The 72089-nt window shown below is 42.8% G+C and overlaps 1 long non-coding RNA gene across 3 annotated transcripts; it reads right to left on the minus strand.

Annotated features, from left to right (window-relative positions):
• Window positions 1–47508: 47508 nt before the first annotated feature.
• LOC308658612 lies at window positions 47509–54660 on the minus strand. Of its 3 annotated transcripts, none has more exons than XR_014024211.1 (3): window positions 54268–54660; window positions 52582–52710; window positions 47509–49534 (listed from the first exon to the last, which is right to left on the minus strand). It is a non-coding gene; the product is annotated as an uncharacterized lncRNA (long non-coding RNA). The 3 variants fall into 3 exon arrangements; XR_014024212.1 differs by having other exon boundaries at window positions 47831–49109; XR_014024213.1 differs by lacking the exon at window positions 47509–49534 and adding an exon at window positions 51959–52388.
• Window positions 54661–72089: the final 17429 nt, after the last annotated feature.

The raw sequence follows: 72089 nt of genomic DNA on the forward strand, positions 1-72089 counted from the left end.
ACAAAATTAATTTATTTCCAAAATGTCAGGGCCTGTCAATTGATGGAACAGGATGGGATTGCAGAGAGATGGACTAACTTTTACTATCTTGATTTCCTAGTTTGGGAGGTTGGGTGACTTGATTCATTATGGAAACTCAAAAGGACCTGGGCAAAGAGTACCCTCTGTTGTAGTCAGCTTTTTTGCTGCTATGAATAATGGACCTAGCCAGCACAATTATAAAGGAGGAAGAGTTTGAGGGCTCACAGTTTCAGAGGTGTTAGTCTATAGAAGGCTGGATCCATTCCTCAGGGCTCCAGGTGAGGCTGAGCATCATGGCAGGAGAGGGTGGCAGAGAGAAGCAGCTCACATCATTGTGATCAGAAAGCAGAGAGAGAGAATCCACTCACCAGATACAAACACATACTCAAAGCCATGCCCCAATTCCCACCTCCTCCAGCCACACCCCAGCACTTCAGTTACCACTCAATTACTCCCTAACAGGGTTTTAATTCACTGACTTGGTTAAGACTCTTACAAACCAATCATTTCTCCTCTGAATCTTCTTGCACTGTCTCACATGGGAGCTTTTGGGGGATACCTCTCACCCAAAACATACACCCTCAAACTTTGCTGTGGGCACACCATCCAGGGAAAACCACCCAGGATCTGTTTTTTATTATTGTTTTCAAGGAAATAAACAATCATCCCTAGTTTACTGTAGTCCTTCAGCAAGAAAAAAATTCTAATTTTTAAACCTAAAATAAAGTTTTGATAAAACTCCCTTTTGGAATACATCCTCAATTTGACAGTTCTGTGTAGATATATAAACCCTTCTACGAGTAATTCAATGCAGGTAGGAAATTTATTTCACAAAACTTAACAGTGCTCCATTGTAATGCCAGGTTAAAGTGAAGGTCTCTGTGGATCCAGCTAGTAGTAGCAAAATCAAGAGGAGCAATCACACTCAGTATGAAAGAAAAAGCCAAAATCAAAAGAGTTTCTACTCTCCTGAGGAGACGTTTTAGAAATTCAGGGCCATGCTTTTCAATAATGTGGTTGTTGGTAGATAAATTTTCTTTCCATTAATATTAACTCAATTAGTTGTTGACTTGCTTTTTGTGTATTGATTTTTCTCAAAATAATAGGTTAGGCCACTGAAGACAGTGATTTAAAGACACATTTTAAAATAATATTACCATCTCTGAAATCAGAATATATTCAAATGGAGCCTTTTACACGGGAGCAATAAGGGTGCTCTCCTGACCTTACCAATCTTACCTTTCTTCCAGGTGCAGGATCCATTATTGCCCCAAACTGGATATATGTATCCTTTTGCAGGCTTCTCTCTGATGGCAGCATGAATTCACGGCTTGAGTCCCTAGAGAATATCAGCTGCCCCTGGGTTCTCTGCTCTTGCTTTTTGTTTCTGTCCCAAGTGCCATTGAGGAGCAGCCCTGGACTGCAAGACTCTCCAGGTCACAGCAGGCAGAGAGTGACTCTTTCAAGAAGTTCTCCTCAAGCCACACAGTTAACCTACTTTTTATATTTATAGAATGATTTTCTCATTTTTAGTTTAAAAGATTATAACTCTACTAATGTCCAGCATGTGGATAGAACAGGCTTGCCTGGGAAATCTCCCTCTGAAATAGGAAGTCCTTCCTCAGGATCTGTAGCCATCAACTCCTGCTCAGTCACAGTGGGATCATATCTCCTTTGGGGAAATCTTTTTACTTGATAGTTGGAAAATTATTCCCAAAAAAGTAAACATGATGTTCAAACTAAGAGAAGCCCAAGTGTTCCAAGCTTTCAGCCTCTCAGAGGCCATAATCAAATGTCAGAACCTAGGACTCCATGTGACCTGACTACAGAAGTCTAGTCCCTTACCAAGGAATCTACCACACGTGCCTGCTTATGATGTCTTCTACCATTTTCCATGTGCCATCTTGGTGATCCTTTCCACACAGGCAAACCCCTGAGGACACCTCATGTAGGAACTCTGACACAACTCTTCCTTTAATGCCCAAGGCATAAACTTATTAAGGTAGGGTTGCTCAAAACACCTTGCTTAAGATCTGAGAATAATATGAGGGAATCAGCATGAGGGGAAGGACACTCATTTCTCACAATCCATAGTGTCCCTAAGCTGTCTCCCTCCTTATCTCCTTAGCCTACGTATGCTGTGGTCTGCAGGGCCCAGATCTGTTGTCTAGAGTCCACTTTATCACCCAGAAACACCCCTCTCTGTGCTTCTCTAACATAACAATCACTTGAAGACCTGTTTTACCAGGATCAGACCATTTGTTTTATCTTCCTGGTGGATTCACCTATTTTGGGAGGTATGTTTCCATTGTCTTTTCTTCTCCTTTTCCAGACTCTTGATATGTCCCGTCTCTTGCTATGCTGCTACATTTTTATTGAATGTTGTGAATTCACATACATTTGTACCCATGGGAAGTTACAGAGGCTCTGGATCCAATTATCTCCCTCCCAAGAAGGTTCTCTTTAGCTCCTGATGTGGAGCTTGGTTAGGAGCAGACCAGTGCTACTCAGGTGGGGATTGGAATGAATATAGATTCTTCTCGACTCCTGATGGGTCTAGGTCCCAGTAAACCCATGGTAAGTGGGACTGCATTTAACACACCTCGCCTACCAAACATCATGTCCTAGGAACACACCGCAGAGCATCAGCTGTGGCCCCTCACCATCGTTTGCTGCCGCTGCCCAGAATCCCAAGAGTACCACGCCCTGTGAAAACATCAAAATTCAAAACAATGCAGTTTCTACTAGATGTATGGCACCTCTGCACTATTGTAAAGTGGGAAAAATTGTAAGTCAAACAATGTGAGTCAGGGACTGTTTGTACAGCCTCATTTCCACTCTCCATGAGGTCTGCTGTGCTTCAACTTACCCTTACCATCCTGCAGTAGCATCCTGCAGGGGTCCCAAGTGAAAACTAATATTTTCCTGGATCTTCCTCTTCATCCAGTCTCAATACTCATTTACTTAATACCGTAAAGATTCCAATAGCTCTGCTTTAGAATTTTAGCTTTTTCTTTTCTTTCTTTCCTGCTCTCCCTCCCTCCCTCCCTCTCCCTCCCTCTTCCTTCCTTCCTTCCTTCTTCTTTTTTTCTTCCTTTATTTCTTGATCCTAACTTCCCCTGTACATCTCATGTTGAGAGAGTACTTTGGGAGAAGAGTGATTAGACTGTTAACTTTACATCCTTCACTCATGAACTTTCCTTTACTCCACAGTCTTGGTATTTTGGGTCCTGCCTATGTTGGGAGGCCTGTATGTCTAACCTCTTTCTCATTCCTCATAGAAGCATATCAGTCACTGTATTTAGGGCCCACTCTAAACAGGAGAATCTCATGCTGAGAGTCAATTTAATTCCATCCACAAGGGTTCTGTTTCCAAATAATATCACATCTGTAGTTAAGGGGTGTTACAAGTTGGATCTGTGTCTTTTGAGGTGGACATTATGCAATCCACTAAACACATATAGAAGATTAGGAAATGAAAGAACAATTACATCAACAAATATTTCTATTTGGTGCTGAATTGGAGGAACCAGGTTTGTGCCTAAGAATCACATCCTTCTTGGACTGTCCACAGAAGCTTAAAGGTTTCTGTAGGAACTACATGGAGTGGTATTTTATTTCTGAGATTAGCTTAACTAAGAGAGCCTCGTCTCTGGTCAGCTGGAAGGGATCTCCAGAATAACTCCTGGACTGAGTGGCTCCTCACAGTTCAGGATGTGGCCCACAGCCACAACAGCTGCTTTCTCCAAGTAGTAAAGGCACTGGCAAGTCCCAGGTTATGTTTGGATGGCAAAACCCAACCTCCCACCCCAGATGACATGAATATGTACTTCTGTGGATTGAATTGTGTCCCCTCCCTCAAGTTCATATGTTGCAGTCCTAACTCTCAGTACGGAGATGTGACCTTATTTGGAGACATAGTCTTTACAGGGTAATCCAGTTAAAATGAGGTGTTCAGCATGGGCTCCATTCCAATGTCACTGGCTTCATTGTAGAAACAGGAAATTCGGAGACAGACATGCACAGAAGGCAGATGCCACATGAACATGAAGCACATTTCAGGAAGGTGCTTCTACAAGCCAAGTAACACCAAAGGTCACTAGCAATGCCCCAGAAGCAGGGGAGAGCCCTGGAACAGATTCTCCCCTGTGGCTTCAGCAGGAGACAAACCTGTTAGTGTTTCAGACTTCTGGTCTCTGGAGCTTTCAACCATAAATTTTTGTTTTTATGCCATGGAGTTTGTGTATCACAGGAAAGGGATACGTGTGCATTTCTCCTTTTCTAATTCAGAGACTTACCACTTTGATCTTGTTTGATTTTCAGAAATAGGACTATATAGGCTATTTTCCTCCTCTGTATGTCATCTAATCATTTGGGTTTATTTTTCTGATAGAGCAACATGTTATCATGCTATTGTTGACACTGTGCCAAGAGCTTGTCATGGCGTTTTTTGCCAGCTGTCACCTGAGCAGTGGGGTTCCACAGCAATGGAGGGAGTAGGAGAATATCTACGCAGGTAAATTTAGACTGCATTCATCATTCTGGAGGTTAAAAAATTGCACCAGATTTTAAATGAGGGAATTTTTTTGCATACAGCTTATGCCATAAATTAAATTTCTGAAAATTTGCCAGGCTACTTCTTATTGCCAATACCAGATTGGCAAGTAGAGAGGTCAGTAATTAAACTAATCAAAATCCTGCTATGTTAGTTATTTTTTGAAAGTCAGATGTAGGCAAGATTTGCAGTGGTTTGCAGTTGCTTATAGAATAAAGTGTAAAGCAAATGCACAGCCAGTTTTCCATGAAAACTACAATCACAAAGCAGCTGATGATGAGATCCATAAGAGGAAGAAGGCATGAAAGTAGCACCCTCCCTCTGACACATTAAAACATTAGTCCTAAAGTAGAGGAGTGCACATCTCTATCGTCTTTCATACATGGCAAAGGCAGTGAAGGCCACTTGAGGTGTCTGCTGTGGTTTGAATGCATCCCTGAGTTTCTTGTTGGGAAGCATAGTCCCCAAGTTTATATGTTAATGGCATTTGGAGGTGGGGTCTTTGAGCAGTGACTGGGTCAGAAGGGCATCCCTCCTGAATGGGTGGACTATTCACAGCTTAATGGGTCACTGAGTGACTCTGTTATAAAAGCAAGTTCTCTGCAGCATGCTTTCTTTTTGATTTGCCTTAGATGCCCTCTGCCACATCATGGTGCAGCAGGAGGCCCTCCAGAGCCTGAGCAGACTCTGGCACCCTTCTCTTGGACTTCCAAGCTGCTAGATCCATAAGCTAAACAAAACTCTATTTTTTATAAATTACCCAGCCTCAGATACTTTGCCATAGCAACAGAAATAGACCGAGAACAGCTCATCTATGTAAAGAACTGCATCATGTTAAGGTTTGTACATCTTTTTATGAATCTGTCTGGACCAGGGGTAGCAATGACCAGCAAAGTCTCCTGAAATTGAGAATCCAGAAGTCTGGGAAACAGGAACTATTTCTAGTGCTAGTACCACTCTTCTTTCTCACTTCTCATCTGCCCTTGTTTTGTCTCACTTCTTTATTTAGTGGAAGGAAACAATGAAATGGAGGAATAATAGTCTTCCTCCACTTTCACAACTTAATGCTTTATATATAAATAAGAAAATGAATGTAAGAAATAAAAACCTAATGATGAGAGACACAGGGGACACCTCTCTTGGGGATTTCTTAGTGCAAAGGTGCTGTGAAAACCACCCTGCAGCATGCTTGCTCTGTCTTGCCTTAGATGCCCTCTGCCACATCATGGTGCAGCAGCAGGCTGTATGGTGATGCCCTGTTCAAAGGGAAATTTCTTGCTAGCCAAGGACTTTTATTAGTTCATAATCTGGGGTTCAAACATCTGTTGCCTGGAGGTAGAAGATTATGGGCACAAGCTGATAAGTTCTAACTGGGCTGACTTTACCCTCAGCTTTGGTTTTGTTTATCTTGAAGACCTTTCTCACAATAAGTCCATCTGATGTTGAAACCTACATAATGCATGTGCCCAGTTAGCTAGTGCCCAGGTTCCCCCACCAGCAGCAGGCTGAAACTCCAAGCCCCAGATGTTTCTGTATTTTTGTGTCTGTTTGTCCTTTTCCTAATCCCTCATTGACCAGGTCATGTGGTCCTGAATAAAGTGTTGTGCAGCCCACGACCATAAATAAAGTAAAAATAACATATAATAGGTAAAATAAAATTACAAAATAACAATAAACTGGGCCTTTCCTCCCTAGTCCCTTGGGTTTGAAGGCAGACTTTCCACAGAGTTGTGACCCCTCCCCAAGCTTCTTCTCCCCACACTGATGATCCTCGAGAGAGACTGCTTCATGGGAGAACTGGCAATGAGTGCCAGCTGGACAGGCCTTCTTGTCCACTTCTGCTGCTCCCTGCAGCAAGCCTAGCAGCAGAGTCAGGGGGCAAGCACGGTGGGTGGCCAGCCTTTACTTCAGCAGGAACCTCCTCCATACACACCAGGACAAGAGCATGCCCAGCAAGGTCATCATTTTGACAGTGGAATAACTATATTTCATCCTCTGAGCAAAAATTAGATGTTTTAAGGCCCTAATTTCATTAACACAGAAATACATCATTGTACATGTTAAGAAAGGAGTTTGTTCAAGTCCCAACAACAACTAATAATCTGCTAATGTGCACATTTTCCCTGTGGTAATTGATCAAGTTTTGAATCAACAGTTGTTTCCTTTGCTTAGTATTTTTAAGGAAAGCTACACAATACCCACTTCCCTCAGGGTCACTCAGTCTTGGTAGAATTCTGATTCCAGGAGAGAATTCTGAAATAAAGTGGCTAGATATTGGATGGGGCTTATGGGGACTCCAGAGATCCTAGTTCCAAAAGCCTATGAGCAATCACCAAAAAAACCTATTAGATCTACTTGCCATACAAAGTGATGAGAATCAAGCCTGTTTAGCAGAGCTGAGGGCCTGGTGGTGTATACAGGGGTGCCTCCAGGTGACTGGGCTGTCCTCTATAGGACAGAATGGGGCAGGACACCTGCTTCTCTGTCACAGGCTCAACCACAGAGACAACTGCACAGCCTAGGGCTGTCCCTCTGTTCCTCTTTTCACCTCATCTAAGTAAAGATGGCTTATCTTCATCTGGCATAACTTGAGTCTTGTCATGTTCCCATAATGCCTGATTATGTGGGTCCTGGGGCTAACGGTTTGGTCAGTGCTGACACCCTAGCCAGGACAAGTGTGGACCCTCACCTCCCTTTAAGCTGACCTTTCCACCTCCTCAGTTTCCTCTGGTGCTCTTTGTAGCACATTTCACCCTGAACTCTCAGTACCTCAATAACACTAACATCGATTCTCAGGTCAAGTTGACGGGGAGAGCTCTGCCCTGTGGGCCGATCAGCAGTAGGCATCCCACATCTCTGTCACTTGCACAGCTGGACTCCCTGGCAGCTGCAGTGGGGAGGACCTGGCTGGGGGGCCTCCATGCAGCTTTTAAAGTTGTCCACCAGAAGCAAAATTTCTGCCTCTAGCATTGACCAGATTCTGAATTCTATTTGAATATCCAGAGAGTCACGAAGGTGTACTGCAGGTCCCCGTTCATGTTTTGTTCTGATTTACCTTAATCTTGTTTTGTAGATCAGTTGATCTGTTTTATATTTTTCCTGATAGTCCGAGCTGCCTTTTCATCTCTCCTTCCTCTGCCCAGGCTCTCCCCTCCCTCTCCAGACTATGCTCCATGCTTTATTGCTGCCAGTTCATGAAGGCTGTTCCCCTTTTGGAGAGTACATTGGTGAAACCATAAAGTGTGACCAAGCTCAACAGCGGAGTCCAGACAAGTGGTCTCACTTTAAACTTTTAATGGGGTGATTGCTACTCACAGTGTAAAGTGGAGACCCACATGGAGAGCTTGCTGAAACACGGGTTCTGACCCAGGATATTTGGGGTGGGGCTGCAAATTTCCTTTCTAAACATGTTCTCAGATGAGGTTGATGCTGCCCATCTGAGGACATTTTGAGAACCATGGACAGTGTGTGGGAAGCAGGTTGTTTCTGTTTTCCTAGACTTATTCTTATTTGGAAGCTGACATTTTCTGCAGCCTAACACAGTGGGGGTGACATGGTAGGGAAAGGAAATTAAATTATATTTTGGTGCGAAATGTGGGAAAAGAGCTATTTGTTGCTTGTTCTGGAAGGTGAAGGGTAAGCTTTTGTAGGCAATTCTAAGGGATGCCTGGGGTTGCTGGAAGCAGTTTTTCACCCATTCCTCCTGGGCTGCCAGCAACAGCTGCTGTTCTACCCCAGGGCTTCCTATGTAAATGGGAACATTTCCCTAGTGCAGATGGGAACACTTCACTCAGCCTGCACTTAAAGGTGCCTTCTGGGTCATATGAAGAGTTTTTTTTTTTTTTTTTTAGAATTTCCTTTTGAGTTTGATGGAAGGGTTTACTAGCAATGCCTTGTTCAAATCTAAAAGAAAACAAGGTAAGTGAACAAAATTTCATTTTTCACAATGCCTCCTGTGAGGCACCTCAACATCACCTTCTTCTTATTTCAGGTGGGCTAGGTAATGAGATGCATCTGGGAAGAACTGACGTGTAACCCACTGATGATGTCATGTGTGTAGCCCATCCTCACTCATTTCAGCTGTGCCCGCTGTTTGGGATGATTTGCTGTAACTCCTTTCCCTATCAGCCAACATTTAAAAATAACTGAGACTCTCTTCCTGTTGTTCCACATCGGATACTTCTTAACCCCATCTTATGATTACAAGGTGCAGAATTGTTCTATTCAAGAATTTTTTTTTTGAGAGTTAAAATAGGGTTGGGCTCAAAAATGTGCTCATTGTGGGCTGGGGATGTGGCGCAAGTGGTATCGCACTTGCCTGGCATGCGTGCATTCCGGGTTCGATCCTCAGCACCACATACAAACGAAGATGTTGTGTCCGTCGAAAACTAGAAAATAAATATTGAAAAATTCTCTCTCTCTCTCTCTCTCACTCTCTCTTTAAAAAAATGTGCTCATTGGTGGGCTTTTGGAGCTTTAGGAAAGTTGAAAGGAGGATTCGTGCTTAGCACTTCTAGAGCTTCCCCTGAAAGCTTTTCCTGAAATGCCCCAAGTTGACTGCTGCATCTGTAATTGAGAGTCCCAAGGTTAGGTGTGCCTCCAGGTGGAAAGTGTTCTCAATTGACTGCTATGTCGAGTTATTTAGGATTCTTATCTAAATTTTCAAAATCTCTTTTGAGTGTGAACAAATATTTTTGCTCTTTTGAATTCAAAAGTTGATGAAGTAACTATTATATTTTTTGAAACAACCTTAATTGGACAGCTTCTTTTTAATGATAACCATTCCAAAACATCTGAAAACACTTTCAAACCTATCTGAAAACACTTTCAAACCTTTCTCCAAACACTTATTTTTTTACACAACTGTAATCCATAACTATGGCCTATTGCTTTTTAATTTTTCCTTTTACTTTTTATTTAATGTTATTATACACTTTTGTCCATGTTTCAAGGTAGTCATCTTAAACACATTTTTAAGTTGGGGATAAATATTGCACAGTGGGCACAGTGTCCATTATTAGCCTGAACACCTGCTTTCCATCTTCCATCCTGGTTCATCTCATTTTTTCCCTACTGTTGATATTTCTTCACTGAACAATTTGATGCATACATTGCTTCCTCCTGTTGAAATATGCTCTTGGACTGTTTTCTCTGGGTGGATCTGAGAAGCCCTGGTATTATTGGTCCCTTTTCCATGTGCTATCATCACCCTTTACGAAGTGAAGAGCCAGATTAACATGACATTATGGTGGCAAGTTTTAGCATGTCACCTTTCTGCTGTGTGACATCTCTGTGATGGATAAGACCTTTATGTTCCACTTTTATCTCTATACCTCTTTTTCTTTATCCCAATGTGGAAAACCCTCTGTGTGAAAGACATCCTCATTTTGGTAGCTTGTTACTCTCTGATGACAGTGTTGAGTCCAGTGCATGAGTAGCCAGGAGGGGACTTCTGGGTGTGTAGTTGAGGATAAGAGCTCTCTTGGTGGGTAGCGGTGATGTTCTCAGGCTCCCTGTGGGACCAGAAAATCTCATTGCTCACTAGATGCCACCGGCAGTAAGTTTTCTCTTTGGGAAATGTGAGCACTGAATGCAACTCTAGGTTGGCACCAGATGACCCATGATGGCAATGACATCTGTTTATGAGTATGCAATCAGTATCAGGAGCCCACTCTGGTCCAAGACCAACACTGGGAGGTTGGCAATGCTTGCACAGGGGACGACTCTCTATTTGGAACATATTATCATTCTCATGACGTATTTCCCTTTGTGTCTTTTCTGTTTGTCCACATTTAGATTAATTCAACAGACATACATTGAGTCTCTGTTATGTATCAGGTACTGAAGAGATGATAAAAATAAAGGTGGTTAATGTTTGTGCTCTTTCTGAGAGCTTAAGGATACTGTCACATGCACACATCAATCTCCTGAATAAGACAGGGCTCTGTTCTCAGGTAAATTATGGTGATATTATAAAAATGCCTTGTTTAACTGAATCCAGGGGTTTGAACAAAACAAAACAGTGTTGGGAGGTAGAGGTGTTAAACTTCCAATGAGAGAAGGAGTTTAAATGAAGACGATTCTCCAAAATGGCAAAGTAGATGTCTCACATTAATGAAGGGATTCCAAATGAGTGGCCATGCATTTTTAGCAAATCATGAAAAAAATACTCTATTCAGAAAAATGAATATTTGAAATGATAGACAGCTTACCTTGCCTGTCTTTGTTGTCTCCTGATTTACTTCTTTATGGAGAGAAGAGTGGCAGTGAAAACACTCAGAAATGATGGGTGCTCAGGGTCAAATGGGTTTGCTTTGAGGCTGCCAGGAAAGCTTTTGTTTGGAGATGCTGCCATAGCCTGCAGCAGAGCAGATCTTTAATTTTAGCTCTGGAAATAGTATTCAGTTCAAGGTAAGTTAAAAAAGAAAAGCATCTGTCTCTTCTGAATACATGTTGTTTTTGACAAACTCTTCCTCTTGAGGGGCTAAGGATGCCTGGAGCTACATAAGGAGCTTTGATATTAACTCTTAAATTAAACCACTCAGGAAAAAATAACAAGAGCAGTATAGAAAGGACATTTGTTGAGTATGAGTTTTCTTATGATGATTATGGAGCCACATTTCAGTTTTCTCGTGTGCACAGTGTTCTGGTTTCAGGCTGCTGGACAGAAACTAGTGGAAGTGAATGTTTCATGGGGGACTTGGGAATTGCTTGGCAGTCTTGTAGTCTAAGAGAAATCTTCATTACAATAGATGCTTGCAATTTGCAGAAGATTCCTCAAATTCAGAGAGGGTTAGTCTGTTGAGTATAAAAAGGAGGAACAAAATCAATTTCTGTATGGAAGGGATAACTCTCATCACTATAATAGAAATGAAAATGCCATTTTCCACATTTAATATTGACCTATACCACCCAGTATACCAGAAAGGGAATTAATTGTTTTGTAGCCAATAATTAAGGCAATGGGCCATAAGATTTGGCTCTGCTAATTTGTCCCTCCTGTCACATTTGTGTGCAGTGATGGGTCAGACAGGGACAGTACCAGGTTGCTCACCAGCTGCATTTGTTTATGACAGTCACACAGGTGCAGGGGCACTCAGTGTCTCTGAAGGCTGTAGCTACTGCTTTCATAGAAGCAAACAGAATACAGGTGCTGACTTATGGGTTGGGGCTGGTCCTCTCTGGCCAGAGAAGTCTCAGGTGGCCTCTTGGTTCTCTCAATCCATTCATTACCATTCAAAATCATAACTTCTCTGGATGTCATTACATGAGCAATATTGGGAAACATCATGGTGGAGGACAGATACTTGGAGAAGATGCTAGCTAATCTGAGGCTTCAAGTTTAAGAAAGAGAATCCTATGATTCAGCATATGAAAAATAGAGGCAAGCAGTACTGTGACACCTCAGGGCAACAGCTGGCATTTGGTACAGTTGGGAAGAAGGGGAATGAGGGGGAGGGGAGGTTTGATGGGTGAAGGGTGCAGAGACATGTACAGACAGCTCTTGAGTTTCCCAATCCAAACTCTGAGCAGGGCCATTGAAGGATCCTAAGGAAAGTTGTTCCTTTGGGCTAGTTGCAGGGAGACTGGAGGATAGGAGAAGACAGCAGGTAAACTGAGTGGGCAGCTTGGACAGTTTGCAGGGATCCAGGGGTGTACTCATGACGCTCTCAGCAAAGGCAAAAACAACCATTAGATAAAACTATCCTTTGCAAATTATAGTGATCTGCAAATACTGATTTTAAAATATACCTGAGCAGATTACCTACGCAAATTGAAGGTAAGATCTGTAACTATTTGCTAGGGCAATTGAAAAAAAAAGTAATCATTACATGAGAGTCTAGGTGAAATTTAAAGAATTTTTATGTATTTTTTCAATAGAGCTAGTAAGTACATGAATACTTGTTAATTATTCATGAGAGAAAACCCAATTAAAACCACTAGTCACCAAACAAAAAGCCTAAAATTTAAAGAACTGACAATACCAAATGTCAGTGAGGATACGAAGGGTTGGAACTCTCAGATCTTTCTTTGGGTGGATATACCAGTAACTCTTTTTGTAAACAGTTCAGTAGTCTCTTAAAAAGTTATGACGTGCCTTTAGTAAGGCCTTAAGCAACTTAGTGAGACACTGTCTCAAAATAAAAAAGGGCTGGGGATGAGGCTTTGTGGTTAAGCACCTCTGAGTTCAATCTCTGGTTAAAAAAGTTACATGTATATTATATGTATATTAAATGACCTGATGGTCTACTGCCATGTATTTACCCCAAAGAAAAATAAATATGTGCTCCTTCCACCACCATGAAAAACAAAACTAAAAACAAAATTCTAGTGTATAACATCCAAAAATGTGTATTCACAGGAGCTCCAAACTGGAATACACTCAAATGTTCATCAACAAGGTGTGATGGGTGAAAAATGGAGTCACATCTATACAATGAAACTGCACTCAACAATGAAGGAAGTACTAATACATGTATCAGCAGAGATGCTCTCACAACCACAGGCTGAATGAAAGGCACGAGGAACAAGAGCACATGCTGAGATTATTTCTATGAAATTCTAGAACATGCGAAACTAATCAGTAGTGTCAAAAGCACAACAGTGGTTGCCTGGGGTCATGCATTGGCAGAGATGGACAGCAAAGGGGAGCCCTTGGGTGGGAGAGAGTGTGTTTCAACTGGAGCAGGTACAAGGCCGTCCATTGGTTGAAGGTGCCGAATGTACAGGTAGACACGTTTTGGCATGTATAACTTATAACTCTGTAAAGTTAATCTTAAAATAAAAATTGTGGTGGCCATCTTTTTAGTAACTTCAAACATTTTCACTGATTAAGGATAATTTATTTCTTGAGTGTTTACTATGAGTTAGATGCCAGGTGTTTCCCATTTCACAATCTACCTAGAATTTTAGCCCTACTGACGTCCCCGTTTCATAGACGGAGAAACTGTGGCTTCCAGAGTAAAGCCATGGGAGGAACTGACTTGATATCACTGGAGCAGTGGTTGGAGACTGGATTGAAACACAGTCTTTTGGATTCCAGAGTCTTTGCTCTTGTCCACTCTATGAAGCAGTCTTGTTGGTCACAGAGGCTGCACTTCTGCTTCCTTAATAAAATAAAAGTCACCTACTTACCTTTGGTGTGAGGGCCTGGACCCTTATGCAGGGAGCTGGGGCAGTGGACAGTGTACTGGCACAACCCAGTCTTCTCATTGCTGGCCCCTCCTCTAACAGTGATACTGGAGTCAGGGGGTGGAACAGTGTGGACATGCAGCACTTGATGAATTACTCATTCCTCTTGCTGCCTGAGCCAGGTGCAGGAGTCGCAGATCACAGAGCCTGCAGGGCCCCAGGTGTGGAGGTTCAAGTGCTCTTGTGCACCTGAGTCATCTCCTTCTTCTTAGTGGCATCATTTTTCATCTGTGGTCAAAGCTGCCCTGGACCACCCCTCAAAGTGAAGCAGAATGGGCTGCTATCCCTGCAGAAACCCCTGTCTTGTCTTGTAGGCCTGGCTGACCCCACAGCCCACCCAGGAAGGGCATGAGAAGTATACAGTTCTCATCAGGGAAGAGATAGAGCTGCACTTGGGGAGATCTCTAGCCTTCACCTGTCCCGACTCTCATCTGATTCTATCTGTCCCCAAGACAGGTGGACAGAGAAGAGCAATGTTCTATATCTTAAAAACTGAGGTCTACCCACTTCTACCCATACCCCACGAGGAGTCAAGGGGCACTCTGAATTGAAATTAGGTTAGATGTAGAACCCCATTTATAGCTCTTGAACCCTGGAGCTTATGGGAGGTCATGCATTTGAATAGCTTAGTAGTCACGTTGCTGGATTTACAGCTTTAGTAGGCCATAGAGGGACCTTCTACAGTGGCTTCTGAAAGAGAAAATGGGGTAGGAGGGTGCTGGCCCCTTGGGTGGATTACAGCATGGACCCTAATGTAGCCATTTAATAGCCCTTAGCCCACAAGGGGATACAGAGGTCTAGGGCTGAAAAGAGAAGGTCGAAATTTCCTCAGCAAATCCAAACCTTGAGAGACGGAAAAGGAGGCCCAGTAACTTCTGGCTGCATAGGGATTGTGTATTTTCTCAAACCTATAAGCTCTTCTAGTGGCTAACTAAATGACACACATACTCAGCTCCCCCAAGAATGCAGATCCAAGAGCATTTGAGACAGTATTCAAATGTCTTGTGAACTCTTTTCTGTATCCAACCTAATTTCAGTTCTGAGCAAAAGGTCCCTCAGGTACCCTGAGACATAACTGGTTCTGCAGGAATGTTGACTGGCTCAAACCATCACTCAAGGAAGCACCAATGTTGGAAAATCCCCAACTATGAACCTCTGCACCCCATCTCCCAGCTTTCCAATTTGATTCACAAGCAGCAATGGAAGAAGGAGAATAAAGAACAATTAAGAGAAAGATGAGTACTTAAGTGGAGATTGGAAGGATGGAATGAAAGAGGAGAGAGATCTTTCCAGGACTGAGAGACACTAAAGTGTAGGGGGCTGCTGGCTCAAGACTGTGGTTGCCTGGCCTCTGAGAACATCATGCGTTTCCTTCATGGGTCCTCTTCCAGCTGCTTTCCCTTCAATTTCACATAGTCATCTTCCTCCCTCCCTCCCTTCTTTCCTTTCCTTCATTGCTCCTCCTCCCCTCTAGCCCTTTTCTGTAAAGTATGGGAAAAAGAGACAAGCAGAGTTCAGAGTCTATTTACCAGGCCACTTCAGGTATCTCACAGTTTCAGTATCAGCAATCCTGATCCATTTAGCTTTTCTCACCAGAAGCTCCTTTTTAATTAAGTTACAGTAGTCTCCTCTTTCACTGTTGATTTTCATTTTTTAAACTGTGCAAGCTCTTCGAGTAAGCAACCTCAGAACATCCTCTTCTTACATTTAAGGTGGCAGTAATTAAGTCAGATTTGCTGAGCCTGTGGGAATCCCACAACCAAAGTGATCTTAATGGTGGTTTAATGTCTGAACTCCTCTGTCTTATGTGTGAGGTCACGTGTGAACATCTAGAGTGTTCGGGTCCCTGGGTAAGGGTCACAAAATAACCAGGACACAGCGGATGCAGAGCAAAGGCAGCAGTTGCAACTTCATGCTGAGATTTATTTGCAAGTTCCTTTTATATTCTTCTTCTAACAAAGCAAGCAATTAACACTTTACCCACATTGCCCAAATACCATGCCTCAGCAGGTACACAGAGCTAAATTCAGATCATTCCTATTCATTTGATAAGTACCCTCCCAAAGTTCTTTGTAGACATTATCTAATCCTCTGAGGATGCATTTGTTTCTTTAGAATGTACTGTTCCCAGGACAAGTATGCAGGAAGCTTCTTCCTCTTGGCCAAACCATGCAGAACTTGTGACTTGCGATAAGGAGAAGAGAACTTTTTCTCCTCCTAACTGAGGTTTGCCTCAGCTGACCTAAATCACAACCACAGCTCTTGCAAAGTGTCAGGCCTGAGGGAGCTAAACTCTGCACACTCAAACTCCAACAGTCACTAAGTGGATAAAGGAAATGGCTTTGACATCCTGGTGCCTACTGAAGTTTACAGAATGGCTTAAGGGTGGGAGGTTTGTGCATTTTTCTTTACTAGTTGAGAAACTGTGTACCCTTGAACCCATGTCAGAGCCCACCATGCATCTGGGGGCTTTCATCCCTCCATATGTAAGGCACCTGGAGATATTTTATTCAATTCAGAGAAAGTAAAGATTTTATGGATGGCAAAGTTTTGTAAATCAGGAAGCAGTAAGCAAGTGGAAGTGCTCAGTGGTCTTTAATAGGAGAGGCATTTTATCTTTAAAGGAAAGCTTTGTTATCTTCCAAATAGAGACATACTGGTATTTTGGGTTCATTGTAGAAGACTAACACCCACTTCATAGAATAGAGACTATTTTTAATGGTGTTACCCCTAAATATAATTTCTCATAGATGGTCTGAGGGAAATGGAGAAAGAGCCCAAATAAATTGTCCAAAGCAGGGAATCATCATTGTCTCAGACTGTTGCCTGACTTAAAATTTCTCCTGACTTAGGAAGCCAAGAACTACCACCTGGACTTTCCCTAGGGAAACACTGAGTCTAGTCTCCAAATCCCACAGACTTCACTTTCCATTCAATAATAATAAAATTATTTGCCAGTTGGTTCCTTTGATCTGTCTGAGTCTTTTCCAACTACCAGATGATTTCTGAGCAGAGACCACCTCATTATTCTTGTAAAACCAGTCCATTATCCCAGTTACCTTCTCCCCTGATAATCACCCAGCACACTTTGATACCACCTCATTTATTGACCAGGCATGGTACCAGGATCTCAAGACTGCAAGATGCCCAGGATGACCTTAAGCTGCTGTTCTCTTTTAGGAAACTGCAAAGCAAACACAGGTATGACTGCCAGACAGAGAAATGAGGGCATAAGAGAGTCTTGCCATCGGGGCAGGGAGGGGGTCCACATGTAATCACAGATTCAGAGAACCCTGCCTGAGGGTGACAACATTTAGTCTAAGCCTGAGGGACGTGTAGGAGTTAAATGGTGGCAGTGTGTATTCGAGGTAAAGAGAGGACCCACTGTGAAGACTTTGTGGGTAACCAATTGTTTAGGATGGTTAGGTCAGATTTGCTGAGCCTGTAGGGATCCCACAACCAACGTGATCTTCATGGTGGTTTAATGTCTGAACTTAATGTCTTATGTGTGAGGTCACTAAATGGATAAAAGAATTGGCTTTGACATCCTAGTGCCTACTGAAGTTTGGAGAATGGCGAATGGCTTGTCCCTGGAGGGACAATTATAGGTAGACTGTTAGAGCTACCATTGGGGCAGTTACTGACTGTGAAGGTTATTGAAATTCAAACTATACCCCAACAGTTCTTAGAAGGGAATTGAAGATGTCTAGCAGCATAACTGGATGTATGTTGAAGAAGAATGAATCTCTCGTAGATGATAGAGTGGAGGAACTCATTCCATGAAAAGGGAAGCCATTGAGGTTGCTGCTGTGGTATTCCAGGTGAGAGGAAATAAGGGCTGGATGGATGCAGAGATGCGGGAAGAGGAGGAATGTGTAGAACAGAAATATCAGGACTGTCAGGTTGGGAACTGATACAGGCAGGGAAGGGAGAAGAAATAACTGAGAATTCCCAGACTGCTGCCTGGGTTGGGGGTATAGAAGAAGGGGCTTGCAGAAGGCTGGAGGGAAGTGGACCCAGCCTGCACATGCTGGGGTGTGGGGTGAAGCTGACAGAGCAGTCTGTCATTCAGTTCTCGACCTTGAGACATGAACTAGTGGGTACCTAGTCAACTGCTCTTTCTCAACATCTTTAAATCATGGGTCAACTAAAAATATCATCATTTATTTCTCTAGCTAATCTTTCTTGAATTTTACCACATGAAGCACATTTTAAACTTTCTTAGCTCTTGAATTTAAGGTCCATTAAATTCCTGTCTGCACATTCTTATTTTCACAGAAATAGAAAGACAATTACACTTTTTGAACTGTACTACCAACAAAGAAAAAACTAAGGCGAAAATTCATACTACTATTTAACAAATAGTGTATAGCATCTTTAAAAGCTGTTCCCCTGCAGTGCACAAAAGCATGAGCAGGTGCATTTCACACAGAGAAGGCACGGAGGATCCCAGGGAAAGTGGTTTATTTGAGGCAGTAATACTTCTTTGAGCTTCTGGAACCACTGACTCAGAACCACCAGCTTCATTCTAATTTATAACATGTTCTTCATGTCTGGCTGCTTGGTTAGCCCAAGGACTCCTACCTGGGAGAGACATCTGTCTCCTGGAGGAGTCCAATGAGGAATTCAGAAGGGATGCTAGGACCTGAATTTTAAGCAAAACAGAACGGAATCCAAAACATTTGCTCCTCCTAACATGCAAAATACTAAGAAAAGGATTAAATTAATCTTCAACACTCAACTCTTAATTTTGTTATCTGTGATTTAACTTCAACACACCACCTCTTGGGGAATAGGAAAACTTTGAAATAAAAATATGTAAGTTAAACTTTATCAATTTAAAGTGCAAAGTAATGGATGCTTAAGGGAAGTAAGAAGGCCCTGAGGAAATCTAGAAATAGACTATAACTTAGTAGAGCTAGTTATTAAATATTTACTTTTCCACATTGGTTTAGAAAAAGACAAAATTCTTTGATGGCAAGATGGGTCTCACTCCCCACAAGAAACCCTTACTGAGTCCCCACATCCTGGCCCAAGGAGCTGGTTTCATGGCAAGGGTGGTAGGTGCAAAGGAGGCAGTGATGACTTTGGCTCTCTCTCCTCTCCACGCTGCCAAACAAGTGCTTTGGGCAGTAGCCATGGAAGCCCCTGTGCCCTGCCCCAGCCCCATCTGATCCAGGCACTGCTTTCTTCCTGTATATCCATATTCTCTACTCCCATTCACTAGCTCAAATTTTAACTACCCACATTTGCTTGGCAAAACAACAACTTATGGTAGACATTGTTAAAGTATTCTCCCCACTAAAAAGAAAAAAAAAGAAAGAAAATGTATTCTCTATTTAGAAGCATTTGGCCAAATATTAATCCAAATCCAGAGCCTGTGTGAAGCTCCTGAACCAAGTAGGTAAAGCAAACCTTACCTTTTTGTACAGACTTCTCAGATCTCGGTACTGCCACATGTTGTTTAGGACCTGAGATGCAGCCTTGACCACTTTTGGAGAGTGTCTGATAAAGGAAAGACAGGAAATGCAATCAGAGTGGTAGCTGGGCTTGCACTGACCCTGACATGTCAGGAAAGTTCAAAACGGACTTCCTCCCAGCTTTTCTGGCTCTTTTCTTCTCTGCCTGGGAAGTGCAAAGGATTTTTGTACCAGTCCCCATCTGTGCGCACATCCATGAGGATGACAGGTAGGAAGAATTTACAATTTGGCAAAGAGTTTTTAAAAATGCAAACACATGAACAGTGACATATAGTCAGAATTCAGACTTAGTGTTTGACTACAAAATGGAATAGAAAGTGATAGTTGTCTATATTCAGGCAAGGACCTCCATGGGCTTTAACTCCTGGGATCAGGAGAGAGAAGTTAAATCTAAAAGAACTTGGCTTCTACCTTTATGAGTGTTCAGCAAATGAAGAGCTCCAATCTTGGGTTTTCCCCTGTAAAAATCACAAGACTGCCAATTATTTCCAGAAGGAAAAATTTTCATCACTGAATGTATTATCACTTAATAGCTTCCGTTCAATGAAAGAAACTAATTTTCTCACATAAAACAAAGATTCCCAACCTACGTGGCAAAAGAATAGTGAGAGGCTTAGTCTGAAGGACCCCAAATATAAAGCCATTTTAAATCCTCAAGCGCTGGGAGTAAGCTTACTGAACACGTGCAAATCTCCCCTAGATCACAATCCAGTCATTTATCATTGCTGTACAAGTTTCTCAATGGGCTGCTAAAATCCCAAGCAATAGTGTAGAGAAGGTGTTATAAATAACACTTGCCCATTAATCCCCCCAAAGGTTTGTAACACACACTCTCTCTCCATCATCCTTCTCTCCCTCCCTCCCTTGCTTCTTTCATTCCTCCCCTGAACAATAGTAAGAACACTAAGTAGGATATATGTACTCTGAAAACATACTATTATAAAGTGTAAGTATAGAATTATTCTGCAAATATCTTATGCAATTGAAATTTTGTATCCATTGAAGATCAGCACCCCATTTTACCCTAACCACATTTTTTTGAAAACAACATGCTACTCTCTGTTTACATTTTTTTCGCCACTAGTGATTGAATCTACAGCACTTAACCACTAAGGCACATCCCCAGAGTTTTATTTATTTATTTATTTTAAATTTAGAGACAGGGTTTTATTCAGTTTATTTTGGCCTGGCTAATTTGATGAGGCTAGTTTTTAACTTGTGATCCTCCTACCTCAGCTTCTGAAACCACCAGTATTAAAGTATGTCCCACTGTGCCCAGCTTGCTTACTGGTTTTTCCTCAAGTTTTTTTTAATTATTATTTTAATAGAGTCATGGGGATTTTCTTGTGTTTTTTAGACTTTACCCTTTTTCTTGTGTTTCTTGTGTGTTTTAGACTTTACACATTTTTCAGGTGATGTGCAGGTAATTTCTCTCATTCCAACAGTTGAGTCTTTTTTCTGTACATGCTTTATTGTGCTGTGCAGAAGCTTTTGGCTTAATGAAATAATACTTGTCTGTTTACAGTTCTGTCTCCTGTCCTTTTACTGTCATAGCCAAAGTACCATTTTCTAAAGCAATGATGTTAAGTGTTTCTTCTGTGTTTTGTTTTTATTGCTCACAAACTTATGCTCTTCTTCCTGTTTTTTATTTTAGATTGAAAAATAGCAACTTCATCTGCTTGTGTGGTATACCATGATATTTTAATACATGTAACACTGTATAGTGATCAAATCAGAGAAAGATCATGTCTATCACCTTAGTAGGATGGGAAGAGATTGGTAAATGGGACCCAGTATTTTCTTTCTTCCCCATGCAAATATTGAGTGTCCTCAGCACCATCTGTTAAAGATACTATCCTTTATCCATTCTGTATTATTGGCCCCCTTCTCAAACATGAGTGTGAAGTGAGTGTCTGGGTTTATCCTTGTTCTCTTTTCTGTGCATTGGTTTATATGTTGCCTTCTATTTCAGTACAACAGTGTTTAGTTCTTATAGTGTGTAATATGTTTTATTCTGTCTTTTTTGCATTTGTTACAATTAGCTATATATAACAGTATAATGCATTGACACAGTATATATAAATGAATTATACATTCACATTTTTCTTGTTGTAGAATTTTGTTGATGGAGAATTGCATCAGACATGTAATTGTATAAGTGTGCAAGGTAATAATATCTGATCCATTCATAATCCTTCCAAATCTCATACCTCTTTCCCTCCCTTCACTTCCCTCTCTCTAATAAAAAGTACATTTTTTCTTCCCTAGTGCCCTCCATTATGAATTAGCATCTGCACGCCAGATAAAATATTCAGCCTTTGGAAGTTTGCTATTGGTTTATTTAACTTAGCATGGTATTCTCAAGTTCCATCCATTTGCCAGCAAGTGGCATAATTTAATTCTTTTTGGGGTTGAGTAATATTCCATACACACATACACACACACACACACACACACACACATTATATATATATATATATATATATATATATATATATATATATATATATATATATAATTTTATTTATCCATTCATCTGTTGAAGGGTACCTAGGTTGTTTCCATAGTTTAGCTATTGTGAATTGACCTACTCTACATTGATGTGGTCACCAGCAATGTATGAGTGTACCTTTTCTCCCCCATTCTCATGAAAAAAATTATTTCTTGTATTCTTGAGAATTGCCACTATGACTGCAGTGAAATGAAATATTGAAATAGCTTTGATTTTCATTTCTATAATTGCTAAAGATGATGGTCTATTGAATGTGTTTGTTGATCAATTATATTTCTTCTTCTGTGAAGTGCCTTTTCTGTTTCTTAGTCCATTTATTGATGGGTTATGTCTCTTTTTTGGGATTGTTTGTTGAGTTCTTTATATATCTTGGAGATTACTACTCTATTCGATGTGTGGTGGTAAAGATTTATTTTCGAATTCTGTAGGTTCTCTCTTCATGCTATAGATTGTTTTATTTGTGAAGAATAAGCTTCTTTCTTTGAATCCATCCCATTTATTAATTCCTATTTTTACTTTTTGTATTTTAGGAATCTTGTTCAAGATGTCAAGTCCTAAGCTAACATGATGAGGATGTGGACCTTCTTTTTTTTCTCTTAGTCACAGGGTTTCCATTCTCATGTCTAACTCTTTGATCTACTTTGAGTTGATTTTTGAGCACAGTGAGAGATAGAGGTTTAATTTAATCTTTCTACATATGGATTTCCAGTTTTCCCAGCACCAATTGTTGAAAAGGCTATCTTTTCTCCAATTTATGTTTTTGGCATCTTTTTCTAGTATGAGATTGGTCTACATGTCTCTTGGTACCTTGTTTAAATTTTTTTGACTATTTCTCTGTAGTATAGTTTAAGGACTAGTATTGTGAGGCCTACTGATTCACTCATTTTGTTGAGAATTGCTTTGGCTATTGTGGCTCTCCTAGTTTTTTCAAATTAAGTTAATGCTTGCTTTTTCTAGTTTTATGAAGAATGTCATTGGAAGTTTAAAAGGAATTGCACTGAATCTGTATAACTACTTTTTTGGTATGGCTGTTTTGACTATGATCGTTCTGCCTATCCAAGCGCCTGGAACATCTTTACATCTTCTAAGATCTTCAATCTGTATCTTTAGTGTTCTGTAGTTTTCATTGTAGAGGTATTTAAACTCTTTTTTAGATTGATTCCCAAGTATTTTGTTTTATTCTTTTTTTGAGGCCATTATTAATGGGGTGATTTTCCTAATTTTATTTTTACAGTGGATTCATTGTTAAAGTGTAGAAATGCACTTGGTTTATGGGTGTCTATTTTGCTGAATTTATTTATTAGTAAAGACATTTTTCAGGTTAATTTTTTTTTTGTTTTCTAAATATAGAAGCATGTCATTAGCAAATAGTGATAGTTTGAGTTCCTCTTTTCCTACTCATTTATCTTTAATTCTTTCTTATAATTGTTTTGGATAGAGTTTCAAGGATGTTGTTGAATAGAAGTGGCAAAAAAAGGGCATCTTTTTTTTTTAATTTTAGCGGGAATGCTTTAAATTTTTCTCCCTTAAGAACAATGTTTCTGAGGAGCCGCTGTGGGAGGGCCAGGCACAGCGGCCAGCCACTCCCGCCTCCTACCGGTGCTTTGAGGTGGGGGGGAGCCAGAGGATGGAAACACCCCTCTAAGGCGATGAGGCCCTGAGCCTGGGCGGTAGCACCAGTGGCAATGGCAGCAACTTAGCGTCCCAGGGCTGCTTGTTCCCTGGGGCACCCCAGAAGGACATGCTGACACTGAGCCTGAGCAAGCAGGTGTTGCCGCTCCAGATAGTGGCTGCGCCACCTCAGCCTCCCTGGGCTGGATGGGCACCGCCAGGGCAGTGGCCCCCGGCCTCTGCCCTCCTCACCAGACCTGGAGCTACTCAAGCTCACCTCTCCTGAGCTCGGGCGCCCCATAATCCAGTCCAAAGGGCTAGTCACCACCACAGGACAAGCACGCAGTTCCTCTACCCCAAGGTGGCAGCCAGGGAGGAGTAGGAGTTCACCCAGGTCTTTGTTAAGGCCCTGGAAGATCTGCACAAGCAGATGCAGCTTGGCGCCGGTAGGGCAGCCTCTGCTGCAGCACTGAAGGAAGATGGCATTGAGCGCTTAGCCCCCTATTCACCCCACCTCGGTGAGCTGCCCACAAGGAGGCACCGCTCTAAGCTAACCTGAGCAGCAAGGGGGTGGCTCACAGGGGTGCTGGGTGCTGCCACTGTGGCCTTCACCGCCGATCCCATTCCCTTCCCACTACAGATGCCCCCATAGCACTGGGTCCGCTTTGCCTGGTTCCGTGAGAGCACGCTGCTGTGGCCCATCGAGGTGTACATGCAAGAGCCAGATCGCAAGCAGCTGGCCAAATGCATGGCAGCTTCCAAGTGACACAAGCGCAAGCTGGAGCGCATCTCGCACTTGGAGGAGAAAGTGAAGACGCTCAAGAGCCAGATCAGGAGCTGGAGTCCACCGCGAGCCTGCTGAGCCAGCAAGTGGTGCAGCTCAAGCAGAAAGTTATCAGCCACGTCAACAGCGGCTGCCAGCTGCTGCCCCAGCACCAGGTGCCTGCATACTGAGCCCGAGCAGGGGCGCAGCCCCCCTGCTTGAGGAGCGGGCTCACTAGGAGCGAGGCATGGGTGCCCCAGACTTGGAGAACATGCGGCCCTGGTGACCTCCTCCGCTAGAGTGCCCAGGACTTGGAGAGGGCACAGCCCCAGGTATATCCCAGGGGGTACCCAGATCTCAGAGAGGGTGCCCTAGACTTCAATAAGCTGGACCCCCAGCTCCTTGGGGGCATGACACCACCCCCCTTCATCGGAGCTGCCTCTGTCTGTGGCCCTGTGTTGCAGAAACCTGAGAGCGCCGAGAGCTGTCCCTTTATACACACCTTTGTGGAAGGGGCTCTGTTGGGCACAGCCAGCAGCCTGCCTTTTCTTTTACTTTTTTTTTTTTTGCCTTTGGAAGAAAGAAGAACAAAGTGTTCGGTTCTGCCCTATTTATATTTTTACTCCGGAACAAATGGTTGTGTATACGTGTGTGTTTCCTTGTGTTTTTTTTTTTTTTTTTCAAGAAAGGGGGAGAAGAAAAGAAATTACTATGCCTTTTCCTAGCTCTGGCTACCCTCTTCTATCCTTCCGACCACCACTCCCTTTTTGTTCTTTTGGTTTTGTCTTTCTTTTTTTTTTTTTTTTTTGCTAGGAGTCCGCATTCCTGTTTGTAATTCTTTGTTCGCCCTGTTATCTGTTTTCACAGTCTCCTTATGCCAAAAAAAAATATATAATAAATAAATAAATAATACAAATAAAAGAAAAAACTAATGTTTCCCTTGTGTTTACCATTGACAGCTTTTATAGTGTTAAGGTATATGTCTACTATACATTGTTTTCTAGTGTTTTGATCATGTATGTAGTCAAATGCTTTTCCTGCATTTTTAAGATAATTTTTTGATTCTTGTCTCTACATCTATTTACTTAAAAAATGTTTATTGATTTGCATGTGTTGAACCAACCCTGCATCCCTGGGACAAACTCCACTGATCATATTGCACTATCTTTTTAATATGATGTTGTATGCTGCTTGTCATAATTTTATTGAGAATGATTACATCTCTGTTCATCAGGAATACTGGCCTGAAATGTTTTTTCCTCTGTGTGTCTGTCTCCTTTGATATTAGTTGATATTAGTTTCATAGAATGAGGTTAGAAGGTTTTGCTATTTTCTATTTTATTAAATAATTTTAGAAGAATTGGTGTTCATTCTTTTTTCAACTTCTTGTAGAACTGGGTAGAGAATTCCTCTGATACTGTGTTTTTCTTAGTTGTTAGGCTTGTGATAAATCCTGGCTTGGGAGAATTAATGTAGTACATTCAAGACTTCATACTTTAGAGGAGAAATGACTCCCCTAACATTAGCCTGCTTTGACAAATGTTAGTCCTCAAATAACAATATTTTTTAAACTTTATTTTTTCCCCCAGGAGAGGAGTGACACCTTCAAGACTCCTTTTTTTTTTTTTTAAACGTGTGCGTGTGTGTGTGTGTGTGTGTGTGTGTGTGTGTGTATCCAGAGCTTTGTGGTCACTTGGTAAAATTGCATTAAATAACACAGCTGTGACTCCATTTTGGGTACTTTATTCAAGCTTTTTAGCTCACATATTAAATTTTTGATCCATAAAACACTTAAAGTAGCTATAATTTCTATCAGAGTCTCTATATAGAAGTATGCAATGATGGGATAAAATATTTTAACACTCTAACTCTCCAATGCTATCAAATTTATTTCTAATGGAATTTAATGTTATTCATACTCTTGACATATGCTCCTTAAATAAATGTAAAAACCATTGAAATAAATAAAACACAAGAGGATCAGTTAAAGGAAGTGAAAGACACCATGAGAGCAGGATAAAAATTATGAAATACTTCTGAATTAAAAGCTAAGTTCCATGAAAAGTGGAATCAACATTTTTCATGTGTGTGTATCAGGATAATTACTACACTGAGATATCTAGGTGTTTGTAAAGCAGGAAAATATAAGATACTATTACAGTGTTAAGAAATAGGGAAATAAGAGGAGCACTAACATAAACATCACGCTGAATTTAGCTGGACACCCAAATGTGAAGCCTAGAGATGTTTTGTAGAAATCAACAAAGTTAAGCAAATATCATCAGTTCTCTTGCTGCTGAGGACAGAGTAGAAGGCAATAGTTTACACACAGGGATTCCACCTCTTGGGTCCCCTTCTTCCTCCTCTGGGAGAAGTCTTTTCTGCTGTCCTTTAATAAACTTCTAATTTCTACTCTGAAAAAAAATAGTTTACACACATATTTTTAATAAATTCAATATAATATTTCATTTCAAGGGAAAGGAATAAACCACTCTGGGTAGAAGAAACTGTCAAGTTCAACTTGTTAAACTGTCTTTGACACATCTATGACCAAGAAGGAAAAATGACTATTTCCCATGAATAAATTCAGTAATAACAGAAAGTCTTCTCAGACTACACTTTGAATAATGCTGCAATGTTCATTAACTCCGGTGCCTCTCACAGAATAGTTGATACTGCTGTTTACCTGGAGTCTTTGCTTTCCCAATGCTGAAGTATAACACCAAAGAAGCAGGCCCAGGCAAGTGTAGAATGGAAAGTGGAAGCTTTATTAAGGACAGTAGAAAAGACTTCTCCCCAGAGGAAGAAGGGGACCCAAAAGGTGGAATCCATAGAAGGGCGAGGTCTTCCCTTTTTTATTGCTAAAGTCTTCTTTCAGTTTTCCCATACTCATGTCTTTTTTTTTTCCAAGGTGGAAAGGCCAAAAGGTGGGAGATAGCCAGGCTGGAGGAGTAATCTGGTTAGGAAGGGCCTGGAGCAGCTTTGGGATTAGCAACTCCCTGTTTGCTTCGAGCTGTTTCATTAACATTTCCTTAGGATGGGCTCCAGGTCTAGGGGACATTAACATTTCAATTTCCCCAAGGCTGCTCCGGTTTCCTGTACTCCATTCTCTATAATGGCCTCCATTTAATTTATCTTACTGGATATGAGACAGGATTTACCTAACTACACTAAGAACATATCTTTAAATCTGGCTTCATAGTCACTCAGTGCCTGAAAGACTCATGGGTAAAAAGAAGTAGGTACCCAGGGCTTTGAGTCTTCTTCAAAAAAATTTTCCTTTACTTCCAAGTTTGACCATTCTGACATCAATATGTGGATTCAGATATTTGGGGCAAAGCTGTACTCTGATGATCCAATTACCTTTCTCCTTTAAAATTACAAAAATTTCTATAAAAAATGCTTACTTTACCTGAACACCCAAAGTCCATTGTCATTCATTGAGTAAATTGAAATTGCCTTTGAAAAACAAATTTTCTTTAAAGTTTTCAGTGAATAAAATTATGCTTTGATATTTGGGTGAAAAATCAGTGAAAATACCTTTGAAAGTTTAAGTATTTTTCAGGAAGAGATAAAGTAACTTTCTCTAAATTATTATAAACTTCTTTTATTATAGAAAAGTCAGTAATGTCATAAAAATAATTTAGTTTTTATTGCTGTTATCTTTTTTTCTGGTTCTCTTCCTAGCAAAGCAATGCAGGGCCTCTCATTAGACCCCAGATATGTATAGCTTGTTGTATAAGAAAATAAATAAACAAATAAATTATCCAAACTAATGTTTCATGTGAGTGTGTATACTCTTAAAATATATTTTTCAGGTTTTTCAATTGAAAGCAATTCAGAGTAATGACACCCAACATAAATGGATATGCCTCCCATAAAGCTTTATTTTCCAAATGACTAGTTTCTGACAAGTAAATATGGAGAGTGAACTGAGACATCTTCTCTTAGAAAGAAATCAAGGAAGAAATGTAGAGTGAGAGTTAAGAAGGAAATAACCAATGAAATGAGGAAGGATGAAAGTAGTGAAGAGAAAAAGGAAGGAAGAAATTTTACTAATGATTTTTCTCATTTGGGAATGAAGACAGGTTAAAGCACCTTCTTCCTCAGGGAGCCAGTTTTTCTTCCAATTACCCATTCCCATTGTAGTCCATCTTCTCATTCTTTCACCCTCATCATATTGAATATTTAGCAGATATACATTGTCATTATGAACCAATTTGTGCTTGAAGATAATTTCTTCAGCTACTGTAAATCCAGCTTAGTCATGGCAGGTAGTTTAAGATCTGTGAAAAAAAAAGAACTGTGGATGCCAGTAAAGCAGAATTTTTCCTTTCCCATTCTAGGAACCAAAATAATAACCTCTTTCCTGTTAACCTTGGCTTAAAATGTAAGGGAAGGTCCTGACTGGCCCTGGTCATGTCCAAATCTACTAAATATTGTGAGCATAATGGAACTTGATATGGACAGAAATGACTCACAGATCCTGTTATCAGTTTCTGGTAGGTTAGTGTTAGTAACTACCATTACTCAGAAATGCAAGATCTATATGGGAAGGGTTAAGTTATTAAAAAAATAAGAATATAGAGATCTAAGTATCATCAAATGCCTACTATTTATCTGAACAATAGGACTGTGTCTCTCAGTAATATCACCCACAATTTATCTGTCCCTTAATGTCTATCAGCATACATCTTTACTTGAACTATCTTCATTTATTTCAACCAGAGATTTGTTGAGTAAGTAAAAGAAAGTACTCTCATTTTATAAGTAGCATATTGGAAGTAAAATGGACTTAAAAAGTCTCAGAAAAATTTCTCATGAATATAAGTGTAGTAAAAAAAGTTTAGAACATCTTTTCCTTAGTATTCAAAGAATTATGAACTGTGGTGCCGAGTAATAAATAATCATTTTTTATTGATGCATAAGCATCTTTTGAATGTAAGATACTAGTTTATTCACAAAGGCCTTATGTTCACTGTTCTCTAAAAACATAATGAAAATTGTAAAGATAGAAAAGAAAGAAGAAAAATAGGTTTTGAAAATTATTTGTTCTCAGTACAAATTTTATTGTTGAGGGCCAGTCCTAGGGCAGGCCATGTTTGAGGCTAGAAAGATTACCAAGCCTTCTGTGATTGTTTTAATGAACAGACTTTATTTTAATGAGAGTTGTTGATTTACAAGAAAATGAAGCACATAGTACCATGTTCCCATATGTCTTCCCTTATTCAGAGTTTTTACTATTTTTTGCTTTGTATATTACTAAAAAATATTTGATATAAGCACAAAATCAAAATATTTTGTCAATAGTGATGGTATTAAATGATTATTACTGGTAATACATAGTTTAATTATTTATTAAAACATTAATTTTACAGTTTTTTAAGCATTGACAAAGAATAATGTCAATTTTCACCATGATGGTGTCTTATAGAGTAGATTCACCATGCCAGAAATCCCTGTTCTTCCCCTCTTTAGCATCTTCTACCCCCCTGATTTCTTGGCAATGCTAAACATTTTTAATTTTTTGACTTTTCCAGAATGTCACAAATTTGGAATCACAAAAATGTGTGTTTCAGACAATATATTCTTTCCAACAATATTTATGTATGATGCCTCCATGTGTTTCCATGTTTAATAGTAAATTTCATTTTAAAAAATTTTATGAATGACCCTCCAGTGTATGGATGGATGTATCATAATATTTACATTAATAACAGGTAAATAGCTACTGAAGTCTCTCTTAGCTGCTTCCTGCTCTTAGCAATCATGAATGAAGAATCTGTGCGCATTTGTATGTAGGTTTTGTGTGGACACAGCTTTCAATTTCATTGAATTAACCTGAGAAATACAATTAGTGGGCCATAGTAAGTGTAAATTTAATTTTTAAGAAGATATCAAGCTGTCTTTCAGAGTGGATGTTCAATTTTGTTATACCCACCGCAATTTATGAGTGTTCTTCGTGTTCCCCATCTTTGCCAGCTCTTGATATTGTCAGGTTTAAAATTTTGTAAATTTTTATAGGTGTGTTTAATTTGTAATTTCTTGATAACATATAATGTTTAGCATCTTTTCCTATGCTTTCCAAATATATACTTTTTTCTGAGGAATATATACATTTCTTTCAAATTTAAAACAATTTTATTAGGGTAATACTTAAATACAATAAACTGTATTATATATATATTTCATACTTTTACATGTTTGGACATATATATTTACCAGTGTAAAAATGACCACAATCAAGTTTTTAACATTAATAGTTTATGCAGATGGCTTTGTTGCCCTTTTGTAATTTCTACCTCTTGCTTCCTCCTCCTATGGGAGTGAGTTGGGGGGTGTGGGGGGGACAAGACTGACTTTTAATTGTTAGACCTGATTCATTAAATTGGAAATCACAAAAATTAATTGTCAGAGACTTAGTCTGCAGTGATGGTGACCTCAAACTTAGTGTACTCATCTGTAAGATCAGAAGTCTTGCAATCAGGACTCAAAATATTGGAAATATATGGACAAAGTAAATGATTAATCAAGAGTACTGCCTGACTCAGAAAAGGCTCTTGAATTCTGGTATCCTGTGTTACCATCCATGCTTTAGCTTGGGGATGCATAGTACATGTGAGAGACTATAACTCCATAGTTTCTTTTTTTTGAATTTAGTTTATTTGTTCTTTTTAGAATATATTTTGGCATGTTATACATACATGGAGTATAACTCATTGTATTTAGGATTCTATTTTTGTGGCTCTACATAATACAGTTACTCTTGTCATGTGTTCAATACAAGGATGAGAAAGTTATGTTCAATTCCATAGTTCATTTCTGTCATCTCTAGCTATAATTCTATAGAGTTCAGTGTTTTCAAGTCTTTTTCCTTATTGGTGTTATTGAGTTGAATTCTCATAAAAGTGCCCATCAAAAATAAGTTATGTAGTGACATTTACAATGTTGTGGTATTATTACAAGAATTATCTTGTTTAAAAAATTTTAATTACTAAAAATAAGCCATGTAATCTGTTAAGCAACCACTCACTTAAAAGGCTTCCCAGCCCCTGGCAACTAACTCTTTGTTTTCTGACTCTATGATTTCCAATTTTTGGGTATTTGATATAAATGTAGTTATAACCCAGGTTAAATTTCATCTCTGATTTTGCTTACTTTTCTTAATATTTTTGATATTTTTCTACATGGTGGCCTGTATCAGCACTTCATTTTTATTGCAGAGTAATATTCAAACATATATATGGATCCTATATATAGATATATATTGTTTGTATGAATATATCTATATGTACATGTGCTTCCTCAGTATGTATGTATATATATACATATAAATACATAGACACATTTGTTTATCATTCCTGATGAAAATTTGGATTTTCATATATTTCCTAGTGTAAATGGTGATGCCATTGATATTCATGTTCAAGTATTTGAATATCTATTTTAAGTTCATTTGGAAATATAGCTAAGAATAAAATTGGTAGGTTATGTGGTAATTCTATGTTTAAAATTTTAGCATTCATCAAATCCATTTCTATACCTACTCTACCATCTTATATTCTTAACAGAAGTGTGTGTGGCTTCCAATTGTTTTATACGGTGCCCAACACTTCTATTTTTTTAAAAAATGTAGGCATTCTCTTGTTCATGAAGTACTCTTTCATGGTATTTGTTGGATTTCTGTTGTTCATGTTGTTCTTTTACTAGTTTTGGTAAAGGGAAGTGAACACTAAGGTGGTCCAAGAATGAGATACATCTTCTACCTCTTTTGTTCACAGGATCTCCCTAAGTCACCCAAGGTTTCCACAAACATGCAATACTCCGGCAGACTCCTGAATAGTTTTGATATGAGCATGTATATATTAATAGATAAAAAAGAAAAAAAATAAAAGTATCAATATTTCTCTAATAGAATTTCACTGAAAGAAATATCAGGAACTGTAATGCAAAAAGACAAAAAAATAGACTAAATATAAATGTCTAAGATACAAAGTGAATAAAAATTATAAAAAATTATGATATGCAAATGGTGTCAGATATAGTGAAAATTAAAGCAAATGTTGAAAAACTGATCCAGATACAGAAAAAAAAACCAGAAGGTATTTGCTAGCTATTTCTACAACTTTGTTCTAGTAGAAAATTTAATCCTATTTTATTGATTTTTATCAGAGGTAAATATTCTGAAATAGAGCATATTATTTTAATAGTAGTGGCAAATTTGCTTTTGATCAGTTTTGTCAGAAGCTGAGCTTTTTTCTCCACTTAATTTGCATAGTTTTATTATTTAAGTGTCAGCATTGATCGACACCAAAGAACTGAGCATGCCATCATAATTGATCAAAAACCTTTTGAAGACATGTCAGGATGAGATAACTTGTCCACACTATGCCTATTAATAGTGAAATAATAAAGTCCAAACCATACTGGATATCAAAGATGATGAGCAGCAGAATGGTGTGAGTAACTCCTCTTTTCTGGGAAGCTTCATGGAGAAAATCTGGAGCTTAGAAGAAACATGATTGTTGTTTAAGTCTATTAAAGAAAATTATTATTTACCTGCATGAAAGAACGATATGGTCTCAAAATTAGAGATCACTGCATGCCATTGTTAGACCAGGATGCAAGAAAAGACCACTGACTCAAATTAAAATCAAATAAAGCAAGCTTATTTTTTTGACCGGCCTGGCTGTCTCTCCCACCCAAAACCACGGGAAGCAAGACAACAGCAGCAGCTTTCCTGCAACCCAGCTTTGTAGCCCAGAAAATTACAAAAAAGGGGGTTACAGATAACAGAACTTTGACAAGTATCACACTAATGGTAGTTTACATTATTTGCTGGCCCCAACATCAGAATTTATGAGGACCGTTAGAGCCTCAGAGAGGGTTGTTGTTTGGCCAGGGAAGGCCAATATTTATGAGGTGTCACTAAATTTTCAGAGAGGTATGATATCTGGTCAGAGAGCTAGGCACGGGTGAGTTCAAGTTATGGGTAGGCATTCCAAGCAGGTTCAGAATTTGCAGTAATTTATAGTAAAGCCAAAATTATCTCTTCAGGGTTTTGTGGCGAGATGGCTCCCAATTATAAGAAAAGATCAGGTTGGGTCTATCATTCTCCCCTTTTCTTATGTGTCCCTTTTAAATCTTTGAAAGGATAGGGGAAGAGCACTGAGGGAATTTTAATCCCTAAGGTAACAGTCTCCAACTTTTTAGAACTCATCCAAAACTGGTCTCCCTGATTTGATCTGACTTAATTAATTACTTATATTGATAGTTTATTTATTTTTGTCTTCATTGTTGTAAGAAGAGGGGCATCACTCATTTTGGCTTGTTCTGAGCTGAGAGAGGGTGACATGTGGGGGCACGGCGTGAGGGACATGAGTTTCCTTTCAGTTCGGTTAGAAGTATGATTGGTAAAGAACAGGTTGTAGTCATCTGAGGTGCATCGGGACCTTCCCGCTATTGTTGTTTGGGGAAGGTTGTCCCATACAGGGCATCCTGTACACCCTGAGACACTCAGCAGCAGCAGCACCCTCTGCTACCAGGTGCCAGCAGCGCACTCTCCAGCTGACATCAAGGATTGACAAAGTCAGCTGGGAGAAAGGGCACAGAGCTAGGGAGCTCAGAGGCGGGACATGGAGGGGAGTCAGGTGGGTGCACCTGGGTGGTCGGTGCCTTTGGAGGGGATGAAGATGAGGCTCAGGAAGCTATGGGCTCCTGGCCCTGAGGGCATTTCTTGAGCCCTACTGTCCCCTCCCCTGGGCTCCTCCGATTCAGCCTGAAATAGTTCCAGGAAAGGATGTGGTCCAAAGAGGAGGGCTGCCTCAAAAGGATTATCAAGCTGATCATGCAGAGGACTGGGTGAACTCAGTGGCTAGAAAATCAGGATGTGTTCTGCTGCTCTCCAGAGCAAGGTGCTTCTTGTCTGTCAGTTGGGGACCCCAAGAGGAGGCTCACCTGGTTAAATACAGGTACAAGGCCTTCCTCCCAGATTCGAGGCTTCCCCAAACTTGTGACTCATTCAAAGGCACTGGGATAACACAGTGCAGCTGTGCTTCCTGGCAGTAAGATGGCAATTACATTTTCAAATGGCATCACAGTGAATTAAGCCTGAAAAGGCTTTTCTTTGGGCCAGTGAATGTTCTATAAGCCTATTCTGTACATGAGGATCCTGGCCATCCCTGCTCTCAAGGTCAGGAGGCCAGAACCCCCATCAGTGCCTCCACATCCTGACCTGAGCTCAGCACTAGGCAGTGCTGCACACGGCCCTCTGCCTAAGGACACAGCTATGCCCAGCGAGGCCAGAGACAAGTGCCACTCCCAGGGAGGCAGCAGCTTTCACAGTAAAGCAGATGTTATGAGCTTGGACCAATGAACCCTCTTAAAGATCAACTTGGGATAACTGCAGGGATGATGGGAGGCCTTCTGGGGCCCAGTTTTTCTGCAGAAGCCTAATACCTTTGCTGCTGAGGCTGGGGTAAATGTATTTTTATCAGTGAAAGATAAGCCCATTCCCCAGGGCAGGGCTTGGGGGCCCAGTTTCCCAGGGATCTGGAGGAGTTGGCTTCCTGGAAGGCATGCTATTTCATGGACCATGAAGACTGGGACATTTTCTTCCCAGTCACAGGGCATCCTGTTCTGCGGCTCTGCTTCACATGCATCAGGCACTCCAGCCCCACACCCTGTCCCTCTCCCATTTGGACTCTAGTGAGGGGAGACAGCATTGCTCCATGTGGATCAGGAGCTTGGGAGGCTGCCAGGCTGCACATGCACAAAGCCCACTATAAAGAAGTTGACCATCAGTTCAGGGAGCCCCTGCAGATGCTTCCTTCCTTCAGAAGAACTGAGAACACTCTCATGTAAGAGGGCACTGACAAAATCTGCTGAGGAAACCCAGGGGCATAATCAAGCCTGAGCACATGAGCACTCCCTGGGAGTTGTCCGTTGGACACTCACCAGGGCCTGGAATCCAGAGACAGAAGTGGACAAAACAGGAGGATTCTGTCTTGGGATTCAGTGTGTCTGAGCAGGAGAAATCCAAAAGTCTCTCTCGCCTAAGTAGTGTGGTATTTGCATATCTTTCTGCATTTTAAGTCACCCTCAGTTAACCACAGTCTGAAAATATTCAATGAAAAATTCCAGCAATAAATAGTGGCAAGTTCTACAAGACAGGGATGCCCTCTCTCACCACTTCTGTTCAACATAGTTCTTGAAACACTGGCCAGAGCAATTAGACAGATGAAAGAAATTAAAGGCATAAAAATAGGAAAAGAAGAACTTAAATTATCACTATTTGCAGATGACATAATTCTATACCTAGCAGACCCAAAAGGGTCTACAAAGAAACTATTAGAGCTAATAAATGAATTTAGCAAAGTGGCAGGATATAAAATCAACACGCATAAATCAAAGGCATTCCTGTATATCAGCAACAAATCCTCTTAAATGGAAATGAGAAAAAACACTCCATTCACAATATCCTCAAAAAAAATAAAATACTTGGGAATCAACCTAACAAAAGAGGTGAAAGACTTATGCAATGAAAACTACAGAACCCTAAAGAGAGAAATAGAAGAAGATCTTAGAAGATGGAAAAATATACCCTGTTCATGGATAGGCAGAACTAACATCATCAAAATGGCGATATTACCAAAAGTTCTCTATAGGTTTAATGCAATGCCAATCAAAATCCCAACGGCATTTCTTGTAGAAATAGATAAAGCAATCATGAAATTCATATGGAAAAACAAAAGACCCAGAATAGCAAAAACAATGCTAAGCAGGAAGTGTGAATCAGGCGGGATAGCAATACCAGACTTCAAACTATACTACAGAGCAGTAGTAACAAAAACAGCATGGTACTGGTACCAAAACAGGCAGGTGGACCAATGGCACAGAATAGAGGACACAGAAACCAATCCACAAAACTACAACTATCTTATATTTGATAAAGGGGCTAAAAGCATGCAATGGAGGAAGGATAGCATCTTCAACAAATGGTGCTGGGAAAACTGGAAATCCATATGCAACAAAATGAAACTGAATCCCTTTCTCTCGCCATGCACAAAAGTTAACTCAAAATGGATAAAGGAGCTTGATATCAAATCAGAGACACAGCGTCTGATAGAAGAAAAAGTTGGCTCCGATCTACATACTGTGGGGTCGGGCCCCAAATTCCTCAATAGGACACCCATAGCACAAGATTTAATAACTAGAATCAACAAATGGGACTTACTCAAACTAAAAAGTTTTTTCTCAGCAAAAGAAACAATAAGAGAGGTAAATAGGGAGCCTACGTCCTGGGAACAAATCTTTACTCCTCACACTTCAGATAGAGCCCTAATATCCAGAGTATACAAAGAACTCAAAAAATTAGACAATAAGATAACAAATAACCCAATCAACAAATGGGCCAAGGACCTGAACAGACACTTCTCAGAGGAGGACATACAATCAATCAACAAGTACATGAAAAAATGCTCACCATCTCTAGCAGTCAGAGAAATGCAAATCAAAACCACCCTAAGATACCATCTCACTCCAGTAAGATTGTCAGCCATTAGGAAGTCAAACAACAACAAGTGCTGGCGAGGATGTGGGGAAAAGGGTACACTTGTTCATTGTTGGTGGGACTGCAAATTGGTGTAGCCAATTTGGAAAATAGTATGGAGATTTCTTGGAAAGCTGGGAATGGGACCACCATTTGACCCAGCTATTCCCCTTCTCGGTCTATTCCCTAAAGACCTAAAAAGAGCATGCTACAGGGACACTGCTACATCGATGAAGCTAGCCAATCCCTAAAAACAAATGCCAAATGTCTTCTTTGATATAAGGAGAGTAACTAAGAACAGAGTAGGGATGAAGAGCATGAGAAGAAGATTAACATTAAACAGGGATGAGAGGTGGGAGGGAAAGCGAGAGGGAAGGGAAATTGCATGGAAATGGAAGGAGACCCTCATGGTTATATAAAATTACATACAAGAGGAAGTGAGGGGAAAGGGAAAAATAATACAAGGGGGAGAAATGAATTACAGTAGAGGGGGTAGAGAGAGGGGAGGGGAGGAGAGGGGAGGGGAGGGGGGATAGTAGAGGATAGGAAAGGCAGCAGAATACAACAGACACTAGTATGGCAATATGTAAATCAGTGGAAGTGTAACTGATGTGATTCTGCAATCTGTATACGGGGTAAAAATGGGAGTTCATAACCCACTTGAATCAAAATGTGAAATATGATATGTCAAGAACTATGTAATGTTTTGAACAACCAACAATAAAAAATAAATAAAAAAAAATAGTGGCAAGTTCTAAGTTGCACAAAGTGCTGTGTACTGTGATGAAAGTTGGCAGCTCCTCATGATGTCCCACTGGGGACATGAATCACCCTTTTGTCCACACTGCAGACAATATGCTGGTCAGCCTCTCTGCATCCAGGCTGCCTCACAAAGATGTTGAGGTCAGAGTACAGGGTCAAGTGGTATCTCCTTTCTCCCACCTGTCTGCATATGACTGCAGAACACAGGTGGAACCAGGGCCCAGGCTCTTGCCACAAGCCCTGCTCACAGATTTGTGGCTGGACTGAGTGTGCATCTAGAGGCAGCATACCAAAACAGACATGCATAATGCAAAGCCCTGCCCAGCTCCAGAGTGGCCACCTCCCTATTCTTATGCTGCTGGCCCCACTAGCAACATAAAATGATCCTATTAAAGACCTGGGGGTGAAGATCCAAAGTGGAGCACAGGCATGACTGAAATCCACCCAGAGCCAAAAAGGGCACAGGTGGCATCCCAGCCAAGGTCAGTGCTGGGCCCTGTGAGAGCTACATGCTGGCTGCAGCGTTCTGCCTGACACTGCTTTCTGTCTGGCCTCATCCCTCTAGGCCCAGTTCAGACATGCAAGATGTTGGCCTTTGGGGATTGTTTCTCTCTTGGAACCTAAGATCATCCGAGACCCTTGGTGCTCTTGCACCTTGATTTCCTCCCCAATAGCATCAATGGTGCACCTGGCTCCACCGAGGTCATGTCCCCTGTGGCCACTCAAATGCCTTACCCCTAGGGGCAGGTGGTGTGGTGAGGCCTCTGCTTTCCCAATAGTTCTGTCTGCTCAAAGTTTGACTGATCTTTTTCAGGGAGTTTATTTCTTTGGATGATTTCTTCTTTGTCTCTTTCAGCTTTGAAAAGTTGAAAAGACAGAAAAAGCATGAAGAATTTCATGACCCAAATTAGCAAATGTTTTCTGTCCTGTTTATTCTCAGTCCTTGGAAAACAAAGAAGACTTGACAGAGGCAGCTGCAGGCCTTTGAACACCTACAGCTCCTCACCAGCAGCCAGCAGTTTGATTGCATTTTTATAGTCCTTTTTAAACTTTTGCATAGATCACTATTTACATTTATTTTTTATCTGAATTTCTACATAAGTGGCACCAGCTATATCTGGTATTCTGCATCTTCTTTTCACAGTGTGTGAAACTAGCACCAAACCCGTCATTTATATTTTATCCTGCCAGTTTGAATGTTCACATTTAGGCTTTTATTTATCTAAAGTCCCCTCTGAGCTGGAGTACAGGAGGCTTCACAAGGACCTTGGCCCCCAGGTGTGCACCCCCAGCTTCCTGCAAGTGGTGTCTGTTCCGCTTTCTCCCAATTCTGCCCCACTATCCTCTTTCCCTGTACTGATGTCACATCTCTGCCATTGCTAAATGACATGAATGTGCTATTTCATTAACTTGGACCAAACATGTGTCTTTCCACAGTGCCAGAATTTACTGAATGGCAATAAGTTCACAGACCACACCACTCTCATCAGTGGCATTTCACTGAATACTGGTATGTCACCTGGTAGTCATAAACTGGGCCATCAAAAGTTCTTTTATTCTGAGTTAATTTCTAGTGACTGTAACACTTGTGTCACACATTTATATATATGTACGTGTGTGTGTGTGTGTGTGTGTGTGTGTGTGTTACAAAATGCTAGAGAAAGATTAAGGCAGGTAGCCAGATGAGATTAGGAAGCAGCCAAAGAAACTGTTTAGGGCACAGAGCTATCAGAGTGCAGGAACCTAACCTAGGCGCAGGTCCACAGCTTTAGCTTGAGATGTCAGCTTGGAGTGGGCTGTGCATGGCCATCACAGGCAGGAGAAGCTGCACTCCACTAAAGCCCCCAAACAGAGATTTGGATATTTATTGCTGTGGTGATTTTCCTGGGCAAGGGTTATGACGAGTGACCAGGTGAGCATGTCAGGGTACTGTTATGTCCAGTCTGGGGGTGCCTGCCCTTTTATGGGTCTTGAGTAAAGAGGTTGCATCATTTGGAGATCTAATGTGTTTTTTCAATGAGCTCATGGGTCTGGTTTTTCTGACATGAGTTTGATACACCCATGTATCCATGTGCTTCTGATTAACTTGATAAATGCATAGGTGATTGTTGCAGGGCCTGACTCTGGACCTACATGGATAAATGCTTATCTCACTCATTGTGCAGCAGGGAAGTCCTAATACAGAACATTATGTTGGGGAACAGAGTGCTGTCAAAACACTGGCTCCTTTGACAAGGAGTTATTCCCCTGTTGGTGCAAGGGCAGCCTACATGGCAGTTTCTGAACTCTTGGTGTCTGGGCTCCTGTAAGATGATATGTTGTGTATCACTTCTGGCCTATCATGACCGTTACATGTAAATTGGCACATACCCACTATAAAAGCTATTTTTGCTGCGCAATAAAGCAGATGCTGTTTTCTGAAACCGTCTCAGAGGGGTTTCTCCATGCCCTCAAGCTCCTCACAGTCAAAGCTGGAGGGGAAGACCCCTCAGCATTCTGGCACCTAACGTGGGGCAAACAGGTGGCTTTCGCTTGAGGGATCCCTGGCCATGGGGAAACTCAAAGCTCAAAACAGGTAAGCAGTCAGGGCAATGGGTAATTTACCTGGTTCACATAAACAGGCTCAACTACAAATTTCATGTCAGCTCTTAAAAGCCCAGGGTATAAAAGTAAAACATGAGGAATTAGAGACCTTTGGCACATACCCACTATAAAAGCTATTTTTTTTTAAAGAGAGAGAGAGAGAGGAGAGAGAGAGAGAGAGAGAGAGAGAGAGAATTTTAATATTTATTTTTTAGTTCTTGGAGGACACAACATCTTTGTTGGTATGTGGTGCTGAGGATCGAACCTGGGCCGCACGCATGCCAGGCGAGCGCGCTACCGCTTGAGCCACATCCCCAGCCCCAATATAAAAGCTATTTTTGCTGCACAATAAAGCAGACGCTCTTCTCTGAAACCATCTCCGGAGGGGTATCTCCATGCCCTCAATCTCCCCATAGTCGATGCTGGAAGGGAAGGCCCCTCGGCAGGTAATCATTCTTATCAGCACACTGATTTATCAGTTTTGCCTCATGGTTATGCGAGGCAGATAGTCATTGTTTACTTGTACAAAAAGCATATTGAAAAATTCTACCTCAGCACTAAAACTCAAAATGGAATAGCTCTTGGCAAACTACTGCTTTATAAGATAAAGTAACAAAGATTTGGGCACAACCTCAGAGCTGCAATTCTACATACCATGGAATCACTCAGGACAAGCAGAGCCTGAGAACTGCTGTTCTGCACACCATGGAGTAGAGAACACTATACCTTCACAAAAAGTTTGCTTTCTCATACATTCTCTCAGTTTGGCTCCCACAGGCCCCCAGAAAAGTTTTAACTATTTTCCTTGTCAAACCTCCTTTTTTTTTAAGAGAGAGAGAGAGGAGAGAGAGAGAGAATTTTTTAATATTTATTTTTTAGTTTTCTGTGGACGTGACATCTTTATATTTATGAGGATGGAACCCAGCACCCCGTGCCTGCCAGGCAAGCACTTGAGCCACATCCCCAGCCCTTGTCAAACCTTCTTAATGCTTATATTAAGAAAGGAAATGCTAAACAGAGGAGCAGATCTCCTGATCGCCATCTGCCTAGTGCCTTTTTCCCATCTCTCCACTGCTTTTCACCTCACATGGCCTTGGCCAACTTCAGCCCACTTCCTACTCCACCATTGTTCATACTCACAAGGAGGCAGCTCCGCTGAGCCAGTGACACCCTTAGCCTGGCAGGAGGAGGGCAGGGCGGGAGCCCAGAGAGCAGCGTGCTCCAGGACTCAGTCCTGGTTGGCCTCAGAGACAGCTCCCAGGCTTCCCGAGCTTCCCATGGCTGTCCTTCTCCGCAGCCTCTCACCCCAGTCTGCTCAGAACTGAACCACAGATGGTGAAATGGGTGCCAAGCCACAGCTTCGTTCAGACCCTGCTGTCTTCTGAGCATCTCGATTCCTCCTTCTCAATGACCCAGTCCAGGCTCAGGGCAGTGATGAGTCCTCCACTGAGTGGGTCACATGGTGCTCCGTGTCCCAGGCAGAGTGGTGCATGGGATTCCTCCAACACTCAGCCCTGTGCTCGGCGCCCAGGGAGCAGCAGAACCCATTCCCTGACTCCCCTCTTCTCTGAATCCTGCCCCACTCTTGCCCTTAGGTGGGGAGGTGTGGGGGCAGGAGGCTGGGGCAGTGCCTGGGGCTGCTGGAAACCTGCTGGGCTGAAGCCCTACTCTCTCCTGAGCCTGGCACCTGAGACCCCAGGGACACAGAACTCAGATTATTCTCCCAGTCTCCCTGTTCCTTGAGAAACCCCACCTGGGGACATTTAAATAATCAATGCCTTAGCCTCAGGGAGAAGACTGCAGTACATTCCCTGTTAGAAAACAAGCAGCAGAGAGAATGTGAGTCAGAAAGGAGCAGGAAAGTCCTGTCAGAAGAGCAGCTGTAACAGCGGGGCTAACATTCTCAAAGACAAGACAGGAGCAGATCTCTCTCATACTGTTTTCTGCAGGTATTTCCCTGAGCTCTGCTTCCAAAGGGTAGCTCTCCAATTACAGCCAGAGATTATTATCATGGAGTTAGCAGTCACTATCTACTGCATTCAAGGCTCTGTAAGGCATCAGTTAGCAACACTTGCAGTATCTTATGCGTTTGCCCTTCGACGCCGAGCTCTCTGCTAATTAGAAATATTTTTCCATGCCTTTTCAACAAAATGGAGATGTTGTTCCAGGCTGCCTAGCCCCTCCCCACAATGTTCCCTGGATTTGTGCCAGGTGAGGAAATATCAGCAGCCACCACCTGGCTCTCTGGCCAATTCATTTCTTCTGACTTCAGTTCCACTGAGTATAGTTACCAATGCTTCTCTTAAATAATGGAGTGTTCTCTCTAGACACCCTGTTATACCACTGAAGTAAGCCTTAAATTAGGGTCAAGAATGTCTAACTTGGGCTGGGGTTGTAGCTCAGATGTAGAGTGCCTGCCTTGCATGTGTGAGGCACCAGGTTTAATCCTCAGCACCACATAAAAAATAAATAAAATAAAGGTATTGTTCATCTACAACTATATATATGTAATAATAATAATTATTATTATTTTTAAGGATGTCCACCTTGAAATCCATTGGTCACTAGGAGCAGAGTGCTGGCATTGTCCTGACTCATCTGCACACCTGGCTGGGTGGTAAGAGGTTCAGAGATCACAGCTTCCACCATCCATTCCACTCTCTCTGTTCACTTTGTACCTATTTTCATTTTTAAAAGTTTAAATGGCATCCCACAAACATTGCATACCTTTTCAAACTCAAAATCCACCTTCTCCAAGTGAATTCCAGCCTGGCTGAGAACAGTGGGTGGCATTTGTGCCACAAGGGAGAGTAGATTCACCAGCTAACAGGTGACAAGAAGGGCCATGTGATTGCCACACCAAACTCAGGAGGAGTGCTGGCGCCCCCTTATTCATCGAAGCATCACTGTGAGGGAGGCACCACCTGATCCCTGTCTCAGCAGAGAGAAAACTGCAGCCCGGGGTCCCAGGCTGGCTATGTAAACCTGGGCTCTGCTGGGCCGCCTGAGTGGCCTTTACTACTGGGAGCAGCAAAAACTGTCTTGTGGTGGGCTTTTCTAGAGACCCTCACCATCATTGTTCTTATTAACACGATATTAGCAAAAATTTCTGCAAAGAACTCAATGTAGTTTGAAACTTTCTATTTTCTGTAAGGACTAAGTTGCTCTTTCATGCAAAAGCTAAATATACCAGCAAACTTAGCGATGTACAAAAAAAAATTAGCACTTCTGCTTTCTTTTATTTAAAATTTTTTCAGTTGTACCTGAAAACAATATCTTTATTTATTTATTTATTTGTTTTATAATGTGGTGCTGAGGACTGGACCCAGGGCCTCACGCGTGTAAGGCAAGTGCTGTAACTGAGACTCAAACCCAACTTCTGCTTTCTATGGTAAAAACTTGTGAAACCTCTGTCCAGCCTAGAAATATGGGACAAAGTGTACTGTTATGTACCCACTGACTGACATGATCCACCCCACTGGGTATAAAGTTTAAAGAATTTCCAGACTTGGGGTCCAGAGATTTTTAGACAATAGCCATTCTGGACTGCTGCAGCTAATAAGCCTGCTTCCTACTAGTTCTTCATCTGTCCTGCTGCAGCCTGACCAGTCCCACGTCCTGATGCTAGACCGTCAGCTTTGGTCTTGCTCCACCATGGGATGTGGGCCAGCAGACACACCAGGTTCTGTCACCTAGGAGCAGCAGCTTGTGCTGTCACTCTGTGCTGTCCCCGAGAGCATGGTTTCCAGGGAGTCACAGATGAGGGCTGTGGTGAGAACACATGGTTTCGGTTGCTAACCCTGCTCAGAGTTCTTGGAATGCAGCCCTCTTCAGCAAGGACAAGGAGCTGACCACCACAGGGTGGTGCCCAGGACAGTGTGTTCCCCTGAGCACAGGTGTCCATGACTGAACAAGAAGACAGAATTTCATCAGACAAGCTTTGCAAGGCCCAAAGGGTGCTTCCACCCAGCTCATGCCTTCTCATGGGTAGCTGCTCACCAACTGGAACAAGAGGCTCCTGCTTATGCAGGCTTCACTCAGGAAGACCTGAGGCACTTTCCTGCGGCTGTGAAGGCTCCAATTTGTTGGGATGAAAACCCCATTTTACCTGAAAATTCCTTGTGAATGCATGCTCAGCATTACTGTGTTCATACAGACCAAAGAAACTACTTGTTCAGAAACGTTTTCATATTTTTATTTTATTCACCACAAACACATCTAAGCACAAGGTAAACCAAAAGCCACACATTAAGCACATTTCAGTTTCAGACCACACTGTAGGAAGGGTGCTCAGGACCCTGAGGCTTCATTGGGGACTGAGATGGTGCCACAGCTTCTGCCTGGCCTTCAAGGCCTCAGCCCCCCTGGCCGTCCCACAGGAGCTGGGGGTAGAGTGATCCCGTCTCAGGCAGGCCACCGTGAGTGGGGTGGGCCACCTGCACAGACCCTGTGAGGTGTGCTCCAGTGCCTCACTGCTGCCTAACATCTGCATGTGGCCTCTCTACCCCCAGATGTGCAGCTGTGTCTGAGCAGGTTGAGCCTGTCTGCTCCGTGTCTTGAGAATCCCCCTGTGAGGTGGATGACAGTCCTCCTTGGAAACTCTGGTAATTTACTCACAGTTGATCTTAGGAGTGAGGAGGCTCCACTGCAGATTGGGAAGAAAACCAGTAAGAGTTAGCAGTGGAAGAACTGCTTCCCCTCATCTCTGCCCTATCATACGATATCAGCCTCATCTCCCGGACAACAGTGAATCAATCAAACCCAGAAAAGCTCCTCTGAAGTCGAGATGAGCACAGATAGGAGCTGCTGACATGCCCTCTGTGCGACCTCGTTTCCACCGTGTGTTTTCTTCCCAGGGAATCTGCAGTGATGTGCTACAAAGGGGAAGGGCGAACACTGACAGACAAATGGACAGGTGTCCCTGCCCCCAGTGCCCATCACTCATACCAGCAGGGACCCTGGTCGGACAATGTGATGTTGAGTTCTGCTCACTCAGAGTGTCCACCAGTGCAGGCAGAAGTCCACCCCAAGCTCAGGACACCAACAAGGTCAAGAGGGGCTGGTGTCCAGCAATTGACTGATGTGTAGTCATCCCTGAGTGAACAAACTGGACACAGGTCTCCTCCTAGTGTGTCTGTCCCCACCTACAGTGAAAATTTGGACCCTCCACACTCTCTTGCAGTCCAGGACCTGAGCTTCCCCATCCATGATGAAAGCTTGGATACAGGCCACCAGACATGGCCCCTGTGCCCTCACAGCATCTTCCACACTAGGTCAGTGTCCACATGACACCTCTGGATTCCCCATTGTCACCTGATGGTATCAGGCACAAACAGAAGTCAAAGTGCTTCCAGCTCCCCACAGTTTGCATGCAGAGAGCGGCCGGCTGGAGTCCTTCTCCATTCCGCATGGTCCCAAGTGAAAGCTGGGACGTCACTGCAGGTAGCCTAGCCAGCATCGGGGTCCTTTTGTCGTGGCTCTTTTCACAGCACAGCATGTAGACTCTTATCGGAGAAGAGCACACCTAACTGCATGTTTCTGAGCTTTTATTCAAGCCCAGCTCAGAAAAATGATTTCTCTATCTGTATTTTTGCATGATGCTATCAGTAGACCTTGACAAATGCTATAAAAACAGATACATACCAGCTACCACCGCATTCCTGAAGGAAACCTGCTTGGTTTGAAGGAAGGAAGGAAGGAAGGGAGGAAGGGAGGGAGGGAGGGAGGACTCAACAGCAGAGTGGTGCCCGCCCTTCCTTCCTCCTTCCCTCCCTCCCTCCCTTCCCTCCCTTCCTTCCCTCCCTCTCCTTCCACATCCATCAAACAAGGCCTTGCCTAAAGCACTTGGTAACCATGAAAATGCTCCTTGGAGGCCTACTAGGATCAGGCCCAGGACAGGTGGTATCCGACTTGCCTCAGAGTGTGGTCACTGTTCCTACGGCATCTGCTGGACTGCCCTTGCATGCTCTTGGGAAGAAATGCTGTAGATAGGAGTCGAGCACATATGGTTATGAGTGCAGAATGTCTTCACAGTGGAGTCAGAGCAGTTTAACTTTGTTCTTCTCGTGCAAATCTTGGCACCCACCCTAGGGCAGGCTCCAGAACTGGATGCGCACTGGAGCAAACAGGGCTTTGCCTGTCTGAAGTTCATTCTGCACATGTTTGGTCACCTTTGCTGCAGGTCAGTCCTTCTGGAGGTCAGGTTGAAGAATGCAGTGAGGTTGTCCATAGGGAGGCTGTGATTCAGTCTAGCTGTGGACACACTGGCCAGAAGAACACCTTCACCCCCAGCCACCCAGCCAAGGGTAGCAGCCCTTCTCATCAGCCCGTATCTCAGGTTCCAGCAGAGCAACTGGGCTGGCACTGGCTTTACGTATTCACTGAAAACCCAGTCATTGGAGCAGAGTTGTGGCTTACACACACAGGAAACAGAAACCAGAGAGGGCTGTTCTCCTACAAAGGTTCCACTCATTCCAGAGGCAATTTCCTTTCAATCTGGGATCATAAAAGGAAAAGTCAGAGGCCCTCCACTGGCAAGAGCAGGAGCCACAGCAGATCTGTTTCCTGCTTATAAATGCCCTTTTAACATTCAATAGCCCTCACAGGAACTGTGGAGGGCACACTGTCTTTCACTCAGATAAATAGCTGCAGAAAGTATGTCATTTTTTTTTATCAAGATTTTTCTTTAATACATGCTATTTCCTGTGGACCTTCAAGGCTGTTTGAGTGGTCACACTAGCAGAGTATTTTTTATCCCTGCAGTTTTCTCTTAATAGGGCAAGATAGGATCTTTGTTTAAATATTTATTTTTTAGTTGTAGATGGACACAATACCTTTGTTTTATTTACTTAATTTTATGTGGTGCTGAGGATCGAACCCAGGGCATCACACACACTTAGGCAAGCTCTCTACTACTGAGCCACAACCCCAGCCACCCCCTCCCCCTGCCACAAGATAGGATCTCAAGACACTAATCTTGCTTTTCTTTTCTCTGCTTTCTTCCACGTGAATTTGTACTTGGTCAGATCCAGCATCCACACTGACAAGCACCCTGAGCACTCATAACTGCAGCATTTCATGTGTCTCCTGAAAACTCGACACTAAAGAACTCCACTACCCACAGGACACATAAGTGGGGACTAGACTGCCATGGAGAGGGAAGGCTGTACAGCTGGGATGAAAAGCAGAAGCAAGGGCAGACACTCTATTCCTTCTGTCTCTCCAGCAGCAACGAGTTTCGGGAGGCAGAGGGACCAATGCCCACACACTTGGCCAGTGTCTGTGGACTTTGCCCTGTTGCTGGAGCACCTCGGCTGGGTCCCTCCTGACACGTAGTGGACTAATTGTGCTCTCCTATTTGTGAGCTTTGGACTTGCTATCATATCAAGTCCCCTCCCAGGAGAAAGGCTACAGCATTTGACAACCTGGTGACTCAGAGGGGAAATCTATGCCTAGTGCTTGGGTGAGTCAGAAGATTCAGACACCAGGAAATGCCCATCTGGAGTTGAATTGAAGGAAAACCTTATTTGGTCCCATTTCTCTTTTAACATCATCACAAGTAAACATCATTATTTGCTGATAATTCTAAGATTTTTAGTTGCTATACATCCATTTTAAGGTGGCCTTTAGGAGACTCCGAGTTATTTCCTTATTGCTCTGCATGGCTCTCTGCTAGAAGGCTGGAAAATAAAGTTATGCAAAGTGGACTGCAACATTAGCACTCTGGGCAGAGCCAATTTTGTGTGCCTCTTTTCCTTAACCAGGCCCTAAATGAGAGTTACATGGTCTGATTTGCCAAAAAAAAAAAAAAAAAGGTGTGGGGGGGGAGTAAAAGGAAAAGTTTGGCCATAGCCAAACTCACCACAGCTGGACAGAAAAATCTGCTTCTGTGTGGCCAGAGGCACCTATAGTCACTGACAGTGCATGGGACACTACATTCAGTCCGTGGTGATGGCTAGGTACCTGACTGGGGTGTGTCCAGTGGTGCTGGTGAGCCAGCTCTGTAGAAGAGGGTCAGAGTGTGCATAGTTTGTATTTGTAGTGTTTCTAACTTCTGTATTGTGTATTCTCCAGCCATGGCCAATTTCCAGTGGCCCAGCTGAGGACTTGGAACCACTTTGAGCAGCCCACAACACTGGCCTCCTGCAGCTATTGGTGTTTCTTCATGAGACTTCATCCTACCAGTCTTGACAGGACTGTTCCCAAGTGCCAGAATGTCTAACAGTGGGATCTTCCAAGCTATACAAATGATGGCCACCTGCCACAGAGCCCGTCCCAAGGGCTGCAGCTGGGAGCCTAATAAATCACACATGGCAGGACCATGGGTCAAGCCACATGGCACTTCCCAGGCAATTTTGTCAGCAGAAATTTATTGCTTTTTTGATGGAATTTAAAAAGCCAGACTCAATAGGAAGGCAGCATTTTTAATGGATCTGAGTTGTAGCAAGCTGTTGTGATAAAGTGCTACATGATATTGGAAAATTTAATTCTGATTTGGTTATGAGCATAAAAATGATAACATTGTTAATGTCCACACTAAACATCCTTCCAATAAATTTTGGAAAAAAAGAAGTTAAAGTAAATTCAATTAGCAGGGTCCTTATGACATTAGAAACTGGGGAAAGTCGTCAAAACAAATGATTCGGGGCTCTTGGAAGCATGATATACTATGGTATAACCTTATAATGATGTATAAGGTCTATGTGGAAAAGGTGAAATCAGAACACAGAAACAGCTTATAATTTCAAATGAAGCTTCAGCTTCATCTAAGGCTACGGTAGCAGGACAGAAAGGGGAGATTTTAGCCAGGACCCTGATGTCATCTTAGAACCAGGCTGGTTGACGCCCACAGTGTCCTGGAGAATGAGTCTGCATGAGACCAGAATTTATTTCAGTGGTGAGAAGCACTTTCAGTGGTGAGAAGCAGTTCCCAGCCTAGTAACTGCCTCTTCCTTTCCCTGTCTTCAGCTCACTCTCAGGTGTTGTGGTCCACCTCCGTGTGTGTAAGCAAGAATGTCAAAGAGTCAACAAGTTTGCCTCTTGTTTCTACATATTTTCTTGTCTTTTCCCCAACATAAAACCTAGGGCAATATAAATGATATGAGCCAGCAGTGAGCAGGGTGTTGCTGAAGGTCTCATATTTAGGACTAGGTAAAGAAAATGTACAGCAGCGGGCAGCTGCTCTGTTGAAAGCATTCTTCCTTGAAGGACTTCTCTACTATGCTCTAGTGAGATGGAATGAAAAATGGCAAAAGCCAGAGTAAGGAACATCTTCAGGTTAGAAAACTAAAGCCAACTAACTGCATGTTTTATAAACATTTTGAAGAACTTTGAGGCAAACCAACTCAAGGAAGAGGCAGAGGAGGCTAACTCATTGCTGAGACCAGAGAAGTTAACTAGCAGCTCAGTTGAGTAGCCACTAAGGAGACATGACTTTCAGCTGCAGCTTCAACAAGAGTGCTGTGCCCACTGGTGCATACACTCTGTTTCTTGGAGATGCAGATGCCTAAGATAAAGTCAGAACACAGAAACTTAGCTTCTACATTCAGATGAAACCTCAGCTCCATTAAAGGCTATGGTAGCAAGACAGAGGATTTAGGAAGTTAACAAGTATAAGGGACTTTGTTTTATAGGAGGAACAATTCGAGAAATGGCCTGAAATTACCATGAATTTGGGGGGGAGGGGCCTATAGGAAAACCTTGAAGAGCAAGGCAAATCATGATTTCCTGACAGGAGGTCCCAAAGCTCCACTGTTTCCTGATGTCGAGCCTACCTGAATGGTCATTTCCACCCTGTATAAATACCTACTCAGTGTCTTGGAGACCCACGGGAAGCAGTGTCCCGGAAAATGGGTCTGCACGAGACTGTGCCTACAATTTTTACCATTATTAAAGTCCTTGTAAAGAACTCTGACTCCTCATAACTGGTGGTATCTTATGTTTCATGGCAAATTTACACTAGATAATTCCATTGGTTACATGCTATATGTCTTAAAAAATCTAAAATAATAATAGCTAATCCAGATATATGTTTATTTCTCTTTCACACAAAAGAAATTCAGAAAATGTAGTCTGGACGTTGGCGGGCCCAGAGCATGATGGGTCCAGAAACTCATCAGGCCCCCAGATCTCTGACAGGTGGTCTCCATCCTTAAGGTCAGCTCAGGCCCAAGACAGGTGGTGGAGTGCCAGATCTTATAGCCACATCCCAGGAGGAAGGGCATTTTTCCTCTTAAGTAGAATTTCTTTTTCTAAAAATATTTTTAGTTGTAAATGGACCTTTTTTTTAAATTTATTTTTATTTATTATATACAGTGCTGAGGATCAAACCCAGGGCCTCACACCAGGCAAGCGCTCTACCACTGAGCCACAACTCCATCCCTCTTAAGTAGAATTTCTGAAAGTGTCACACCTAAATGCAAAAAGAGAGTGAAGTTGTACCAACAGATGCACAGTGAGTCCAAGAAGGAGGGGAGAGAGGAAAGGTCAGAATGAGTGAAGAAACAGTGCTCTAAACTTCTAAAATGTGAAGGAAAACAATAATCTATATATCTAAGAATCTCAACACCTCGACATTGTATCCTTCAGTGGGATAAACTCAGAAATTCACACCTAGACATATCATAACCAAACTGCTGAAAGCCAAAACAAAGAATCTGAAAACAATGAGAATGGCCATAAGAGAGAGGCTATCGGTGGGAGGTCAATAGGTTGCCAGTGTGTTTCTTATCAAAAACCATGCAGGCCAGAGGCACGGAGAGACGCATCCACACTGTTCATGGTAGAAGACTGCCTTTCCAGAACTCCACAGTGCCTCAGGCCTTAGCTCTCGACACCCCAATTCACCTCTGGCCCATCCCTGCCACTCATCCACCAATGGGTGACCAGATTATGTGTTGACTTTCTCTCCTTGCTCCCTGCAGCACATGGCTCCCAGGTCTAACTGATGGGATCAGGCTCCTGGCTTAAATCTCCTTTTGGGGGATGCTACCATAGCCTTAGATAGAGCTGAAGCTTCATCTGAATGTATAAGCTGACCCTCTGTTCATGTGGTCAGCAACTTATGGCCTCTTCCTGTGGGTGGTTGGTCTCCTGCCAGAGCCCTTCTGCTACCTGCTTCCCCCCACATCTACATCCCCAAGTTCCCTTCAAAGTTTGCTCATTTGACTCCAGAGCCTGGAACTTCATGCTCTTCCCAGTAGAATGAGGTCAGTCAGCCCCACGAAGCAGTGGACAATCATGACAGGTAAGAGGCCAGCAAGCCAGAAGCAGTCTCAGGGCCAACCCAGCCTGTGGACATCCTGCTGTGTCAGATGACTGAGGAGGACACCTACACCTCAAGTCCCACTTTCAGCACCCGGATGTCCCTGAGACTGAGGACCTGGGAGAGGGCTCTAGGATTCCAGGGTCCATGGTACCTGAGTTAGATACCATCCTCCTTTGGGGGGATGCTGCTGGCCGCGTGCTCACTGTCTGATACTGTGAATGTGTAGGCTTTGTCTGCCACAAGGCTTAGGCAGACCAAGGTCCCTTTGGGTCCCAACAATCTATTGCTCATTTATTTCACTGCTTGGATCTCACCTAAAGCAATATTAAAGCAGGATAAGCATGTCTCACTGGAAATAATATAATTTTGATGAACTACATTGATGCCATATCTGATGTGACTTCAAAGTCTGAACTTGATCCCAGCATGTCAGGAGGACTTGAGCTATTTGGATCCAGCATTTCCATCTGGGATTAGCAGCCTGTCTGCTGCATGTCTCTCCCTACCTTTCCTATAGTTGAGACAGGCTTTCATGGCTCCTGAAAAACTTTCTTCTTCCTTCAGAGAGCTTTTAGTTTTTATGGGGAACTGGGATTTTTTTTAAGCAAAGGGGGGTTGAGCTGAGGTTTAAATAACTGAAAGAAATCACAAGATGCCATGATGGTCTAGTGAGCAATAAGGACAATACACCCCAGGGGGGTGGGAGCAGAGGGGGCACTTGACATAGCTGGTCAATAGGTGTTTTGCAGGAAGGACAGACCAGCAGACCTGGAGCACAAAGCCTGGTCCCACCTGGACCCACCCCTGGCTGCTCCATGTGCCTCCCAGAGGTGGGAAACAGGTTTAGGAAGGTTATGGGCCCAAGAGGCATCCGCTGGAATGCAGACGCTAGTTTCACCTGTTGCTCCTTGCGCGTGTTGTGCACGGGACAGGGAGCTGAAAGTGGAGTCATACGCAGGTCTAGGCATCAGAGTGGGGATGAGCTGCAGTTGGGTGGCCATGGGGTCTTCACATTGGCCTTCCTGTTCCAACCGCACACATTCCATGTGTGACAATTGTTAGGCACCTGGGTGTACAGCCCTGAAATCCTATTCTAACCAAGAGATGAAAGACATAAGCAAATGGCATGCTGAACCTAACCTTCTCCTGTCTTTGACCTCACCCTGGCTGCCCACTGGTGTCTGAGCCCACAGACTGTACTACTTGCTGCCCTTCCAGGAGCAGCTGTCACTGCATCGCCCCCTGCACATGTGTGCACTCACAGTGCCCACTGCCTGCTTTCTCACCTAGTATTGCCATCTGTGTTGCAGAGGGTGGAGTTCCCAAAGATCAGGGATTCTTCCTTTGGAGTGGCACAGGTGGTGATTTGGTTCTTTTTCTTTTCCTTCCTTTTTTTTGGCAGGGGATGGCCAGACCTGGGAATTAAACATTAAATCCGGTGACTCACTTACTATTGCAGTATTATTGCTGCATAGAATAAAGTGGTCTTCACACATTGCGCAAAGACCCCACCAGATATACTACGCTCTGTGTTCCAAAGGGGAAGTGCAGGATGAGTGAGCCTGTAGGGGATGAAGTCCAGAGAGTCCCAAGGGCAAGGGTGCACAGGGAAGGCCAGCATGTGTGCAGCACAGGGAAGGCCAGCATGCTGAGTTCAGGGAGGCATGAACCACTAGGTGCTTGTACCCAGCAACTACCTGCTCACTGCCATGAGACCTCACTGTGGCAGCAACCACTAGTTCAAATATCTCCAACTCCTTGGATACTGTCAAGAGTAGACTGCCTTAAAGAAAAAAAACAAAACAAAACATTTTCCCAAATATGTAAATGTGTTAAATGAGTCAAATGCCCCAAATATGTGGTATGTGGGCATCTCTTTTCTGCTCATCATGTCCCTGGGCCACTTCTCCAACACCCCAGTGGCACCACAAGTCTAGCCTTTTTCTTTCCTCTGAGTGCTTTCCTCTCCATCCTTTGGTGACAGTCCAGGGGTCACCAAACATATTAATCTTTACAAGGGCATCCAAGTACTGTAGCAAAAGACTCGCTGGATGTGAGTCCATCTGAACCTGCCTGAACTACCTCTGAGTTCTTGTGGTTACTTTGTAGGTGTCTACTCTTGCTCTGTGGGCTCACACTAGTGCTTTGCTCCTGCTATTACTTTGCAGGCTATTGTGCTTTGTGGGTTCTGTTGTTAAATCGTGGCTTTCTTGTACTTCTGATGTTATTTTATAAACTATTGTTATTTTGTGAGTTTCTGAAATTATTTTGGCTCCTCAACACAGCCAACAGATTTCCTTCATAAGGAATTGTGTGGATGCTAGCAAAATAGATTAACATATATACAGATGGTCTCCAACTTACAAGATGGCACTTACATGACATTTGACTTTAGTATGATGTGAAAGTACAGCCATGCTTCTGTTCCTCACTTCCAGTACACTATTTGATAAGTCACATGAGATATTTAACACTTTTAAAGTAAGATTTGTGATAGATGACTGTGCCTGACTGTAAGCTGTTGTAAATATTCTGAGCATGTTTAAGGTGGGCTGGGCTAAGGCACGACATTTGGTGGGTTGAGTGTATTAAATGCATTTCTGAGTCACAATATTCTAAACTTATATGGGTTTATGGGGATAAAACGCCACGGGGACTACCTGTGTTTTATGGCCCCATTGTAGTAGCAGAATCTTGGCTTGCCAATATCTAATCAACTCGACAAGCAGTTAACCTTGATCCAATAGTCCCAACTATAGAGGTTTACTTGCAAATACACTTCCACTACAAATAAGAAAAAATACAGTCGATGGGCCTTGTGTGAAGGAAAAGAAGAAGGGGAAGGCGGTTAAGCAATACTGCCCACTTTGGCCCATGATGGGTTTTACATTACTTGTAAAGTAGCCAAAAATCAGTATTAGAATACTGATCAGAAATGACCTACAGAATCATTTTCAAATATGAATACTTACCTTCCTGTGATGCGTTCCACATACAAAAACTCATTCTGAAAGGGAAGACACTAAAATTGAACGTGCATATTTGCTGACTACACACGAGACACTTTCAGGTGGTTTGCACGGCGCTGGCACACGCACAAAGCCATCCCCGAGCAGCCGGCTTCTCTCCCCGCCCTGCGGGCTCCGCCAGGCCAGTCTGCCGCCGGGAGGGCCGCGCTCACACGCGCACACGCCCACATACGCCCAGCGACGGCTGAAGCTCGGCAGTTCCCTGGCTGCTGGCTGCCGGCCAGCCCCGGTGCTCATTTCAGCTGCCGAGCCGGTGTCCCAGCGCCGCCAAACCGGGCTGCGCGGACCCGCCCACGCCTCTAGGGCCGGGTCAAAGGGCACCTTTCCTGGAGCCCCCGCTGGAGCTGGCCAGGCGGCGCTCACTGCGCACGCGCGCCGCTGGCCACCAGCTCTTAGCCACACCGACTGGAGCCGCGACGGCCAATCAGCGCGGCGGGGGACGGGGCTTCCCGTAGAGGCGGTGACGGCGGGCGACTTCCGGCAATATTCTCGGGTGCAACGCAGTCGGTGCGCACTGAGGCTGTCGCGTGGGGTGAGGCCAGGCAAGTGGGGAGAGGAGCACAGGTGGGCTGGGGGCCGCGGTCTGCCCGCGGGGAGGGTGTGGCGATGTATGGAGAAGTCGTGGGCCCGCCAGTGGGGAGGGGACCGCTAGGAGGGAGAGGACGGCCAGGTGGGACTGGGCCTGGGGGCCCGCAGTGGGGAGAGGAGCGCCAGGTGGTACCGGAGCTGTGGGGCCCATCAGTGGGGAGGGAATCGCCAGGTGGGGAGAAGTCTGGGGTCCGCCCGTGACGAGGGGACCTTCAGGTGGGGAGGGATCGCCAGGTGGGACCGGGGCCTTGGCCGCCGGTAGGGCGGTGCACTGCTGAGCCTGCCCTGGGTTGACCTGCCCTAGGTGCTCACCTAGTCCCCACCTAGCTCCAAGGCGTCCTCTGCCGGTCCTTGCTTTGTCTGCCTCCCTCTGGACCCAGAGAGAGCTGCTCTGCAAACCTAGGCCTCTCCCTGTTCTCTTGAGTTCCTGTGCACCTTCTCTGTGACATGCCTGGGAATGACCCCGTTCTCCTCCACGCCACTGTGTACCTACCTACTTTTTCTCTTGCAGGTGGTACTTGAGAATTGTGTATCCTTCCCTTCACAGCTCATTTTGGCCTTTTGGATTCCATCTCTATCCCAGGGCCTATTCAGACTCACCTTGAACTAGGAGTCTGAAGAACTGTCTTCAGTGAAGTTCTCTTTTTGCCTATTCCCATTTCTTTTACTATCTAATCAGAAAAGACCTGATTTCTCTTTCATACAGCTTTTCCCCTCCTTGCATTGTTTTCCTTTTCCGTGAAGCATCAGTAATTATCTTTCAGACCTTGTTGGAGTGAATCCCACTTTTGACTTCAGCCTCTAATTTGCAATGTTTTGATGTACTCTCTCAATCAAATTTGTTCACACTTACAAACCAACGTTTGACCCAAAATTGTTTGATCTTAAGTTATTTGGAAACATCATAAGAAAACACAATAAAGAAAAATAGAATGCTTATCAAATTGAAGACCAGTTATTCCTTCTTATTTCAGAACAATGAAAAATAAGAAGGGGGAAAGTAAGTTCCTATACTAACTTCTTTTTCTGAATTTGAATAGCAACTGACTTGCTATTTTGTTTATTGTGTATGCTATTGTAGCTCTTGTTTAACAGTTCTTATTGTTTTTAAAGCCCAACTTAATAGTTGCATTAAGTACTATTTTCATCTAGCTTAAATAAGGAAACACATGCGGCCTGTTAAAGTGTATTAGGGTTTTGTTTTCCTTGTCTTAGTACTGTTGTATTTAAATGAATCATTAGTTTAGATTATGTTGGTGATGTGTCACATAAGTTAAAAAAAAAAAACTCTTGTAAATATATGGCATCTTTTACTAAGGTTTTCAGGAACTGCTTTTATAAACATAGTGGCTGAGAGCATGCATTCTAGAGCTAGAGCCCCTAATTTTGAATCCTGTTCCACCAAACTCTTTGCCTTGATGTTCTCATATACAGAAGAGAACTAAACCTGTAAAGTGAGAATGGCATTTCCTATCTTGTTGGGTAGTATGACAACTAAATGAGATAATGCCTGTAAATTGATTGATGTCTACCCCATACTAATCTCTGGTAAATGTTATCATCACTAGTCTTACCAGTTAGGAAAACCTATGCTTATAGAAGAAAAGACATTTCTTGATTAGTTCAGATTCTTTCATGCCAGGAATTTCCACTGAGAAATGTATTTCATAGTCCTGTTCTGCAGTACTCCACTCTCATGTCCTGCCATATTAAACAGGAGGTTTAAAATAGTTCAGCCCCATATGCTCTCTGACATAGTTAGCATAAGATGTGCTTAAAGATTGCATGTTATACAAAATGAGTAGACTCTGAATAGTCACTCTTTTATTTTGTATTAATTTTCAGAAATAATTTCCAGTTTTAATTTTTGTATTTGCAAATTCTCAAAGGTAATTTTAATTAAAATAAACTTGTAAAGCTCTAGCAATTCACATTTTTTAGCTGTGCAGATAAATTCCTGAACAAAGTTGTGGGGTATCATTCTAAAAATTAAGTAGCTTGTTTTCTGATTTGTAAAATCAGTTGCTCAGATTGGGAGTATTTTTGAAAACTTGACATGTGGGCCTCTTAAATTGCAACTTCTCTTTTTTGCATTTCCCAGTGACTTACTTATTTGTTAAAAAAAAATCTGTTTAGTCCTTAAACTATATAAATTTAAAATAAAGCTCAGGATAATCCAGAGATTTTACCATTACAAATTTATGAAATACACACATCTGCTGAAGAGCTAATTTTTTTCTCTGTTGAAAAATCTGAGGCATGGGCTTGTTTATTTCCCATGGTCCATTAGCTTCATTGTACTACTGGCCAATCCAAAACAGGAAGGAAGGAGAGAATCACTTAACTGCTGAAAAATTCACTCCAAATCATATTAATTTCTTCCCAAGTTGTTATAGTCAAAATTGTAATATGGGTAGAGGTGTTTTTAAAAAGGTTATTTTATTGGACACACCACGCTGGCTCTTTGTGTGTTTTGCTAGGGTTAGCACCCAGGGCCTCACACGTGCCAGTCAATGCTCTACCACTGTGCCACATCCCCAGCCAATACTGGCTGTTTACATAAATGTTATAGTCATTTTTTGAAGCCAGAAAATAAGTGTGCTCAATGGGGAACAGGCATAGCCTACACAGGTTAACTTTAAGAAAATTTGTTGGCTGAGGACACAGGTCTGCACAGGACACTGATAAGAGTCTGTTGCCTGTGGGGCTCTTTGGCCTGTCTCCTTTCTCCATTTAGATCTATACTATCTATCTTTTACCTGTCTTCCTTCTCCATATAGATCTGTCCTTAGATCTATTTAGATCTAAGCCCTAGGAGGTTATCATTCTTTTAACAACACTGTTCACCTTGACACATTGCTCAAAAACATAGTTACCCAGAGTCTTTTGACCCTGTGAATTTCTCTCGGTTGTGTCACATGTATCCTGATCTTACATTTCCCCTCACCATCCCTGTGACTGATACTTCTTTCCTTGCCTCTCCATTCATATGAAATTAACCAGGCTTGAAGGCTGAGCCCCTGTCCTCCCTGGAACCTTCCTGGCTGACCTTCCTTCTGTAGTCACTACTATTTTACATGGTTAAATTTCTTTTAGTTGTTCCCTCTTTACCATCTCTTTGTTTTCCATGTTATAGGATCACCTGGATATATAGGTAAACACATACTTGATGTTACATATGTATGCTTTGGGTTTTTGTTGTTATTGTTGGTGTTGTTTTGTTTTTGTTTTTGTTTTTTAGTTCCTCAGTTGCATGGTACACCTTAAGGGCATGGACACCCATTACTATAATATTTAGTGAGTGACAAGTGTTTGTCATGAAGTGACCCTTTTTATGGTCATTTCAGGGTCACCACTGGATTTTCTTTTGAATACATGGTTCCATTGTGACATTGAGAGGTACTTTGGGAGTTTTCAGAGATTGTCAAACAGCTTTGTTTTTGTAGTGTACATTTGATGATACTGAAGTTGTCATGTAAAGTAGACATTGCTTCTTCAGGGCCCTTCCATCTCTTGGGGGGTGTCCTCTGGCCCATATATCAATATAGATATATTGTGGATCATAAGATAACTCTGGATTGATTGGACATGAATGGTGGCCTTCACATTTGGAATGATCCATAGCTATGAAGCAGATCTGTAAGACAAGGCTTACCAGAGTAGTGCTGAGATTTAAAGAACGTTTTAAAATGATCTTCTAAAGCAAGAATTCAATCAATATATGCCTGAAAAGGGTGTGTCCAGGCTATAAATTATCTTAGCAAGGTTTCATGATCCTCTCGTAAGAAAGAATTATTTCAATGCATATTTTATACCAGTACAGGAATTGGGTGCTTGGAGTTGACCCAGGGATAATGGTGATGTTTATGTAATTTCCTTACTAATTCTTTTGTCTCTTCTAAGTTAAGCATAAATGCCCATTTGATAGCCTGGATTGTTAGTTACACTACATGTAGTTTGGACTCAGTCTTTCAAGAACTTTCTCTGATATAATATGCTATGTCGTGAAATGCTCCAAGCCTACTTTGATTTTTGGTTTTGTGTGTGTGTGTGTGTGTGTGTGTGTGTGTGTGTGTGTGTGTTTTCCAGTGTTGGGGAATCAAACACAGGGCCTCATGAGTACTAGTCAAATGCTGTACCCCAGCCCTTGCCAGTCTACTTTGGATACAAGATTCATGGATGCTGCTCAGCTGAAATGAATTTTGTGTAAGTCTTTGGCTTCCTGGTGTAGCTAAACTAAAATATGTCTGCTTTTGAACATCTACTGTGTTTGGCTTCTTTACAATTTTTCCTCTCTGTCAATCATGTCTTTCTTAAAATGCATGCTTCTCTTAGCTTTCCGCCTTTCCCAAACCTCCGACTCTTCCTTGAGTTTCTCTCTTGACTCATCTCAAGCCACTGTCCCTCACCTGTTGGTGTTTCCTGAGTTCTCTCCTTGGTGGTCTTGATTTCTACACTGCCTACTCTACGATGTTATTTCCATGACTTCAATTGTTCTGAATGCTGGTAGTTTTCCTATATTTCTCTCTAACCTAACTTTTTTTCTGGTCTATTAATTAATTAATTCAGTAAATAGATATTTGAACTCTTGCCATGTGCCTGGCATTGTTCAGGGTAATTGGGATACAGAACTGAAAAAGGCCTCATTCTCTTTTAGGAAAATAAATACATGAGTAATTTCAGACAGCCCTTGTTGGGATGTGGACACCAGGCAATGCCGAGCCCTGTGAGGTGGGGAGAAGTCTTCCCGAGGGTCGGGGAAGCCTTTGTGGGGAGGTAACATTTCAAATCCCCAGTTCCTAGCCCTGTCTGTGCAGAGAATCACTCCTGTACCTTTAAAAGCTACTTACTCCTAGCCTCCCCCGCTAGGTACTCATACTTAATTGGTCTGAGAGGGGACCAGGCACTTCACAAACTGAAAACCACTGATTACCAGAAAGGGAATTCCAGATCTCACTCTCATCAAATTGTAAGCTTCTTAGAAGTAGTAATATCTGTTGTTTCACTTTTTAAGTTATAATTTTTATTTCTAGATTCTAGTTGACAGCATGTCTGAAGCTGAGGTCAGTGTCCTAGCCCCATCCTCCCCTCCCCAGCCTGCTGCCTCTCGTGACCTCATTCAGCAGTCAGAATCTGGACATCATCTTTGGCTCTTTCCCCACATGGCACCCATCCTTGGGTGCTGCTGACTCTGCCCCCTCAGTGTTGCTGTAGTCTCCTTCTTTCCTTCCTCTGAAGGCCAGCACTCAGAGGTCTCCTCTCCACCTCCCACTGCTGACATAGCACACACCTGAGCCCTCTTCAGCTCAGGATCCATCGAATTACTTGAACCACTTATGTGTCAGTCCCTGTCTTGTTCCCCTTGCTCTCAGAGTGAAGCCCAGCTCCTTTGCCTCATCTGACTATTCCGACTTCTTCTTCTCACTCTGGCAACTCCCCACTCCCACCTTCTGTGCCAAGCACCCAGACTGATCCACCTGGAGGAGATGGACGTGAGGAGTCTCAGGCTGTGTTGCCTCTGATTGCAGTGAGTGCATGGTTTGAAATGACATCCTTGACTCTTGCTGCTGCTTCGGGTGTAAGCCTCTGTTACCTCGGAGCTGGAAAACCCACCTGTTATGCTCCACCATTATCATTATAGAGCCCCCAAGGTGCTGTGCTGTCCTCATTGTCTCATCCCTGATGACCTGCCAACATTTAGGTGATAAGTATTTTGTTCTTTAAAATCAGTGAACAAATTTTCTAAATGAAACTTTGATTGCTTATTCATATATATTTATACTTTTAATGCAAATTGATTTTTTGTTTTATAGGAGAACTATGCCATTCCTGGGTCAGGACTGGAGATCTCCTGGGTGGAGTTGGATTAAAACTGAAGATGGCTGGAAAAGATGCGAGTCCTGCAATCCGGAGCTGGGAAGAGAAAGCAGCCAGTGTAGTCTCAGCCATGACGTGTGAGTCACGGCTGGCAGAGTCAGGCTGCTGCCTCTTTACCTTTATGGCTGTACCTGCTTTTCAGGTCACCACAGAACTCTATAACTTGTCATCTTGCTGAGAATTGTCCACTCTTGGAGGCTGATGTGAGGAAATGACTTATGTAGCTAAAGAATGAGCTTGACAGTTAGCCTGATTTCCACACATGGATGCTCCTTTTTCTTACTGTTTAAAACATTTAATCCTCATGATAGTGTGAGAGAAAGAAATCATTTTAACCTTACAGTATAGCTGAGGATCTGAGGCTGGCAGCCAATGTCGAGGATGTGGCAATAGTGGTTTGCACAAGAAAGAAGTCTTTTTTCTCTCTGGCAACTTGAGTTGATGCAGTGGTTTTGCTCGTGACATCACCAGGGGCTGAGTGGCATTCTCTCTTTTGCTTTCCTATCCTGGAGTTCAGGCCCATCTGCAGGGGTCCAGAGGGTGTGTTACCCACTGTCTGACCTGCTCAGTGCCAGGGGCAGTACTGCCTGCTACATCTGCTTCCAGCTGGTGGTGGACGGGGCACACTCCTGCACTTTATGGCATACATAGCCCTTGATTACCTGGATCGCGGCTGCCTGCACCTCATTGACTAGAGCATGAGTTGCGGGGACGCTGGGGTTGCAGTTGGTCTGCTGTGAGGCCATTTGTCCTGGTAGAATTGCCAGATGACATGGGTACGGGAACAGGTAGATGGCCCTGGAGTCATCCCTAGCAGTCCCTGATCCGAGTTGTTGAGAATGTGGAGGCTTGGGAAAGTCATGAGCCCTTGTCCTCTGGGGCGCCTGGGTCTAGGCTTTGATTTTAGTGTGGGTTCTTATTTGGCATTTGCATTCTATCATTTGTGTGTGTGATGGTCCCTCTGTTTAAGTTTAGTAGTTTTAGGCCAGAGACTGGTTTTTGCATATTTGAAGCAGGAATTAATCTTATACTTCAGTTATAGTGAAGGTAATACATAATACTCATTTATGAGTTTATGTTGTGGCATTTCTCTGCCATTCTGTGTTTTGTTAATATTGAAGGTTGGAAAATCTATTTAAAGTGGCAATTATCTGTGCTGTTGGTATTAGATAATTAATTTTAGACAATTGCAAATTTCTTGGGTGGTTTTTTATTGTCTTACGGTTTTTTATTATTTATTTTTTAGTTATAGGTGGACACAATATCTTTATTTTTATGTGGTGCTGAGGATCAAACCCAGTGCCTTATGCATGGTAGATGAGCGCTCTACCTCTGAGCCACAACTCCAGCCCTGTCTTACAGTTTTTATAGCGAGTTATTTAAGTTTAAAGTTGGTTAAATATATCTAGAAATGTTGGGTGTCTCATTTCTTCCAGATGGTCACTGTTAAGCATAGAGATTCCTCAACTCACAGATCTAGGATAGGGAAACAGGTCACAAAATTCAGTTTTAAAAAAGCTATCACTGAGTACCAGGGCTATAGCTCAGTGGTAAAGTGCTTGGCTCACATGCATGAGGCACTGGGTTCAATTCTCAGCACCACATAAAAATAAATAAAGATACTGTGGGTTTATCTACAACTAAAAAGTATACATTTTTTTTTTAAAAAGCCATCACTGAAAACCCATGTTCTGCTAGTTCTGTATTAAAGGATTTGCCCAATTCTTGTTTTTTTCCTATGTATTCTTTTCCCTATCATCCCAAACATGTTTTTAGTGTCTGAGAATTGACTTTCCTTAATTTGTTTTTGTAGTTGTGTATGGACAGCATGCCTTTATTTTATTTGTTTATTTTTATGCAGCGTTAGGGATCAAACTCAGTGCCTCACACATGATGGTAGGCAAGTGCTCTGCAACTGAGCTACAGCTCCAGCCCCAATTCACTTTTCTTACATACACATAGAATTGGAGAATTCAATCCAAACGTGTTGGTAGCTCTCTGGGCCCCTTCCCTTCCCTTGCTTCCCAGCACACTTACCACTCTCCCACCCTCTGAAACTTACTTGCAGATGTGTTTAATTCCTTGGCACACTGAAGATGTGCCTCTGCTTCCGGCAAAGAAGCCATGTGTCTGCAGTTGGAGAGAGGGCTTCCACAGCAGTCCGGCTGCTGCCGTGGACAACATGGAAGGGCTGTGCTCTCTCTCCCGTACCACTCCAGTTGCCTCAGAAGCCTCAGGCCTTCTCCTCCCACTCTGCCTTTCTTCCCTGTCTGTCCACCAGAACTCTCAGCCAGACTTGTGGGGGTCTGGGTGTGACCAGGACTGCAGAAGGTTTCTAGTGTTTCCTGCTTCCCTGAAAGGAAAAAGCTGCTAACTTTCAACCTCAGTTGTAACTAAGATGAAGCTCTAGATAACCCCAGTGTGAGTGGCTCCATAAAACACCTCCTCTCCCTCCATGTGTGTTTGGGAAACAGCCCTTTTAATTCTTTGATGTGGAGTGAGCATTCTGAAGCTAGAACTGTTATAGTAAAAAATGGCCTAAGTGATTAAGATTCTAACTTCGTTAATATTTTTTTGTTTGTAATGGGCATTAAAAAGAGACCTTTAACTGTCCCCTGCTTATTCTCATCTCATTTTAAGATTGAAAATTCTGAGAAAAATAGATAAAAAAGGATGCATTGATTCAGCTCCTGCTCCAGACCTTTGCTTAAGGTGCTCTTTCAGGTGACATTTGTGATACTGCCAAGGTCCTTGATGATAGACAGAGTTAAGCCCTCTTCTGAATGCTTGGTTCTTCATTGAGTAGATGTTGTTCATTAGAACTTAGGAAATGTCTTTCTACAGAGCGCAGCTTAAAGCTCACCTTGCACCCCTTTAAGCCACAGATGCAGGATAAGGCAGCTGGTGGTATACAGGAGTGGGAGGGGGCAGGCAACCTGGTCCAGTGGCCCAGCCCAGTTGGAACTGGTGGGCTCTCACCAGGCAGGGACTGTGTATGCCACTGGCAGAGTCAGCAATGCACGAGGTTTGCAGTCCAATGGGATGAAGCATATTAAGGTTTTAGCTCCTGCACTTCATCGCATGATTGGCATTGCTGGTATGTATGGCATGATCTGTGTGGAGGAAGCACTGCAGGGGTGTGTCTCAGAACTTCTCCCTACTCAGCAGATCTCCAGGGTCTCCTCACTAAGAACACAGCTGGGGACATGCAAAGGCCTTGCTGCCCTGTAGACTGATGCATTCCACCCGGGCTCCACCTAATACTCTGGGACTTGCCCTTTGCTTCAACGTGTTAACTCTTAGCACATTTTTTTGTTTGTTTGTTTAAAACTTGTTAAACATTCTATTCTATCTTATTCAAACTCAAATGTTTCAGGTTTTTCATGGTTACTTTGTTCTCTGTAGGCATAGTCATGGGGGTTATTGTGAATTTAGAGCTCCACCAAAATTGCCTTCAGCCATAGTTCTGGAGATAGCTGAACACTATAAAAGCATCTGTGGGAATTCATGGGGTGGGAATTCATGGGCAGTAGGAACTGGACCCCCAGCCATCCTATGTCCCTTTGCATAAATGCCCCTGCTGTCAAGCACAGTCCTCCAGGGATCTTTACACTGTTGTTACAGGTTTGTAAAACCCACCTGATCTTTCTTACATGTTTTCTTTGGTGACTAGAAAGCAAAATGTAAGTAAATGATGTAAAATATTTGCTTGTATATCACACTCAGCAAATAGCATTCTAGGCAGTATTGCTGCCGTGTGTGTGTGTGTATGTGTGTGTGTACGTACAGGGGACAGGTTGTGTGTGGGTGTGTGGTCCTAAGAATTGAACCCAGGGTTTTGCACATGTTACATAAGCAGTTCATTTCTTTTAGTAAGTGATTTTCTTTGGTTTGCACATTCTTGTCTCCAACTTCATTTTACTATTCTATCCCCAGATTTGTGGGTTTTTTCATTTATAAAGCAACATCTGCTCATTGTAAATGAACAAAACAGAAAAATTACGTAATCTCAAAAGCATAGAAGAGGAGGCACAGAGTCCTTCCCATCCTCCCTCAGCTCCTGCTCTGCCTGCCCACAGGTAGCCAGATGATGGCTTGGAGAGGAAGAGGTGGGATTATGAAGGGTTCAGATCCTGTTGGGCTTTTGTAGGACTCACAGGCAGGTAGGATGCGTAGAGTGTAGTCTAAAGGAGTGAGGAGGATGGCCTTTGGCTGCATAGCTGGAAGGATGAGTCCCACTGACTTGAGGAACTTCCGGTACAGGCCCAGGGTCTGCCTGAGCAGCTTGGATGGGCCACACGTCACATGGTCACATGGCCCTTCACTGCGTGGCTCCATCAGCCATCGTCCTTTCCCCCACTTTTCACTTCTTGGAAGTTGTACCACATCAGCACACGTTGGTTTGCCTCATTCTTTGTAATGACCATGTTTCATTGTTGAGATATAGCATGTCTTGTTCACCCAAGCTTCTACTAATCACACTTTAGTCATTTCTGTTTGTCATTATTTCTGACTGGTAGCTTCAGTTACCTGTGTGTATCCCTTTGCATACTTGTATGATATTTACAAAGTGTACGTTCCTAATAGAATTATACCAGTTTATACTTTCAATAGTATTATACAAAATTTTGCAGGTAGTATGGCAATACTAGAACTTTAAGTATACATGGAGGTGACCGAGCATGTATAGATAGGTCAGAGCTTGAAGACTTGGCAAATGACCTAAGGTCTTACCTTCAAGTGAGAAAAACCTAATCCAAACTGATGTATACAAAAGGAGAACCTACTTACAGCAAGATTTTTTGTCTATTAGAGTAGTTGCCCCTCTGCACAAGGGGCGGATTGTAGAGGAGTGACAGACCGTCCCGCCCCTGGCTGGCTCATTTTCCTTCACCTGCAGGGTGAGCAGCCTTTGCACCTTTGCTCCTGGGGCTGCTGCTTCACTGGCACATACAGGGTGTCCACGTTGCTGGCTCTCCTTTCCTCACTTGAAGGACTGAGCAGCACTCTGTTGGTTCTCTAAGTAGGCTATGCATACTTCTGATGTGTGTTTACGTGTTGTTTTTTGTTGTTGTTTTAATTTATATATGACAGAATGCATTACAATTTTTATGACACATATAGAACACAATTTTTCATATCTCTGGTTGTATATAATGTATATTCAGATAGAGGGAGCATGGGAAGAATAGACAAACTCTAGATAGGGCAGAGGTGTTGGGGGGAAGGAAGGGGGCATGGGGTTATAAATGATGGTGGAATGTGATGATCATTATTATCCAAAGTATATGTATAAAGACACAAATTGGTGTGAGTATACTTTGTTTACATGTTTTGATTTTTTTTTTTATCTGAGCATAGCATTCCCATCACAACTTGAGCTGCAATAGATGCTGATAAAATCAGGGTTCTAGAGTCTGCATAAGTGTGGAGACATGTTCATAGAACTTTAAATATACATGGAGGTGACCGAGTGAAGCAGAGACCAAGACTAGCCATCAAAATTGGTTTTGTTTTGGTTGCTGACTGATTTATCTTCTAAAAGCAGAGGGCCGAGTTACTATTTTTATGTTGAATTGAATTATCACTGGTGTCCTGCTGGCCACAGGTAGCATGGTCATGCTGGGCCTATAGGGCCCGAGAGAAAGCATCCTCCTCCAGTGCAGATCACCAGGCTGTGCACTGAGGCCTGAATTGCATCTGCGGGGTGGTATCTGCAGATGAAAGCTGCCCACTTGCTTTATGCAGGTTGTTTAGTGTGAGCAATCAGTGGACCCTGGTCATGGAGACAGGGCCCTGGCTTAGTCCCCCTGATCTGAAGTTGGGTTGCCCAGACAGGCTCAGATCTTAGTTCATTCTTGAAGCTTGGCATGTTCATCAGCTCCCATGATTTTATCAGCATCTATTCTAAGGCATTCTTTCTCATTTTGTTTTCTGTTTTGTGTATCCATATTTTAATTCAAAACGCTCATCTCTTATTTGAGGTATGGCATTAAAAAGGCCTTAAAATTTCCAATACCCGAATTTCTAGATTTTCTCTCCTCCCCTTTCCTCATCCACCTTTTATTTTAGTGAAATGTAGCATACAGAGAACGTGTACAAAGCAAGAGTTCTAATTCAGTGATATGTCATGGAGAATGTGTCAGAGTAACTACATAATCAAAGATGTGCCCACTGTCCCAAAAGCCACCCCATTCTTGCTTTTTTACAGTTGAGCATCTAGTGATGTATGTCTAAACACTGTAGTGTGGTTTCATCTGATGGATTCTGCAGTGTCTCGCCTCTGTTGGATGGTGGTTGTTGGCAAGTTTTATCCTATAGCCGAGGGAACTTGCTGCCATGCTCGTTCTATTAGGGATGGGCACCTGCTTGCTTTCACTGGGATTTTACAGATAGTGCTGCTGTGAACATTCTTGTATAAGTCTTCAGGTTTATGTGTGTGTTCTTCCTTGGCTGAAAATATCCCTACTACTATGACAGTGGGGCCTTGAGTGAGTGCCCAGGCCAAACTATAAGTTATGCCAAACTATTTTTTTTAAAGAGAGAGGGAGAGAGAGAATTTTAATATTTATTTTTTAGTTATTGGCGGACACAACATCTTTGTTTGTATGTGGTGCTGAGGATCGAACCTGGGCCGCACGCATGCCAGGTGAGTGTGCTACCACTTGAGCCACATCCCCAGCCCCATGCCAAACTATTTTTCAGAGTGTGTTATCCACTCTTTCGTAGATTTAAAGTCTGCTGTTGCACACCAGCATCGGTCTATTTTTCTTTTTCCTTTTTGGAAATAATGGAGATAGCATGGTAATGCTGTGAGTACAGACAGTTCAGTGTTCAAAACAAGGGTCTTCCAGTGTGAGGTCGGGTATTTTCGACCCAGGTGTCCAAATTCATCAGCAAAGGAAGAAGTGTTTTTGACTAGTGCAGTCCAGTTGAGAAAGGCAGACTCTCAGGTTTCCCTCACTGCTGACCCCCCTTCAGTCACAGCATTGACATGGGTGGGTCACAGAATGCTCTGTGAAAGTTGAAACTCAAGCTTCAAGGGGGAAAACATGGAGGCTATTGTCATAACCTGGGGAATAGAGAACCATGATTCAGTATTAAAAATTTCTTGTCTAAAGTCATCACTAGAAAGAAGGGGAACTGGAATGCCAAGACAATTCTGAAAAATAAGAACATGATTTTTAGATTTACTGCTAAGTGTGAAACTGTGTGGTCAGAGAGAGTGGTCTGTGGATTGGGACAGGATAGACATACATTCAGTGCATCTACACAGAGAGGCCCCAAGTAGGGTCATGCATATGCAGTCAGCTGATTTTTGACAGAGGCACAAAGGCAATTCAATGGAGAAAATATAATCTTGTCAATAAATTGTGATGGAAAACTGGACATCTACGTGCAAAAAAGATGGACATTGACCTACAGCTCCCACTTTATATAAGAATTAATGGGTTATAGAGCCAGTTGTAAATTGTAAAGAAATAAAACTTGTGCAAGAAGCACAGGGGAAAGTCTGCAGGATCATTTAGATATGACACCAGAAGCACAACCCGGAAAAGAAAAACATCAGTGATTTACATTTTATCAAGAATGTTTTCTCTGAGAGAATATATTTGTAAACCACATATCTAACAAAGGACTATTATTCGGAATATACAAAAACGCACTTAAAATTCAATAATAAGAAAACAAGCAGAACCCAGGAGGAAATGGGATGAAAGAACTAAACCTGTGCTTCACCAAAGGAGACTCGCAGATTGCAAAGAAGCCAGGAAAACAAGCAGAGAAAAATAATCACATGCTCAACTCTCAACTTGCTTGTCTTTGGAGAGTACGGGGGCAGGGGGGATTGGGGGAGAAGCAGGGCACTTACGGGAGTCCCCACGCTAGCTTTGGCTGCCGGTGACCCACTGGAGGTCTGGCAGGAAGTGTGGAGAGTAGTACGACTGTTGCAGGCCCAGGCGGGGCCTTTGCTCAGTCCTGGTGATATGGAAGGCGTCACCTTCCACACAGGCACCACCACACACCTGCCTATCAGGGGGCTAAGTTGGAGAACAGCAACAGCAAAGTACACAGGGGCTGACCAGGGTAGACTCCTATGAGGACAGTGGATTGTGAATGGCACAGCCACTTTGAAGGACAGTTGGGAAGTTTGCTATTAAGTTAAGCTGCAGTATGGCCCAGCAACCTCACTCCTCTGCACTTACCCAAGGCGAATGAAAACTGTTTACACAAAATATGTATATGAACAGTAATGGCAGTTTTATTCGGTAATTGCTGGAGGTTGGACAAAATCCTCTGTCCTTCACCTAATGAATGGATGACAAACAGGAAACATCTCTATAATGCAAACTACCCGGAAGGAGCAAGGAGTGCTTCTTGAGCAACAAAGTAGTGTGGATGAGTCTTGGGAAACTTAACCCAGAGGCCTACACAGGTGTTTTAGTCAGCCGTGTTCCTGCTGTGACCAAAAGACCTAACAAACAATTTTAAGGAGCAAAAGTACATTTGGGGCTCACAGTTTCAGAGGTCTCAGGCCATAGATGGCCAGCTCCATTCCTCAGGGACTGGGTGAGGCAGAACATCACCATGAAAGTGTATGGAGGAGGAAAACAGCTGAGGACATTGCATCAGGAAGCAGAGAGAGTTCTCACCTTGGGTAAAATATAAACTCCAAGGCACACCCCCAGCAACCCACTTTTTCCAACCACTCCCTAACTACCTGTATTTGCCACCCTGTCAAGGGTTAATGTGCTGAATAGATTAAGGCTCTCACAACCCTCTAAACTTTCTTGCATCTCTTCACATATGAGCTTTGAGAGAGACCTCACCTCTAAATTGTGACAGCATCATGGGGTCTGGGGCTAATTACCAAAGGCAAAGGACTGCTCTAGGGTACCCGAACTGTGGTTATATTTGTGACTGTTACAAGCTGTAGATCTTACCAGAATCAGCAGGGAGTTTCTGTGGGGGCCACGAAGACTCCATAAGATGCAGGCTGTGACGATGGGTCTCATTTGGCAGAGTCTGATGGCCACACTAGAGGTGGATGTGAAGGAGCTGGCCTGTGAGGGACTGGGCCCTGTGACAATATGCCATGCAGCTGGAGACAGGAGGCTGGTTGGCACATTCTTCTCATGGTGTGGGTTGAGCACCTGGAACCTCTTTAGAGATGTGCTGGAGCATACGGCCATGATCGAGTGGGGACGATGAGAGCCAGTTTCTCACTTTAGAGGAAGAAGTGGGAAGCCAGGAAACGCTGTGGCAGAACCCTGTGGTTTTTGACAGGGTTGGGGTCTCAATAGGAGCCAGCTTGCTTGTGTTTTAGAGAGAGATGGTTCTGTGGGCACAGAGTGAGTGGAGCGCACCCCTTCTATAGTTGTGTCTGTGAAGGCCTTGTGGCACCGAGCAGCCCATATTGCCCGAGAGTTGAGAAATCTAATGAGGGGTTCTAACTTACGAGGGCAGACACCAAGCCAGAGTGCCCTAGTTGCCAAAGCAGGAACAGTTTGAGCAATAAAAGTAACATGACCAAAAGAAGATGGCGGGCCAGAGGGAGGCAGTGTTCTGTGCCCCTCCATGATCCAGACCTCACCGAGTCGGAATCCTGCACCTCTGAGAGTGTCAGAGGACCCTGACGGCTGCTTTGTGCAGAAATCACCAGTGCTGTGACTCCTGGCCCCCACAACCCAAAGCCCACAGTTCTAGCCACACACGGCTTCCAGCGCCTCAGCAGAGCCGCCTGTCAGCACCCCTGCAGAACTCCAGACTTTGCTGTGCTCCCACACAGGTCACTTGGCCACTACCTACCCACAGTACAACACTATCACCCGGCTCCCCCCGCCTCACCAAACACCCCAGCGCTGGAAGCAGACCGCCCCCATCTTGGGTAACCATTTTTGCCATATTTGGTGAGGGCAGCTCCCAGATCAGATCTCTGTCTAGCCAGGTACTAGGTATAGGACTTCCCCCTGATCCCATCCCAGTGGTGATGGCACAGTAACCACCCAACACAGAAACAGTTCTGAGTTGGGTAGGTGTGCAGTGCAACCAAGGTGCTGCCCACTTCATATGAGCCTTGGTGTGAGAGGTCCCGCAGGTGGGAACTAAGGGAGAGGGACATGGGGCTAAAGATTGGATCCTAACAGAGAGACCAGGGACTGGGAAATCTCCAAACAAGAGAGGGAAATAGTACCGGGCACTCAAGTCATATGAGCAGTCCCCAAAAGAGTCCTGTGAGGTGTAATCTTCCTGCGGGAACTGGCAGGTGGCACTCCCCGCTTCCAGGCGCCCTACACCAGGACCAGTCTTCCCACCCTGGTTACCTCCACCATCCTGAGGGCAGAGACACCAGCTTACAACAGATAATCCCACCTATTGGTGAGAAGAGAAGCAGAAAAGATACGGATCTCTAAAACTAGCAACAACCTTCGTTTCTTCCTTCAAATATTTTTTTTTCTTTCTCTTCTACCTGTCTATCCTCCAGCCCTCACATCCCCAACATATGTGAAACCAAGAACTTTGCAAGAAATAGAACTTTGAGGACTGAGTCATCTGAATAATATTAATTATATAGAGGTGTTGTATATGCCTTTTTTTTTCTTTCATTTTTCTTTCCCCTCCAAATTTTACTATTTATGTACTCTACTGTCTTCCCATGTACTTGTCTACCCTAAATTACTTCCTATCTATTTTCTTGCTACTAACCCTCTTCATTAGATTTCTCTTTTACACTTCCTAAGGTGTATTAACTCTGGATCCTCACGTCCTACATCCTCAGCATATCGTCCTACGCCCACCCCCAGTTCATTGTCCACCGTGAGAAACTCTAAACCCTTTTACAAAACTACTGATTATATTTTAGATAATAATTGAATCCAATTCTGAACATTGAGACTAAACTGTAAATGTCTTAACAACAATAGATTGTTCATAGATGGTATATCGTTGATACTGGGATCTGATAACATTGTCCTTCCCCACAAAGGAGGGATCTTGGGTACCTACAAGAGCATTACCAAAAAAAAGGCACTTAAAATTCAACAATAAGAGAATTTACCTATAGGGTAAAAACAATTAACACCCCAGGCCCACAGAGCTGGAAAGGAAGACACACGAGGAACATGAATAGACAAGGGAAGGAAGTGCCCCAAACAGATCAAGACACCACATCATTAGGATCATTGGCAGCCAGAGCAGGAGGAACAACAGAGAAAAAGTTCAGGATGTATGTGGTTAAATGTTCTGTGAACTCAAGTAAGATATAAGAGAACAAATACAAGCAGCGAAAGATCACTTTG

The sequence above is a fragment of the Spermophilus citellus genome (genome assembly GCF_964194105.1).
Source record: "Spermophilus citellus genome assembly, chromosome: 10".
In the NCBI taxonomy this organism is placed as follows: Eukaryota; Metazoa; Chordata; class Mammalia; order Rodentia; family Sciuridae; genus Spermophilus; species Spermophilus citellus.